This window comes from Marmota monax, unplaced genomic scaffold, assembly GCF_021218885.2.
Source record: "Marmota monax isolate L192 unplaced genomic scaffold, Marmota_monax_Labrador192_F-V1.1 WCK01_AAM20220418_F8-fsc00030, whole genome shotgun sequence".
In the NCBI taxonomy this organism is placed as follows: domain Eukaryota; kingdom Metazoa; phylum Chordata; class Mammalia; order Rodentia; family Sciuridae; genus Marmota; species Marmota monax.
This window is the reverse complement of record NW_026691988.1, coordinates 2,199,130-2,271,218: the sequence shown is the minus strand read 5'-3', so window position 1 is coordinate 2,271,218 and position 72,089 is coordinate 2,199,130. Positions and strand designations below refer to the sequence as shown.

The 72,089-nt window shown below is 35.7% G+C and overlaps 1 protein-coding gene and 1 pseudogene across 1 annotated transcript; one reads left to right on the top strand and one right to left on the bottom strand.

The window, feature by feature from the left end:
- The window catches only part of LOC124095676 (large ribosomal subunit protein uL29m-like), a 13,432-nt pseudogene extending 3,067 nt beyond the window's left edge, over positions 1-10,365 (bottom strand).
- A 24,120-nt stretch (positions 10,366-34,485) lies between these two features.
- Tmem244 (transmembrane protein 244) lies at positions 34,486-68,890 on the top strand. The gene is made up of 6 exons (XM_058580873.1): positions 34,486-34,683; positions 52,930-53,015; positions 57,186-57,259; positions 61,145-61,270; positions 62,777-62,821; positions 67,916-68,890. The coding sequence occupies exons 1-6, from the start codon at positions 34,651-34,653 to the stop codon at positions 68,008-68,010; spliced, it is 459 nt and encodes a 152-aa protein (XP_058436856.1). The 5' UTR covers positions 34,486-34,650; the 3' UTR covers positions 68,011-68,890.
- Positions 68,891-72,089: the final 3,199 nt, after the last annotated feature.

Below are 72,089 nucleotides of genomic sequence, written 5' to 3'. Positions count from 1 at the left end.
AAGTGATTTGGGAATATAAAGAATTTTTAAATCCCTCAAAAGCTTAGTCCATTTCACCATCACCTCTTTGGAACTAAAGTCCTTAGAAGTTTGTACTGACTTGTGCTCCTGAACTATAAAAGATGGGCGAAGGAATAGTTTTTCTTGGTAAATAAACAATTAACAACAACAACAAAAAACCCATAATGTGAACTTATTTGGAAATCAGGTCTTGGAGAAGCTCCTTCCTTCCTCCCTCCCTCCCTCCCTCCCTTCCTTCCTTCCTTCCTCCCCCCAGTTCTTCCTCTTCTTTAAAACGGCACTGCGAATCAAAACCAGGGACTTGAACATTCCACACAAGTGCTCTAACACTGAATACAATCCCAGCCAGGAAACAGGGTCTTTGAAGATGTAATTAGTTAAAGATCTCAAAATTATATTATCCTAGATTTAGAGTAGACTTAGATCCAGTGGCTTGTATCCTTAAGAAGAGGAGAGGAGACAGAGAGACTTTACATGGAAGATGGGAGGGGCGTACTTACATGCCAAGAAATGTCAAGGATGCTGGCAACCACCAGGTGCAAGACATAGGCAGAAACAAGATCCTCACTTCTTCTTATTATTATTATTAATATTTTGGACTTTTGGCCTCCGGAATTATGCAAGAATAAATTTCCATTGTTTAAGGCCACCCAGTTTGTAACCATTTTTTTTTAATGGCAGTCCTAGAAAACCAATACATTAGCTTTTATTTTTTGATTGGATTAAAATTGCTTTTCTTTGATTTTGGTGCTCCACAGCTTCACTGTAATACATCTACCACGTGTGGTCTCATGATTTATCTGCTTGGTATTTATTTGGTTTCTTGGATCTCTCAGGCTTCCTGTCTTTTATTTGATTTTGGCCTGGAAGTCCCTTGTTTACTTTTGGTTTTTCAATGGTTTAAAGATTTTTTTTAAAAATGATTTTTCTGGAATTTCTGATTGTTTTTATTGGGAGAGCTGGTGTAATTAGCCTAGCCTGGATTTAGTAGATGGAGAAGTCTCTGCCAGAGTGATCTTTTAATAACCAAATCAGGTCATGTCAGCATTTTGCTTAATACTTTCTAATGGCTACTTATTATGCTTAGAATCAAATCCCAAATCCTATACTTGACCCCGATGATGATGCCTGGATCAAACTCTTCATCCTTCTTCTGGAACATTCCCTCCCACACAAGCTCTGCCCATGCCATGCTCTTACAATGTTACTGCAGCAAAGTTTGTTCCCACTGTAGGAAACAACTTCTCTCCTCTCTGCTATTTTTTTCCCAATGAAATCTTGGTCATATTTCATTTTTTAATATTAGGATTCTAGGAGATGCAAAAGGATTTATCAAAGGATTTAAGAATGGCTTTGAAAGCTAATATTTCAGGGCAAAGGAGTTTTCCTTATCTCTCTCATATTACAACATGCAAATATAATTTCTTCTGTCTTATTTAGCATGGTTCATATTTATTGGGCACCTCTATTTATCAAGTATTTTGTAAGAATCAGGGGAATCCAAGATGAATACGGCATGATACTTTTAACCTCAGGAACTTTACGGTTTGTTCAAGAAGACAGATGAGAAAATAATTTTAATATCTTTTATGGGTGCCCAGAGAGGGGATATCAGTGAAGCCTGAGGTTCAGGAAAGGCTTTCTCAGGAACTTTCCACCAGGTCTTTACAGTTCAATATCCCTGGAGTTTAGAGAAGAGTTTGGTTTGATTAAACTGGGTAGCAGAAAAGGTAATTATAGAAATTCTTCTTGTCTCATGGCTAAAACATAATCATTTGTATTTTTTTAATTTAGCCAAGCACTTTCTTTTCACATACAATAAATAATGAATAGTTTGTTGATTGGGAAGTGGACTGTGATAAACTTGTAAAGGAAAATCCCTTCTACCTGTGTTTTAGTCAGCTTTATTCGCTTTTGTGACTAAAAGATCTGACCAGAATAATTTTAGTGTAGGAAAAATTTATTTGAGGGCTCTAGGATTCTAGGAGATGCAAAAGGATTTATCAAAGGACTTAAGAATGGCTTTGAAAGCTAATATTTCAGGGCAAAGGAATTTTCCTCCTCTCTCTCATATTATGCCATGCAAATATATTACTTCTGTCTCATTTAGCATGGTTCATATTTATGGGACACCTCTATTTTTCAAGTATTTTGTAAGAATCAGGGGAGTCAAAGATGAATATGGCATGATACTTTTACCCTCAGGAACTTCACAGTTTATTGAAGAAGATCAAACAGTTTCAGAGATCTTAGCAGGCAGCTGGCTCCATTCCTTGGGGCTCGAGGTGAGGCTGAATATCATGGTGGAAGAGTATGGTAGAGGGAACCAGCTCACATGATGATCAGGAAGCAGACAGAGGTCTCCACTTGCCAGATACAAATATATACCCAACAGCCACACCCCCACTGAACCACTTCCTCCAGCCACACCCCACATGCCCCTAGTCACTATCTAGTTAATCCCATCAGAGATTAATTTGCTCATTAGGTTAAGGCTATAACTCAATAATTTCTTCTCTGAAACTTCTTGCATTGTCTCACATGTGAGCTTTTGGGGGCACTACATCTAAACCATAACAACCTGTACAAGAAGAGAGTTACTATCTTGACAATAGAGCATACAGTTGTCACAACTGGATTTATAGTACACTTGGGACCACTTGGAATGTGTCCAAGGTCCACATGGGACCGTGATTTAGGAAAAGCAATTTCCAGTTTTCAACTTTCATGTATTGAATGTATACACTTTAAAAACTGCTTGTCTTCTGTGTTTTCCATATCTCTTTTTACAGTATCTCTTTTCACACTTTATAAAAGAAAAACAAATAACTTAATCTTTTGTGAGTTGAATTGTATTGTATCATATTCTCCTTGTTAAAAAAAAAAAAAAAAAAAAAAAAAAAAAAACTTTTGCAGGGTGTGGTGGTGCTCACCTGTAATCCCAGCAGCTGGGGAGGCTGAGGCAGGAGGATTGAAAGTTCAAAGCCAGCCTCAGCTTCAGCTTCAGTGAGCCTCAGTGAGGCACTAAGCAACTCAGTAAGACCCTGTCTCTGAGTAAAATACAAAATAGGCTGGGGATGTTGCTCACTGGTCAAGTACCCCTGAGTTCAATCCACGTAACCAAAAACAAAACAAAAACAAAAAAAAACTTTTGACGTGCCAATAAATGCAGAAAGGAATAATTTCAAATATAGTATTGGTTACAATACTGAGTAACTGAACAATCTAAATGATTTGCTAAGAACTCCATGTTTGAGAGTGTTCCTTTTTAATATTTTTCATTAAAAACAGATGAGAATCTAAAGGAATTCTTAACCAATAGATTATTAAAAACTAGTTGTTGATGATAGATTGCTACAGAATTTTTGTTATGTAACTCAGAAGGAGTTCAAAGAATTGAATAACAGAGCTGCAACAAATTCCATCTAATTTCATTTACATATTTAGAGGAACTGTGTTTATTAATGCTTATATCTACAATAATTAAGAAATAAATATATTACCATTAATTTTAGTAGCAAGTAATATTCACACATAGATTCAGTCCCTTTTCTCTCACGAGAAGATGAATTTCCAAGTTTTTTATGTTTAATGCATATTTATCAAAACGTCTACAAATATTGTTTTGATAGATTATACACTAATAATAATGTTGAGAACTCTATCAACATGGAATGTTTTAACACCTAAAGCCTTTTGTTCATGAACTTTGATCATTTCAAATGTTATAGGGTAATAAAAATTTTGTAGCATAAAAATGTATCATAAATATATATTATCATAAAGAAGTAGACTAGAAGTGTGAGGTAAAAAAGAAAAAGGAAAAAAATCTATCCTACAATTAAGGAAAAGTACATATATATGTATATAAGTACACATGTATAACTATTATCTATTTATCTATCTGCAACATTTGTAGGTATAGATAAAGTTGCTAAAATTTTACTTTAAAATGTCAATGTTCTCAGTATATGGATGTTATAAACTCTGCATTTAATAAAAATTACAAGGATGAATATAAGAAAACAAAAATATTTGAAAGGCTACAAAGTTGGTTAAGGAAGGGTACATGAGCAAAACCTTTGAGGCCCATGGGAAAAAATATTGCCTTCTGACAGACTTTCCAGCTCATCTTAAGAAAGCCGAGTTTCCCAGTTATTGAAATTAGATTCGATGTGCAGGAGGCAATTCTAGATTTCATATTTGTAACATACAAATCTTTTTTTTTAATGAATAAAGTATTTCTGCCTTATCTTTGTGCTCTGCATTACCTCCCAGGAAAAAACAGACAAAGAAGTGAAGGGAACCACTCATTCAAGAAGGTGGAACTTAAATTCTGCCTGCAGCACCTGTTTATTTCTATGACTGAGAAAAAAGGAAAAGATAATCAATAAGTTCTTCAAATCTATTCTGTTGTTATAGGCTAAAACTATTTAATGGTTTAAGCATTTTGGCAGTGCAGGAAAGATCCCCATATAACTTGATGTTTAAAGAAAACCAAAATTAAAAATGAAGTAAAGTTTTATAATGGTAATTTCAGTCAAGCAATAAAAATATTTACATTTATGTGTAGCTTTGTAATAATTATATTAGCTGGGAAGTAAAAGACCAAATAAAACTAATAAGCAAACTTCCTTGACTTATATAAGTACATGTTGAATGAGCAATGAAATTTTTATTTAAATTCAATGATTTTATATTTGCAATGAAAAAAAGCTTGAAGTTGAAATCCAACAGGATTCAGAGTAAATTGAACTGACATTCTAAAAACAATTGTTTTATTCCTAATCATGGGTAATGAACAAAGTTTTAAATGTTTTGGTACTATTTAAATTCTTCTACCTATATTGGAAGGTTATTTCTAGAATCACATATGTGTCAAAATTTCCATTAAGAAACTTCATTTTTCTTCCCATACTGGAAATTAAGTTATAACTTGGCCTATTTAAAACAGGTTGCCAATAAATATTTGAAGATAATAAAGTTGTCTTGGTTGGGCTTCAAACTGACAAATCTATTATGGATATATGTAAATTTCCAGAAGACACCTGAAATTTTATTTCTATCATTAAAAAGATGTATGAAAGATGTATGTAGGGTTGGGGCTGTAGCTGAGTGGTCACGCACTTGCCTGGCATGTGTGAGGCACTGGGTTTGATTCTCAGCACCACAAATAAATAAATAAAATAAAGGTCTATCAACAACTAAAAAAAAAAAAAATGAGTTGCATGTATACATGTACACACACATATAAGTACATCCTTGTATGTTACATGTAATGTGTTATATATGTTATGTATACACATGTATACATGTAATGTACATGTATATTGGCTGTTTATCTATCAATCATCTATCTAGACATAATGAATTATCATCTCTATGCCTGGTTCCAGGCTACTGTTAGCCAGCTGGTAGTGCCGCTAGACAGTATAGTCAGTAGGACAAATATAATCCACAGCTTGGATGATCTGCTTACAGATAAGAGACAGGACCATACACAATAAAGGAGACCAGTCAGTCAGACCTGGAGTTGAAATCTGTTCCTGCCACCTACAAGCTGGCCTAGCTAGCATTCAAGGAATGTTTCATAGAACAGTGTCAATGGCACATTCCTTATTGCTGGTCTACCAATCAAAATTGAAAAGATCAGATAAATTAACAAGTAAGAAGCAAAATTTTTGTCACATTACAAATCCAGAATTGAGCTTCAGAGTTTAGAAAGCTGCTTAAACATTCTTATAGAATGGGTTGACTCACCTCAATTAATAAAGCACAGAACAGCTTAGGTGTTTTTAAAATCACATGATGAGCTGGATATGGTTGAGCAGGCCTGTAATCCCAGGGATTTGGGAGGAAAGTCCCATGTTTGAGGCTAGCCTCAACAATTTGGTGAGAACCCGTCTCAAAACAAAATAAAACACAAAAAACAAAAACAAAATTACAGGATGAGTCCCTTCCTAAACTTACTATGTGGACTCAAAGATACCTATCAATTTGCACAGCAAGACCTTGTTACAAAATCATATGTTAAGGTTAGTTTGTCAACTATAATCCCAAAGTGTTAAATTTAGATTTTTTTTTCCATTAAAAACAATTTAAATTTATAATTCTACAGAGTAAATTATTGGATTTGACCTCTGATAAAATATAAACTCTGAATATATTGCACCATTTACTTCATTTTGAATACTGTTAAAATAAACATTCAAGATAGCTATAATTGCTTTAAAGTCCTTTCTGCCATTCCCATCAACAGAGCCCTGTGAGATTTGTTTCTTTACCAGAAGTTGTTATCAAAATTAAAAAGATTAGATAAGTTAACAAGTAAGAAGCAAACTTGTCACATTACAAACTGTGTGGAGTTTCAAGTATTTTAACACTTGAGATATGGCTTTTTACTCATACTTTTGTTCAGTTATAATTATGAAGTGACAGAAAGATTAAGTGAAATAGTTATTTTCTATATAAGTTGTCTACATGTATATTTTCACAAAACAATGAGGACAATTCTAAAATTTTTAGTGTTATATTTATATCAATGATATGAATTAAGATAGAATTTTATGTCTATTGAGTCTATAATGCATATTAGAATTGTATTTTATATGCCTTTTAAATTTGTTCATTTAATTGGATTTCTAATAACTCACTTTTATTTGTATTTTCCAAATATATGAATTCATGACAGATTAAGGGCAAAAAGTAAAAAGAATCAATCTTTAGCCACAAATGATTTGAGAATCACTAAATTAGGAGACTTTTTGGCACATTCTATAAAACAAGAATGTCAATACTTTAGCCTGTCATGATGGCACACTCCTGTAATCCCAGAGACTCCCAACACGAGAGAATCTCAATTTTGAGGCTAGACTCCGCAACTAAGTGAGGCCCCAAGCAACTTAGTGAGACCCTGGCTCAAAATTAAAAAAAAAAAAAAGAAAAAGAAAAAGAAAACAGTACTTTTAAAATTGTATAATTAAAATCATTAGTGAAACATCCTTAGACTCTAAAAGTTTAGTCACTCAATACATGCAATCTCTTACTCTTGCTGCATTTATACTTTATTTTTTTTTTTTATGGCATGTGTGAGGCACTGGGCCAGTCTTGAACCCCTGCGCTCAATGGATCCTCCTGCCTCAGCTGCCCAAGTAGCTAGGACTTATAGGTACATGCCACCATGCCTAGCTTCATTTGGACTATTCTAATAATGATATCTAACTTCTTTGACACCATGTACTGTTCCACCTTCTTCACATGTATTAATTCATTCAATCCTCCGTGTCTTCTGAAATTAGTAATATTTTTAGTTTCATTTGATAGATGAAGAAACTGAAGCCCTTTGTAATAGTTTTTACCAGGTGATGCTATAATAAATAACAAACAACCCCAAATTCAAGTAGTTTATTCCAACAAATATTCATTTGTTGGTTGTATTATAATTTGGTGACTTGTACATCACTTTCCTTAGCTCTTTTCTATGAGTCTTTTTATTCCAGGCCATAAACTAAAGGAGAAAATATCATTTTCTTTGTAGAAGGAAAGACCAAGGAGATAGTGGAAACTCACAACAGCTCTTGAAGCTGCTTGCTGGACAGGGTGTACACCATGTTTACTCGCATTCCACTGGCCAGAGCACATATGTGGCCAAACTCAAGGTCAATTTTATCCTCTTATAAGAATGGGAAGTTATTTGGGGGCACTATAGTACAGTTAGCCATAGTTACTCAACCTGGAAGTGGTTGTGCTAATATTCAAACCTGGCAGTTGAGTGCCAGGGTTGCCCTCTTCACCATAGCATCACATTTCCTATTCCCAAGAGTGTTGAATCAAATGGAGGAAGAAAAATACCAACAGTGCTTCTTCTCTCCTTCTGCATCCAACATGGGATGAATATTGATGACCTCATAGAATCCATGAAGCCAGATAAGAAACCCCAGGGCAAGTTCAGGGTCTCTCCAAGCTATAGTGTTTCATCATGGGTATATCTTCAATCACAACAGGATGCCTTAGGACAGCACAGGTGAGATAAGTAATACATGTCCATGTTCCAGTTATACATAATGACAAATGTTAGGATTTAAGGCGATGTATTCACCTTCATTTTATTTTTGGCAGGGGAGGGAGCGGTGCTGGGATCACATCCAGAGCGTCATGCATGCTAGGCAAGTACTCTACCACTGAGTTACATCCCAGCTCCTTCCTTCTCTTTAAAAAGAAAGAAAGAAAGAAAAAAGATTTCACTTAAGAAAAAAACAGTGGGCTGGGTTTGTAGCTCAGAGGTAGAGTGCTTGTCTGGCATGTGTGAGGCACTGGCTCAATCCTCAGCACCACACCATCTACAACTTAAAATATTTTTTTAAAACAGAAAGAAAAAAGAAAACCTACCTTTTCAAAAAGTGCATTTTTCACTGCTTATAGTATTATACTGAGGTTTCCAAGTGGGTGTTTTTAACATTATATGGAAGATGCAATGTTAACCATATATTTTGAAATGTCTGGCTTAATATGCATATAATATAGTGTATTTATAATTTTCTCTTTTGTATAAGTCTATGTGTAGATTGTTTGCCACCTAGTGGCAGTTGTTTTCAACTCAAACATTAATATTCATGGCCAATTTTAATTAGTTTGGCAGTGTGCTTCTTTTTTAAGGAAAGATTCCAAAGTCATAAAATGTTAAAAAGTGTTGACAATGACATTATTCTGCTCTAGCAAACTTAAAAAAAATACCTTGCAAATTTGGTTCATATTTAATCCTTGACAATGACAAATGAGGCAGTGCATTCAGAAGTCATTTCCTGTTGCAGAAGAATGTAGAGAATGATAAAATGAACATTTCAATTTTTAGCAAATAATACTAGGATGTTCTCTGGATGTGTTGGTTTTGTTTTGCATTCAATGTGGCTTGGCAAAATATAGATACACAGTTGCTGAATTCATTGATTTATCATAGCACATTTTGGTGTATGTGACTAAAGAGTTAATCAGTTTTTCCTGGTAGTCATATTTTAGTTTTTAATATTTATTAAAAGTCATTTTACAGTCAAAAATCTCCTAAGATCCTGGGCAGCACAGTTGGAATAATTCTTACAAATATAATATAAAGCAGCATTCCCAGTTTTTAAAAAAAAAAAAACATAAAAATCTCAAATTCTGTATTCAGTGTATTTAAATATATTAGAATGGTTGGGAGAGAGAGAGAGAGATGGAATTTGGAAATGAATTTTAAAAGGAGCAAGTGAAGAAATGAATCAATGACTAAGCTAACAGGAAAGGGCTTAGATGACAATGTGCCTTACAGTCAGATCAATGATGATAATGTGCCTTAAACAGAGATCAGTGATGAAGAAAATCAACTGAATCTCCTAACAAGAGAGTCAAGTAATGCTGATGCTTATCTCAAATTTAAGAATCAAATTCAAAAATATTTTTTAAAATCACAATTTTCTCTCCTGAGCAGAGGAGATATTTCTGCCAAACCCAGGAGATAATTATTTTAACTAGATGATTTTTGTTTTGGGCTAATTATAGACAGTGTGAAGTTATTTATATTTCAAGTTCACTGGGCATTGAGATTTTGAATATTCAGTTCTTAAATATACAGTAATTAAATTGTATATTGAACTTAGGGTAGTAGTCTGATTAAAAAAATACTTGGTGGAGAAAGAATAAAAAAGAACAGATATAAAGACTGAGATATTTATGGAGAGAAATAGTTGGCCTACTTGGTCAGCATTTCTCAAATTTGGGGAGCTCCCCCTTTCTTGCTAGGCAGTGCTCCCAGAAAAAGATGGTGTTGCAAGGACACTGTTGCCCATTTTAGCCACAGTGATAGTCTCCACTTGGTGTTTCTCAGACACACTTGACTAAATGATCTTTGTTCCTATAAAGAAAGACATTCACCCCCTGCAAAAACAGCTTTCCATGCCCACTTTGGGAAATCCTCATGCAGTCAGACTCTTCTCCACCATCGTTCTATTTAAACCTGTGTTTTTCCTTTTACCATAGTCTTTATGATGTCTGAAAGTTATAACAATTTCTTTACAAATATAAACACAAAGGTAAAAGTAGTATGTCAGAGTTCTCTGAGAAACAAGCCTGATAAGACATATGTATATTAGATATACAGAATGATTTGCTATGAGAGATTTGTCATGTTATCATGGTAGCTGAGACGTCCCAAGATCTTCCATCTGCAAACTGCAGGCTCAAGACAGCTGGTGGTGTGGCTCCAGTCCAAACCAGGGGAGCCATGGCATAAATCCCACTCTGAATCCAGAAGCGGGATACATGAGGTGATATTATAAGTCCTGGCTGGAGCCTGAGAACCCGGAGCACCATTGTCCAAGGGCAGGAGAAGATGGATGTCAAGAGTTCCACAAGGGAATACAAATCCACCCTTCCTCTGTCTTTCTGTTCTATCGGGGCCTTGCATGGTTTGGGCGATGCTCACTCATGTTGGTGAGGGATCCTTCTTTACTCAGCCAACCCATTCAAATAATTATCTCTTCCAGAAAACCCCTTACAAGCCTACCCAGAAGTAATGTTTGACTAGCTATCTGGTATGCTTTAGTCCCACAAAGCAGACATATAAGAATAACCACCCCAAGGAGTATATATGCTTCTAGAAAAACTTTAAACCAAAATAGAGATTTTGAGATAAAAGGTTTTGTTTCAAAAAATGAAACCATACCACAGATCTTTAATGGCATCTCTCCTTTCTCATTAACATATCTCAGACTTCCCTCCTTGTCAGTGTATTCACATTATGTACCTTGTGCTTTTTTACCAGCCACACAATATTGCTGAATGGGGTTGGACACAAGGCCTTGGGAGCAGGGCAAATTGCCGACACAGACAAGGCTTTAAGGTTGGGCACCAGGAGAGGATGGCTTCAGGCCTTGGGCAACATGAAGGAGGAAGGAATCAGTTATGAACCCAAGCAATGGCAGTAAAGTGGGAAAAAAGAGACAAAAAGAAGCCATGGAGATTAGGAACAGGCTGGGGGGCAATGACATGTGTGTGGAGGTAAAACAATATTAGGTACAATTTTTGAACATTTACCATATGCCTAACTCTAGGCTAACGTACTTTATGTCCACCTTATATTCTTTCTTTAATCATCACACAAAATAGTCCTGTGAGACAGGCATTATTGTCTCCATCATGCTTGAGCAAACCAAGGACTTGGTCACTCAAGTAAACTAGTGAGGTTGCGAGGCTGGCAAAGGTCAGGATGTCTGTCTGCTTGGAGTAGTGTTGTGGTTTGGATGTGAGGTGTCCCCCAAAAGCTTAAGTGTGAGACACAATGCCAGAAGGTTCAGAGGAGAAATGATTGGGTTATAAACATCTTAATCCAATCAGTGGACTAATCCCCTAGTAGGGATTAACTGAGTGGCAGCTGAAGTGGTAGGGTGTGGCTGGAGGAGGTGGGGACTGGGGTGTGGCTTTGGGTTATATATTTGTATCTGGCAGTGGAGACCTCTCTCTCTCCCCTTTCTGATCATCATGTGAGGGGCTTCCTTCTCCCACATTCTTTCACCACGTTGTTGTGCCTCACCTGGAGATGGGAAGAATGGAGCCTGCTGTCTGTGGATGGAGACCTCTGAAACTGTGAACCCTCAAATCCTCTACAGTTGTTCTGGTCGGGTCTTTTATTCACAGCAGTGAAAAAGCTGACTAAAACAAACAGCGAGGCCTACTTCTCACTGCAGAGCCCAGGACCAGGTGCACATCTAGGTGAGAGAAGCTGTGGTGATTCTGATTGACTTCAGGCCTGGCCTGACCACAGGACTCAGGGCAGGCCCCAGACTACACTAGCTGGCTTTCAGGAGGATAGGAGGTGGGGGAGGTGTCAAAGACAAGGTGGGGAAAATGCTTCCATGCCCTGTTGTTTGTTGTTTTCCTGAATGTGAGGTTGTTTTGTTTCCCTTTTCTCCTAAGGCCAGCTGAAGAATGTCAAAGTTGTGTGGTTTTACATCCTGGAATCTCCCTTCTCCTGACCAGCTTTCTCACACTCTCTCAAAAAACCATCTTTGGCCCTGCCCCCAGCTCCACCCTGGGAAGAGGACTTTCCCTTCTTCAGCCTCCTGCCAGCCACAGTTCTCTCCACTTCACCACACCCCACCAGCTCAGGCTCAGCACACTCAGCTGCAGGTTCCTGAGGTGCAGACATGTCCTGTTGTCCACGCGTGCAGTGCCTACGGTGACTTTCCTGGCGCACCAGCAGCAGGAGAAGAGGAGCTCAGAAATATTTGTTGAATAAATGGCAAGAAATTTGGTCTAATTCAAGAGCAAAGAGAGAACAGGTGTCTAAGATTCACTTCTTTAATTTCCTGGGGAATAACATAATGGGAAAGGCAAAATATTGTGAATGGACATAATGCTGATATAATTCACCGGGAAAGGAGCTGGAAGGTGTGTGGCCTCGTCTGCCAAAGTGAAAAAAAAGAAATTGAAATAGTCTGTATTTCAAATGTTTTATTCAATTTTTGCTATCAATAGTTCAGGTATCAAGAGTCCAACCAGCCGGGTCCATGTAGTGCGTGCCTGAAATCCCAGCAATTGGGGGAGTCTGAGGCAGGAGGATCAGAAGTTCAAGGCCAGCCTCAAAAACTTAGGGAGGACATAGGCAACTTAGTGAGACCCTGTCTCAAAATTAAAAAAAAGGGCTGGGGACGTGGCACAGTGGGTAAGTGCTCCAGGTTCAGTCCCCGCAGTACCAAGTGGGGGAAAAAAAAAAGGAGCCCAATCATACACAATATACATATATGTATTTATGACATGCATACATGCCTGGGTATACATGTGTATATATGTACATCTTACATATGTAATTTTTATGTAAATTATATATAATATACTTCACATGCCTCTAAGAAGTTCCATCATATGTGCCTAAACATCAGCTATTGCTATAGACACTTTTAGATATTGACATATCATGGTTTATTTTATGAAACTCTTCATCATAAATTAGTTCCTTTTATATCGAGGGAAGATTTGCAGAACAAAAAGTCCTCACAAGAGAGATGTTGGTGAGTCACCTCCATTTTGGTGACTCATGCCACTTTGGTTTCATAACCCTTTTAGTAATATGATAATAGTAATGCTTAATGTGTCTGGGCCTCTACAGAGCTCTGAAGATCACATACGCAGTGTGCAGCCGTGAAGAGGGGCTCTGGAATCTAAATTTCAACTATACTACTTCTGATTTGTGTGCATTTGGGTGAGAGCTAAACTTTAATTTATGTATCATCTCTTCATTAAGCGGCTATTTTGAAGATTAAAGGAAGTAATCAACCAAAGAACCAAATTCATTATATTCTAAAAAATGTTGCACACATTTTGATCCTTTTCCTTTGCCTCTAAATGACAACAGTAGTGTCAGACAAATAAGCACAATAGGCATCAGCATTGGGTAAAGTTAAAATGTGAATTTCTCTATTTTACATTGCTATTTTTAATAGCAATCATCAAGGTGAAACTTAGCGACCCACCTTAGATGGTATATGTTTAAGGAAGACTTAGCAACCCACCTTAGATGGTATATGTTTATGTCTTTCCTGGGAATTATATGCCATCTTCTCTGACATTCAAACTTCTCTGTGAGGAGAGGCAAGGGAAGGATGAGAACGTGAAATACAGAATTGTGTATTTTGAGCAAATGACTTCTCCCCATATCTTTCTGGAGTAGATCATTTGTGTGATAAAGTGAAGCATGACTAGGCATGATTACACACATCTGTAATCCGAGTGACTTAGGAGGCTGAGGCAGGATAATTGTAAGTTGGAGGACAGTCTGGTCAATTTAGAAAGACCCTATCTCAAAATAAAATACAGAAAGGGCAGAAGGTATAGGGCAGTGGTAGAGTACCCCTGGGTTCAATCCCTAGCAATCCCCCACCCCCGAAATACACATATAGAGTGAGACATGGAGAAGTAAGGTAAACTTGCCCAAGACAGGAACAAAGTCAGATACCAAGAGTAAGCAACATTGGAAAACTGGTGTTTTATATTCTAGAAGTTTCTGTGGCTTCCTGTGGGGTTTTTTTTTTCTGCGTGTGTATGTGTGACTCATTTGACTTCCTATGGTTTGTATGCCACAGAGATTTGCAACAATACAGAGAAGATATATTGTACCAGCCCTCCTAACATTTCAATTCAACCAACATTTACTCAGCCCAGACTGGAAATATTAAGTCTAAATGTCTCTTCCATCCCATGTAAGGCTTCCCTTACTCTTCTTGCTGATTAGGAAATCCTAATTTAAATCTTAGGATGAATGATTTGTTCTTTGGTAAAATAGAGTTGCTGTTTTTTTTCCCCCTTGTATCAGTACTAGTATCAATATTTCCTGTTAGTAATTTGTTCATTAAAGTGAATAAGCTTGCCAGATCCTTTTCCCTATTTTTATAATGAGAAGGAGGGAGTGACATAGAACAGTGAAAAATGAAAAAGGAAGGCTGTGGGTACCTCGTGTAGATTGACCTCACAGGATTCTGTGATTTGATTCCCCGTACCACTTGGTTTACAGTCCTATTCAGGAAAGGATGTGGTTGGTACATATACTGGTAGAACATAAGCAGTTACTAAAATCATAATTTTGAAGAACATTTAATAAGATGGGAAAAGACTCCATATATCATTAACTAAACAGAATAGGATCAATAATCATTTATATCATATGATCCTAATTTTATAATGCACGTGTGCATGTGAGTGTATATGTTTATCTGTGTGTGTGTTGGGGGGGGGGGTAGAATGAGCTATTTTCGTGAAGTCAGAGCCAAGATGGGAACCTGGCCTGTGGTATTAAACCTCCCACCCTGCAGGGGTCCCCAGTAAGCTCAGGGCAAACCGGCCTCTCAGGTTTATAAAAATCTTCCAGGAGCTGTGGTTGCTACTGTGGTGTCTCCTTCTATTTCCTGATGGAATACAATTAAAAGAACTTCAGACTATACAGAAGGGTGAAAATATGACGATTTGTGATCATCTATTTTCTTTCCATATCCTAGAGGTAAACTCTGTAGTGGCTTCCAGAAAGGTTTTATTTTTATGCAAATACCTATCCTTCCCCTACCTATCATTATACTGTTTTGTATCATTCTACTTTGTATTTCATGTGCTTTAAACAACTTTTCATATCAGTATTTATTATATTTCACAAAATGTGCTATATGTCAAGCCCTCATCTAAACGCCTCACAAATGTTAGATCATTTAAGCTTCACAACAACTTATGAGTGAGTACCATTCTTATGTTCATTTTACTGACAAGCAAAGTGAGAGAATGCAGAGATTATGATACTTGACATAGACAGCCCCAGTTATAAGTGGTGGGCAAATTCCTTTATGGTTCCAGAATCTGCACAGAGCCTGTAGAATCTATTAGTAATCTCTTAACTGAGCAGCTAACTGGCATACCTAATGTGTATAAATCTCAGAAGACAGATAGCTGTCATTTTTCTTATTCCCTTGTATAAATTATCACAATCTATTCATCTAATGTCTTATTTATTAGTGCTCAGGTTGTTTGGGATTTTTAATTATTATAAAAATAATTACAAAAATTGCATTTATCATTTATCTCTGTAAATGCTCTGTAGAATCTCGGGATAAATGCTTAGCAGTGAAGATGCAAAATCAAAAGATAAATTATTTAAACATTTTATAAATAATGTCAAATTATTTCACAAAAGTTTGTACTGACTTCTCTCTTATTAACAGTCTGTGACAGCGCTTATTTCTCTCACATCCAAATGCTGTTTGTTTACTTTATCAGCAGAGGAAGAAAGAAGCTACGATTGGTCTTTCACTATTTCTACTGGCATTTTTAAAATTAAGAGTGTAGGGAATGCTTTTAACTGTTTATAGAACAATTATATTTTTCTCCTAAGAGCAGTCTTTTTTGACTTGTATTCTTTGACAGTTTCTCCAATAAGATTTTTTTTATTGATTACCAATTTGTTTTTGTTTTTGTTTTTTAAAAGGACATTATCCTTTGTCTGTTCTATATAGTACACATGTATTTTTCTAGGTTGGAGGAAGTCAATGTCAACCTAGTGAACATTGTAGAAACAGTGAAACTTTCAGCAACTGGGCTACAAGATGGATGGTAATGTATGAGGAAAAAGTCAGGGCATCCCTTAAGGTCAGAAGTACAAAGCTGAAGGCAGGTTCTGAATACATACACCTTTGAATTTTGTTCAACATTCCCAGAAGTTCCTAGAGGGACCATGTCATGAAGACCATCTCAGGAAAAGACTGAGTTTCCAACTAATCAGTATTTAGAAGTTCAGTACACGATTTAGCAGATTTCTAATGAATGTTAGTAAAGCAACACAGAGGAGTGGTGAGGAACATGCTCCAATTAATCTGCCTGAACTCAAAACACAGTTTTAGTATTACCAGATCTGGGATAGGGGGTGGATAGCACCTTACCCCTTAGGGTCTACCGGAGGATGATGTGACAATGTATATGAACTCTATCAGGGCCTATACATAGTTAATGATTTTTTTTTTTTACCTGCACTTTCATCAATGAATGTATATTTTATTACCCACATGAAACAATAATTTTAATAACCTATTCCCTCTCAATAGGCTTTGTTTATTAACTGCAAACCAACTCTGATTCCTCCTATGTTCCTCAGGTCTGTCAATCATACCTAGCTAGCTATCCATCCATGACCTTTTGCTACTAAGAATTTCAAGTAGCATACAGAAAATATAGAGAAAAAATTGGGAATTATAAATGCTAAAGTGAAAACAGGTTCAGGGGGAAAAAGAAAAGATAACATGTAATGTACATAGGTGTACATGTATTCTAAGAGCCAATTAGCTATTACATTCTGAGAACAACTTCGATTCTGAGATTCTGGGAAGACAAAGCAAAAAAAGAAAAAAAAATCTAATTTTCTTTAGAGGAAAAACAAAATACCCCAAACATCCTTGGGGAAAAGAACTTTCACCAATTGAAGAAGCAATTGGGGATATAATAAGTAGTTTTTTTCAGAAGTGGCTGTTCATGTGGGCATTTCTTGGAATTTCTGTCAATAAAAGCAAAGTAATAATAAAACCTAGTTAACAATTTTGTGAGCCAATGAAACAACATGGCCCAAGTACATGGTTGTTGGATGATTAGACATGATTATAATCTGAATATAAAATGGATGTAGGCAATGCCTGTCCTTGAAATAAACCCATTCAATTCCCATTTTGAAACTTCCTCATAATAATGCTTAAATCTATTTACTCTTAGAAAATGTTGGCTAAAATCATAACTTTTATGTATGTATGGATTATCTTGAGAACAAATAACATATTTTCTATTTTTGTTTTGCTATACCCCTACATCATGCATTTGCCAATTTATGTCTCACTAAGTGGTTTGATCCAGTGCCACATACATATTCCTTTTCATCTTTAGTTGTCAATATATGAATTTCAAGTGCAATTTATTTTTAAATTTGGTTTAGACTAAATTAGTTTGATGATTTGAATTATATAAGACATTATGAGAAAATATTAAAGTTAAGATCCTGTTATTGCATGAAATTCAGAAATGCTTTACTGTCAAAAATTGGGGTCAAAATACTCCTTTAACTTATGTCTTCCAATCACTTTGCATATTTAGTAAACACTTGAAAGTGATGAGGTGCTATCCTCATCAGAATGTTTGATGTCAAAATTTAGTTACCGCGCTGATTTCCCTACATTGTCTGTTTGAAACATGAAATGTGAAATAAATCCTGTTTATTTAGATGTGATTAATAACAAAGCTAAAAATAAATGATCACCCCCTTTTTATATTAGGGTTGTAATAATAATCATAGATTACAACCACTTTAGTAATCCATCTCAAAAATGAGCATTGTAATATTTTAAAGAAAAATCTATTCTTCCCCAACAAGGAGACCTGGAAGGTTTTTTTCAAGAGTGATTTTGTTTCTTTATCTCATTGATAAAAATCCAGGAAAAAACTACACCTTCTTAATAGATCACAATTTGGATTATTGACTGATTTATTCTTTTATCTCTTATATAATTATTCAGATTTCTTTTGCATTTATTTTATTACTTGACACTCTTTCATTGACTGAGATGATTGAGTCTTTTTATGCCTTGTATTGTTTTAACCTATTTCTTCTTGAAGATTTTTTTCTGCTCTCAAATTATTATAACCTTTGTAGTGCCACATCTGCATTTATGTTGATAGCTTATTTAATTTTACTTTTATCACATGGGAACTGAAGTAATTTAAGATGTGGTATTAAATTTTGGATACTAATAAAAATTCTTTTCATACTAATAAAAATTCTTTTCATACTAAATCCTTGCTTGTTAGCCCAACTGCCCTCTGGGAACAGCTGCAGGGCCTCCGTAGGGTGAGGCCTATTGTACTGAGGGTTTTCTGCCTCTCTGATAACTAACCGCTCTTGGAGGTGGACCAAGTTAGAGCCACACAATGCCAAATTTCAACACCATAGTAGAGTGTGCAGCTCAGATTTTTATTTAATGAACTGACTAATGTAATCCAAAATAATCTTTAAAAAAGATAAGGTATAAATTTTAGGCTTTTGTGAAATTTAAAAGATATTTTAAGAGCAAATTGAATATAATCCTACCACTAATGTAAACAACTCAGTGTGTTTCTGAAAGTAGGTCTGAAATAAGAAAATAAAGATGAAATGAAGACTTTCTAAATAGAAAATGTTATTTAGAAAATGAGGCTGATTCAACCATGAGACATAAAAACAACTCATTCCTGCTAGTGAAGACGCAGAACTACAGTAAATAGTGTTTAAATCGATGTAATAAAATGTTAGTCCACATATTCCTTAAAAAAACATGAATTAAAGACACAATTAAAAATCCCCTATTCTCTGATGAGCCTGGACTATTGACAGCTAACATTTAGTGGCTATTTACCATATGCCAAGCAAGAAATATGTTATTCTCACATCAATTCTCAGTGGTAGATGCTATTTCTATTCATGTTATACAGATGAGGAGACTGACACTTCCCAAAGATATGTGATGAGTGTACAGTGGGGTTTCAACCTCCAATCAGGCTCTGTTGTCAACTATCTTAACTGCCATAGGGCCTGGTGTGTTTCCCATCTATTAGATATCTGCCTGTTACAAAATATAAGTTATTGCAAGACAAATAACTACAGAGCAGAAAGGTTAAGGGAGTTAACCCAAGTCATTTGGCAAGCTAGAAGAAGTAGTAGCTGAGGGATATGATTACCTACCTGTCTTCCTGCACTGCCCTAAATGATCCTGCTGCCAACACTCCTCCCATGACCTGGCCCTGTCCCCTGCCCACCAAAAAGACCCACCAAAAGTAGCTAGCTCCGCCCATCGTCTGGCTCTGCTGAGGCTGTATATAAAGCCCAGAACCTCGTGGCCACCAGCCATTTTTTTCCCTGAAAACGAGCCACATCAGGTGTTTGTTGGATTCACCCTGACGCTGAATAACAGAAGCTTGAGGATGCGAGATTTGCTCCCCACCTTGCCCTGTGCTTACAGTAGCAAAGAATTCTGGTTCCCCCATCCTGATGTGCTCCTCAAAACTACACTGCCTCCTAGTTAGTGCTTTAGGAAAGCTAATATGTTAAGAAATCCAGAAAGTAAATTTAAAAGTATAAGCTGTGGTAAAAATGGCCCCAGAGTAATTAAATATGACCAAAGTGTTTTAATCATTCTAATTTATATCACCCGCTTGGGCACTTCCCTCCAGCCCCCGAAGTTTTCTATTTCTCAGGGCATTATCAGACGCTTCAAGCAATTGATCGGACTAAATTTCTTAGACACATATAATTCTGCCATAGTTCTGAGTTATAGCCATGGAGATGACACAGTTTCAACTCATTTGTGAATGATGTTATTCAAAGCGCGCCATTGTTTGGATCATAGATTAAGAAGGTAGGAGCCTTCTGAGCTATTCATCTGACATCTTTTATTAATTTTAAATTAACCTAGAAATTAAACTGAGTTACTTTTATTAGGAAGAGAAATTGGTTTGGCAATTATCTGGATAGTCACTAGCCTGTGTTTTATTCTTAGGGCATGGCTTCAGTTGCTTATATAACCTTCAAAAAGTCAATAAATCTCTCCCAGTCTGGAGATAAAAATTAGGAAGCTTGATTTCATCCTGCTTTCTACCACTTAGCACTTCCCAACAAATCTCCTTTGTGTAATGTTATAAGATATATGGAATTAGCAGGTAACACTGAAGAAGCACAGTTGCAAACATATTAGCGGGGTTCTCTCCCAAATTTTAGGCCTGGGGGAGAGGGCACTGTGTCTTTAAGACTTAAGGAGGCATATTCAGAAGGGCTGGGCCTGCAGCCTTGGGACGAACCTCATTTGCCATACTGCTGGTTGTCAATCCCAGAGAGGTGGAACCTTTCTGGAAGAACATGTTTCAATGCCCAACAAACATCTTGCAAATTCCCTTGCAGTTCCACTTCTAGTCTTTTCTCTTACTCCAAGATTTATTCAGAATCATAAAATAATTCACTTCACAGCATTACTAAAATAAAACAGCAACAATTACAAGCTAACCTGTATATGGGGAAAATCTGGCAGTAAGGAATTTGTTAAAAAAAATACTGTTCATACTGGGCAGTGCTCTGCAGCCCTTCAAACTATAGAATAGTGATGGGCACATAGAAATGTGAATAAAAAAATTATAAAATGTGGCCTCTCTCTCTCTCTCTCTCTCTCTCTCTCTCTCTCTCTCTCTCTCTCTCAGTACTAGGGGTTTAACCCAGGGGCACTTTTCACTTTACCAGTGAGCTACATCCCCAACCAACTCTTTTTTTGAGACAGGGTCTCTCTAAATTGTGTCAATCCTGTAGGGCCTTGCTAAATTGCTGAGGCTGGCCTTGAATTTATGATCCTCTGGTCTAAGCCTCCCAAGTCACTACAGGATAAGAGGTATGTTGCCTACATCCAGTATGATCTTTATTATTTAAAAAAAAAATAACAACATGTGTATATGCATATTCTGAAATTTAACAAGGATTACCTGATGGATGAAATTATATGTAGATTTTGTTTTCTTCTTTGTGATTTCTACATTCCCCTAATTTTCCTGAAAGAAAAGAACACGATTCCTGGTCTTCTCTCTTTCTTGGGTGGATGTCCATGTCCAGTTGTTTTTTTCAGTTGTATGTGAGCCATTCAGTTCCTTCCTTACATTAGTTGGCTGCTTCTGTTCTGTTTGGTTTGTGTTTGCCTTTGTTTCACCAGTGTTCTGTTGGTGAGGTCAAGGGGAGAGATAGAAATGTTTCCTCTCAGTAATCCTTGAACATCTTACTCATCACTGTAAGTGATTAATTTATTCAAAGCCCAATTCTGAAATAATTGACAATGAGGGGAATCTTTCTCAAATTAATTTTGCTAGCACTATGTCAGGGTAGGCAGTGCCCTGAAGATGACCATGGCTTGTGCGTGGACATTTATGTAAACCCTGATACAGAGAAGGGTGTGTATAAAAGCAAGACTTTTTAAAGTCTTTTTCTTTCAAAATAAATGTATTTCCAAATCTAAGAAGCTCAAAGGAAAAAAAAATGTGTGACCTTGTAATTGAAAAGAGGAGGAACACAAAGTTTCTTATGAGTTTTCTTCTAGAGTATCTGATGGGTAAGCTTAAATCTCACCTCCAGTCCTAAATACTACATTAGGAAAAGGCAGGATGCAGCTTTCTTGGAGGAAATTTTGTTTATCTGAGCAGCTTCAGCTTTGCATGGGTTCAGTTTCATGCAATTAGGTTTCACTTCCTGTAATAGATCATTATTTTTTTTTACCCAGAATGAAGAAACTCTGTCAATTTATATTATAGCTATTTATTCAAACCAGCCTAATTTAATTAATATACCCAACTTTACCTCACATGGAGTTTAAATGCAAAACCTCAAATTGCCCTAGAATGCCATTGCTGTGTGCAAACACAAATACCTGTATTGGCACAAAACTTTCCATGTAAATTTGTACATATTCATCTATGCTCAGCTGAGTTGCTGGACTTGAGAGCCATTATGACTGAATTTCACAAGACCACCAGGCTGCGAATGCAAATATTGAGCTTATGGGCTTATTCATGGAGCACCTGTCTTCATCATGGCTGTCTGAAATGGTATTAAAAGAAGCTTTTCATAAATTTTGAATATGTTCAATTCCATAACAGTATCCAATCTAAGTCTGGTAGCAGTTTACTTCCAGATAGGTTTCAAATACTTCAGGTTTGGTAAAGCTAAAAAGAACCAAATATGGACTGGTGTTGTGGCTCAGTGGTAGAACACTTGCCCAGCACATGTGAAGCACTAGGTTTGATCCTCAGCACCACATAAAAATAAATGAATAAATAAAATAAAGGTATTGTGTCCAGCTGCAACTAAATAATAATAATAACAACAACAACAAAAAAGACCAAACATTCCCCTAACTACAACCACTTGAAACTGCTTATGCCCTAAAGGGTAACTGAACCCTATGGATATGGGCAGAGTTAACAATCCTGCCGTTCTGATGTTGTTTTACTTACCCTCTATTTTCTAGCGGTTGTAGAAGTTATTTCACAAACTGCGGCTGTTCTTTCTTCTCTTCCTCCTTTTTTCAAATTACCGGAATGATGTACTTCCTTGTGCTAGGCAGAGCAATATGAGGAAAGGTTTGGAAAATTTAGTTTATTCTAAGCTTAAAGTTCCATGAGTCTGTGAGTGGGTATAAATTTGGTAAAACCTGTTTTCTTCTTCTTACTATCAACTTGTTTTAGAATCATCTGGACTTGATTCTGAAGATCAAAATTCAGCTGCTGGACTTATTGCCAACCAGTACTTTACAAGATTGGGCGTATGTGGGATGTGTGTGCACATGTGTGTACTCGTTGTACATGTTTTAAATAAAAAACAAACTATGCATTAAACTTCATGATTATTCAAGTCAAGTTTTAAGACTCCCACAGCGTGGCCCAGTGCTGACTGTGGGTTTTCACTGGAAGGAACAGTGGAAAACTATCAGGAAATGGTCCAAGTGTTCCGAAACTTATTTTGGAATTCTTTTTTTTTTAAGGCAGCAATCTATGCAGAGGGTTGTTTCTTTCTGTAATGTCTTGGTCAAAGCACCTAAGTTGGCCTAAGTTATATTTGCAAAGAGGATGAAAAAAAAATCATAGGTTCTTTAATGAGGTATGTGTACAGTAGTTATTTAATAAAGTTTTATGAAATGTTTCTGCCTGCAAAGATTTCTGAAATTTTCTAAGAATAAAATATTATTGTAATCTCTTATGAACATGGTGCAAGTTTGCATTTTATTTACAAATATACTGTTATATTACTAACTGGTACAATCAATTCATTTTTTAAAATTCAGTCATGGAAAACCTCTTTTTGATCCTTAGTCATCCTCTAATCACGTTATATAACCAAATGTTAATGTTTAATAACATTTTTAATATTTAGCCTCCACAATGGCCCCCATGATCCATACCCCTTGGTATTCACTTCCCTATGTAGTCTCCTCCCACACTGAGTCAGGACTGGCTGAAGTGACCGAGAGTACAGTAACCCTATATGAGTCTCAAGATTGTAAAAGGTATTGCATTCTCATCCTGATCTCTTGGATTGGTCATTCTGGGGGAAACTACCACCAGAAGGGCACTAGACCAGCCAGCCCCTTGAAAGAGACCCATATGGAGAGGAACTAAGGCACCTCATTACTTTCTGTCAGGGAGCCACCTTGGAAATAGATAATCAAGTCCCAGCCAAGCCTTCAGATAGTGGTCACCCCTGTCAAAACCTGACTGCAACTATAAGAGAGGCCTAGGTGAGGATAACCAGCATAATTCTTAGCTTCCTGACTTATAACTTGGGTGCACAATGTCATTATTTTATGGGATCATGTTTTGGGATGATTTTTTACATAGCCACAGTGTGTTAGTCAGCTTTTCATTGGTGTGACCACAGTCATAATATGAACACCTGAAAGAGGAAAGATTTATTTGGGCTCATAGTTTCAGAGGTTTCTGTCCATGGTCAGATGGCTCTATTGCTTTAGGCCTGAAGTGAGGCTGAAAATCAGGTTGAAGGGTGTAGCAGAAGAAAGCTGCACATCTCAGAGCAGCTGGGAAGCAGGGGGATGGGCAGGGCCAGGTACAAGGGCCTGCCCCTATGACATGTTACCTTCAACCAGCTCCCACCTCCTATAGCTCCCAATAATGCCTTCCAATTATTAATCCATTGATGGGGTGAGAGCCCTCATGATCCAGTCACTTCCCCAAATTCCCACCTCTGAACATTGCTATATAGGGGACAAAGCCTTGGATAAATGACTCTTTAGAGGAGACTTCATATCCTAATTATAACACATACAAATTAGATTAATATTTAAATATATTTGTCTTTAGCAACTTCACAGATTTAATTCTCACTTTTCAGTGTTCAATAGTCAATAGTAATTCTAAAATCAAGCATACGCTTAATCCTCCAACAAGCTTCTCTCCAAGTGTTCTTAGAAAATTTCCTATGTAACATGTGTTCAATTCTGGGGCCACTTAAGTTCCTTGTTGGCTTTGCTGCCATTTAGCATTCGAAGGCTGCGAAGCCGGCCATTCCAGGCCCAGCTTTTCTGGCCTTTAACTGCTTTGATGGATTTCTGATGGATTTGATGCTTCCTCTCTGAAGACACGCCCCTTTTATAATCAATATCTACTGATACTCCTGGGTTTGGTGAACTGCATCTAGTGAATGTATGAGCCAAGGAATCGGTGAACAAGGAACAACAAACATATGAACCAATAAATAAACTTTGGCACCTAACATGTGTTAGGTACTATGTTAAGTGTTTTCACATGTTAAGCTCTGTTTCCACTTCTGTTATCCCTTTTGTATGCACATTTTTTTTTATACTACTTCTCATGCATTTGAGCTTCCTAATTAGGCTGTGTATTTGGGGAGGGGGGAGGGGGGAGGGAAGGAATCCAATAGAGGGTTTATTACCATTTACCATCTTTCTGAAACAATGGTCTTGTTATAAATATAATCAGCTTTTGGTTTGTGTAAAGAAAATCCAAGAACCACCCATTAACTGGGAGCTTCAACTTCCCCCAGAGACATAAAGTCCAGGCTCTCAAAGACCTTCATTCTTCTGAGGGAAAGGGCAATAAAAAAAAAGAGGAAAATTAACTGCAAAGCAATAAGGTCTATGCAGAGATAGATGTAAAATAGAGTGATGTGACAGAGTTGTGGGACGGTTGCTTTAGCAGACAGCTGAGACCTGCAAAACAGGAGAAAGATGAAAGAGTGTCAGAGGCAGAGAAGCAGCACAGTGTCAAGGTCACAAGGTGGGGAGGAGTGTAGCATAACTGGGGTAAAACAAAGGCTGGAAAAAGAGTGCAGATGGTGGAGCAAGATGAGGTCAGGCAGGTAGACCAGCTAACCAGGGAGGCCTTTGTACAATGAAACAGGAAATTGTAATCTGTTCTCTAAGAACAATGAGAAACCAATGAGGATTTGTAACCAGTGATTTTACTTATATTTTAAAAATAATCTTCTGGCTGCACTGGAGTATGTGGGGTATGATATGGGGGCAAAAATAAAAGCAGGGCATTGTTAGGAAACTTGTACAGTATTATAGGGAGGGGTGATAAGAAGGTGAGAAGCTGGTACGTGCAAAGAGTATTAGGAGGAGGACCCTGAGGATCTTGATGGATCGCATGTGGGGGAGCTTCCTGCCAAACCTCAGCTCTTTTGGCACTGTCACCTTGCTGGCCTGCACAGCACTGTTTATTAAATCATTTAAATCTCCATTTCCCTTTCTCTTATTATTTTGTAAAACAATAGAAATTGGAAAAATGAAAATGTTGGTATTAATGATAAAAATCATGAGTCTCATAAATATGATTTCTTGACATAAGAATTATATCATTAGGCATGCTGAAAGCAACAGATTTTAGCCTCAATTGGTTTCTCAGTTAAACCCAAATCAGTTAACAGCATCGGGCTGGCAATGTGACTTGGGGTTAGAGCACTTGCCTAGCATGCACATGGCCCTGGGTTCACTCCTCAGCACCACACACACACACACACACACACACAAAAGTTAAACAAATAAACACAGTGTATTCATTGTTGAAGAATAGGAAAAAAATTAAAGATCATGTGTCCAGGTACAAATCAGGTGCAGCACGCAACTCACAGAATCCCAGATTTCTGGGACAAGGTAGGAGGATCCACAGTTCAAGACCAGTTTCCTCAGCAACTTAAGACTGTCGCGAAATAAAAAATAAAAAGGCTGGGTAAGTAGCTCGGTGGTAAAGTATCCCTGGATTGAATGTCTAGTACCAAAAATAAACAAATAAATAAAATACAAGGTATGTTTAAAAATTGCTAAACACTTTGATCTAGAAATTTTATTACACTTTAATCTACTTTCCAATGTTTACACATTTTTGATAGTATTAGTTTTTATATTTTCAAGTGTATTTGGTCCCTTAGTAGATAACCATATTCTACTAAAGGACCAAGTATATTCACATGTAACCCAAGAAACATTTATTCATGTATTTTAAAATGTTTATTGGGTTATTACTAAGTCCTGGGAACTCTCTATGTGCTTGGGTTATAAAAATGAACAAGGTAGGTGAAATACTGAATTTGATTTCTTAGGGCTTTTAGCACAGTGGTTGTAAATAAAATTAAACAGGCAATTACAACAGAAAGTAAGAACAAATGTGATGGGCAATGTTCAGGATGCCTCAGGAATATATAGGTAGAAAGAAGGTGTTGACTAGTATGGGAGAGAGAATCAGAAAGCACTCCCAGAGTGTGTAACACCCAGGCTGAGGCCCAAATTTGAGTTGTGTATTCACGGAGCTCATGCAGTTCTATATGAACTGATCCCTTGCTAAGGTGGGAACCCAGACATTAATTCATTCAGTGGCCACACCTCCTTGCAGCATCTTTTCTCTCTCCAATATAGCACATACAATAAATTTGGTAAAAAATTGTGTTTGTTTTTATAAACAGGCCTAAAACAAAAACAAACAAAAAACAAACAAACAAAAAAACCACACAATTGTATGTCTACATATGGAAGTGAAGAGAAAGTAAATGAGTATACAAAAAACAATTGTTAAGACCAACATGGAAGTAAACTGGTATAAGAATTTAAAGCTTTTGGCTAGAAAAATAGAAATCTCTGATACTGAAAAATGGTATATTGGTTCTTACAATAGCCCTGCTCTATAAGGCAATTTGCCACTGTGTATTCTATAAAGAAACAAGAAAAATCAGATTGTACAACTGATTTAGCATGTTCCAGAGTCAGTTGCACATGCTTATTAATGGGGAAGGAGAAATAGTATGTATTTAAAAAGGTGCATGTATACTCAGTTGTGGTTTTGCTTTTGTTTTGTAGGAAGATAGGGGAATTATGGTGGAATATACAATTATGGGCATTCACAAAGGTCTCAGACTTAGCTGCTAACATGATGGCCTATCCCCCTGGGATGGGTACAATATTTTCTTTTAAAGAAAAAAAATCAAAATTTGGAATTTCTATGTTGGGTATTTTTACCACCTTCTGAGTAAACCTAACCCCTGTTGCCTTGCTGTTCATTCTTTCCAAATACCGTCTTTATGCACATGTCTAATATTATCAGAGTTAAGAAGTCAGAGTGACTGATATTCAAATATTTCAAATGTTAGGTATACAGTTGATTTAGTTTGCCCAAGAAATAATGTACACATGTGGCTGGATCTGCTTTACAAATGACTCCCCTGAATTTTACTTAAAAACTACCCTTATTACTAGTGTATGCACCCCACATGGCCCTTGTTTTTAAAGAGCTAGAACTAATCTACCAAGAAAAGAAAGAGTGAATTCATTTACCAGAGTCATTAACAAATGTAGGGTAAGTTGAGTTTTATGATATTCTTGTTTATGCTCATGGCATTAATCTAAGTTTTAAGTTCATGGGTTAAATACTACAGAGATTGTTGTACTTTGTGTTTTCCATCCCTATAAAAGGTCTCACTTTTCTATTTCTTTTTTAAAAATTTTTAGTTTGTTTTAATTAGTTACACATGACAGTATAATGATCTTGACATATCATACATTTGAATCAGATGGGGTATAATTTCTCATTTTTCTGAGTGTACAGGTTGCAGAATCACCTTGGTCATACAGTCACGTATATACATACAGCAATAATAATGTCTATTTTATTCTGCTGTCCTTCCTTTCCCCCCTTCCTCTCCCCTCCCCTCCCATTTCTTTACCCCTCTTTTCAACCCAACACCAACCTGTGACCTTTTAGAAAATGTGATTTTTCTAAGCTCCTATGTCCATATAGTGACTGAATAAGATCCTGTATGAATCTTATATGAATAAGAGGCTGATTTTCAATCCACCAGAAAAAGGAATGGGAGAGTAATGTTACACTAAGGTCTTTGCTGAGGCTGAATAAAAATTATCACAATGAAAGAAACAGCAGGTTTAAAAAATATATATAAATTTTCCTCATTTATCATTTCATTAATGACCTAGTAAATGCTTATAAAGCAACTTGAAGCTTATTTTACCTGTTAAAGCACCAGAACTAGTATAAACCTGGCTAGCCAGCTACTAGAAGTATCAGAAGCCCTTGCTATAGCACTCTTAGCCCAATGATCATCTTAGTGACATGCTGTGTGTTGACACAAAACAAAACCTAAGACAGCATACAGATAAGCACTATGTGTTTTCCTTGAAGCAATGTTTTAGTTGTTGTTATTTTTTATTTTAATTCCATTTAGGTTAATGGAGAAAAATGGCCCTGAAATAAAACAACCTTCTGACAGTACCAGGTTGTACCCTTGCTCTATCTGGGGGCACTGCACATTCACAAACTGTAGTCTGTCTCTGATTCCAATTTCCTCTTCAATGCCCTTAGCCCAATCCCTTGGAAAACTGGTGCTTATCTGTGAAGTTTGCTAGTTGCTGTATAAGCAAGAGTCTATGTCTTCATTAAATTTCAATTAGATGACTTTTAAATCTCTGCCCCCCTTTTTTATTGAGTGCTATTTATAAAATGAAAGAAAGTGGTACAGTTTTGTGTCTACCAAAGCACCTCAGATGATTTTTCAAACATTTTTGGTTCAATAAAATACCAAAACATCTTGCCAAGTGCCCTTTTCTGCATGACTTCCAAATCCATGCAAATTTCGGGGAAAATTTAATCCGTATGTTTCTGATTCATTCACTCTTAACTCATTATATATATATATATTTTTAAAAAAACAGTTTTATGTCCAAAATACTCTAGGGTCATTTATAAATATAAATATAAATGTAAATGTAAATATAGATATATACACACATGTGCGCTCTTGTGTGTTTGTGTGTGTGCGTGTGTAAAATCTGGTTTTAGCCAAATTTTCCCTCAGCTGGAGCATGGAAGTTGTGAATTTTCAAGTATTAAAAATTACCTGAACCCCCTCACTGCCATTTTAACTTCAAATTATGCTTGCAAGAGTTAAGTTCCTCTCAGAATATAGACTCTGGGAAATGACTGCACATTTCTGCCGGCAGCTGCCTTGCCAAAGCCAAGGCTGACTCAATCAGTGTGAGCCTGCAGAACAAAGCCAAGTTGGCCCCTTAATTGTCCTCAGCATTCTGGAGTGTCAGGCAAGTTTCCCTCCACTGAGTCACCATTTAAAAAATTTGCCTTCGTGGATGGGAACCTGCCATTTTGTAAAAGTGCTAGCTGAGGCTTGTCTGAACCCTTGGAACAATGGAGTATCACATTTTGTAACCATTACTTCTGAAACGGCTTGAAAAAGTCCTTTCTATAAATTGTGTTCTCTGCAGCTGCTGCAAAATTCAATATTGTTTGTTTACTTATTTAAACATCATTTTGGGGTCAATTAAATCATATTCTAAAGGATTTTAGGTTTTGTGCAAAAAAAAAAAAAAACATCGAGATACTGAACACATTAACACGTAAATAACAAATACATGTTTATGCATTGGCTTCTAGTTCAAGCAATCTGGTTGGCATTTTCTCAAGGGAATTATTTAAATTTTAAATGGAACAACATCTCATTTAGATTTCTACAAATATGCTAGGGCACAGAAGTAATTTAAATGTACATGAGACTCTTCACTTAAGCACCTGGGTACTTGACAATAATTAAAATACAAAGTAGACTTATTAACTTTTCCTTTTAACTTTCCACCTTTTTGCTTCTTCACGGAGAGTGAGAGAAAAATTTCTAGAATAGATTGTCAAACACCTAGGGGTCCCTTTTCCTACGCTCACATAATGCCTAATTGCAATTCCCTCCTGAATCTCTTTCTGTTGCCTCCTTCAAAAGTTATGCTATGATCTTTCATATACTAGTCTCTGTTTTCAAAATATGATTTTGTTTTGTGTTTGTTTGGTGGTGTTAAGGGATAGAACCTAGGGCCTTGTGCATGCAAGGCAGCTGGAGCATGGAAGTTGTGAAATAAAAGCGATGTCAAGCCTGGCTTGGTAGCACATGCTTGTCATCCCAGCCATTCCAGAGGTTGAGGCAGGAGGATCTCAAGTTTGAGGCCAGCCTAGGCAACTTAGTGAGACCCTGTCTCAAAATAAAATAAAAGGGCTAGGGTTATAACTCAATGCTAAACCACTCCTGGGTTCAATCCCAATGTAGGAAAAAAAAAAGTGCTATTGAAAATCTAATCCCAAATTTTCTCCAACAAGCCAGTAGTTACCATTGATACAGTCTTTTATACTTTATTGCTGTTAAAATAATATTCATCATATGCTGATTTAGTCTTTCACAGAGCTCTTCAAGAAGAGTTCTATTTTATTTTGAACCAAAACACAATGTTCCTGTTTGTTCTTTGAGACCTCTAAACAGTCAACATCCCAGCACCTCCTCCTGAGTCTCCTTCCACATTCTCAAGCTCATTGGCTTGTTCCTAGCACTTTGAAGTCGATCTCATCTGAAATGCCTTCCTTCTCCTTCCTACCATTCTGTCTTCTCCTCCTAGTGAAAAATCCAGCTCACATTTTTTGAATCAATATTTATTTTTGCTCTGGGATTATGGAATTGAAATTACTCTAATTTATGTTTTCTTTCCCAACAATATTTCAAGTGGACACAATGTATATACTTATCAGCTCTTTTCTTTATCCTATTAATGTTCCTCTGCTATATAATGCATAAGCTAAGTCCCAGAATGTTGTCAACTCACTTAGAAGTAGAGAAAATGAGACACTGAGATTCAACTAAACAAATTTGCAGTTATTGTTAACTCTGGCTTAGTTTTATAGTAGGGAGATATGAAAACTACTGTCTAATAGAATTTGGATATTCAAAAACAGGCACCATGCCAAATGATTTTTTGACTCCATGTACTTTCCATTTACTGCCCTGTCCTGTTTTGTGATTTTTGTCTTTCAGAACACAATTTGTTGCTGAAGAAATTTGAAACAGTGAAATAAGTGTGTGCCTGTGTGGGTGTACACCAAATCTAAAGGAAATTCCATTAAAGCTATAAACCGAAAAAAATTATCCCAACTTTGTTATTTCCATGGCTCCCTGAAATAAAATCCATTCTGTTTGTTCTTAATATCTTTTTATGATTTAGTGATATCCTGTAGAGTACTTTATTTTAATTTCAAAAAGGCAGTGAATAGCAGATGTGGTAGAAGGCCCTGAAAAGGAGAAATGGGTTAGAGAGAACCAGTAAAACTAAAAAATATACTGTCAGACTTCCCAAGCAAAGTCAGCTCTAACAGAGGGATCTGGAAGCATCAATGGGAATCTGTTTCATTCAGAGACACTGACACTGGGGACAAAGGAATTTCACTTTTTTGTTTCTTATGGTTAATTTGACTTTCTTAAAGCTCATTTTTATTTCATCAATTATTTAAAATTGTATTTCGAATGTAAAAAGAAAAACTTTCGACAACTTAAATTTAGCAAAGAAAGATTTATGAATTGGGCAGCTGTCAGAACTAGGAGAGGTTTTCTAGAGCTCCACCCAGCTATGTGGGCAGGCAATATTTAGAGACAGAAAAAAGGAAATGAAATTCAGAAACAGCTTGATTGGCTACAGTTGGCATTGCCTTATTTGGGAATGGCATGAGGTGGCCTTTGCCTTAAATAGACATAGTCTCATCAGTTCTCAACCTGTGATTGGCTGAAACTGAGGTGCTGTGATTGGCTGAGCCTCTGCTACCTGTTACAACAAGATATTCTCTGTCAGGTTGCAGTTGTATCTATACTAAGTTAGAGTGCAGTTTGATAGAGAAGCAGCTGTAGGCCAAATTTAATTAAATTTAACAAGTGTTCTATCATCAAATCTTCAGATTCTCATTAAATCTATAGTTGCTCACAGTTCCTCAACTAAGAATCCAAAATCTAAAAAGGTGTGAAAAATGCTTTTATAACCCTTCAGTGGCAGAATATTACCTGATCTAAATTAATTTAATGACAAAACTAAATTGATATCAAATTGTTTTACAGTTTTTATTTATCCCCCTTGTGGATATTTGTATGTTTTGGTGTTCACAGAATGTTTCTGAATACAGAGTAAAGCTCCAGACCTTTGGGGCATGTAATATAATATGTGAAAACTGTTATCTATATAAAATTCATTTTTTTTCTGAAATTATAATAATATCTGGCCCTAAAGATTTAGTATTAGTAATTGTGAATCTGAACTCATTTTCCCCTCTGTTTTTATCAGGAAGAAATTCTAAATTATGTACTCTCTTGCAAATGTTTCTTTGATACCTTGAATCAAAGGTGTTAATTTATGAATGTCTCTACTATGAAGGAAACAATGAAATTAGGTTTTAGCAAAGAAGAACTCTGGATACAAATCACACAAAAGGACTGCAAATACTTTTTTTAAAACATGATGACAAATTGTGACAAAAGTCACAATTCTCTTTACAGAGGATTTTGTACATTTTATTCCTTAACTACCATATGGGTACTGTGCATGAATATATATAGAAAAAAATGTCTATACACACATATGTACCTGTAAGGTACACACAGGTATATACTTCATAAATTTAACAGCAACTTTGGAAAACAGAGTTAGTGTTTTTCAATGTGTGTGTATCATGTCTACTCTCACAACAGATCATAATAGTATCCTAAAAAAGGATGTTTATTGTTGTAGATGTAAATGCATGTGTGTATGTACACACACACACACACAATTAGTACTTTTCAATATTTTATCCAGTGAACAGTTAGAATAAAATTAGTGTTGGTTCCCAAGGCACTTAGGAGGTATCAGATTCCTAAGAGGATAGGTTTGCGGTTATTACTATTTAATAGAACAATTCAAATGGAATATGAGCTTATATAAATTGCTCTGTATGTGTTAGAAGCAGAACAAGAAAGGCAAATGTCCTTTACAGTTCTCTGGGCTCTAACTCATGGGGAGTTCTACCTGCCCTCTTCAGGGAAAAAGGGTGGTTTATTGCTGTTACAAATAGGACAAGACATAGGATTTTGACTGTCAATCATCATTTATTGAGGGCCTAACTGTCAAAATCTGAAGCAGACAATGGGAGCTGTTACAAAGTTATTGGGAGGCAGAAGTTTTTCTTTGTAAGAACATGCAATATAAGCAGAGAACAGCACAACCACATTTTGAAGGAATTGTCTAAAGTATATTAACAAAAGAGCATTGATATTGTTATTAATATGCATTATGAATGTCAAATTTAATAACATATCCAGATGAAAAATATGCCCTGGGCTTGTAAAAGATACTCTGTTTGCTTTTACCAGATTCATGCTTTTATGCATAAGGGTAAGTATTCAAGCTGTGTTCTTTAGGGAAGTTAGAATGGTGTTGGGATGGAAAAAGAATGACAGAACACATGCAAATTCCTGTCCAAGGTCAATGGTAGTCAAAAGACAAGGAATGAACAATGGTAAGGGAAGGATTGGTTCTGGAGCCTTGGGGTACATAGAGCTCCAATCCTGCATCCTGACAGTTTTGGAAATCATTTATCTAACTATACAATGAACATTACTTTAGAACATGGAAATCCTTCTGTTTCCTAACTGAAGGCCAGAGGTTTTGTTGTTGTTGTTTTGGCTTTTTTTTTTTTTTTTTGCCACAATGTGAAAGGAAACAGTGAGTCCTTTCTCCAGAAGTATGTGTCCCTTGCAAGTGGAAGTATCATGCTTTCACATGAATGGCAGCAGCAGCCTTTGGGGACAATCTCAAGAGCTCCTAACTGAAAAACCCATGTTTCCAGTTTAAATACGAGGCAGTAATTACTCATGCAGCCAGGGACAATTCCACGTCACTGCCTATTTGCGGCACTGTTTAAAAACAATCCACTCATCCTTCAAATTTGACCAAACTACAAATGGTATGAGAACTCAGTCGTCTAATAAGGATGTTCATTTTGGCACTCAGCAGCTTACGCATGGCTCACAGATGGCTTCTGTCTCATTTTGTGTAATCCAATCATCCTGCACTACTGCGTTTCACACTTAGTCTCCAGGAGTAATTGAAAAGCTCACGGTGACAATTGTCTCTTCTTCCAGATGTCATCAGTATAAGGAGCACGGATCTCATCACCTCCTTGATGTAGGTTGTGCGCATGGCTCTCCGCGTCAGGGTTGCTCCAAGCAAGGTAAAGAGACGTTACTTCTTTGCATTGCTTTTCCTGCTGCCTAGCCCTTGTGTAAATGAGTATGTTCTATAAATGGCCTCTCTGTCAGTAGGCAACTTGTTTCGCTTTTGGCTGGGTACCATGCAGAAAACATTCTGCTGTACTGCTTGCATCTTGTGGTAATGGTGGCAATACAGAGGCGCCTGTGCCCAAGAAGGGATTCTAAAACATTTAAACAGTAGCTGTTTAAAAGCATCATTTTACACAGAAGCAATCTCTCTAGTGTTAACACCTGTACTTCCACTAACATGTTCCAAAATCTTGACAGTTTGTCCTCAATCTTTTTTTTCTTTTCTTTTTTTTTTTTTTTTTTTTTTTTTGCAGGGGGTAGCTTTTATTTTTGTAGCTTCTAAAGGATGTGCAAGATTTTAAAGGCAAAGCATTAAAACATTTTAAGCTGTAGGGTTGTTAGTTTCTTTTCCCCCTGAAGCTAGTGTTAATAGTTTTTATTTCAGTATAAAAATACCCCTTTAAAAAAATCAAAGAACCTAAAACAAGGAAATATGCATAGCTTCAAAGCAGCTGTGTAAATTCACATAGACTTCAGGCCTATAAAGGAGCAGGCTTAAGGGAATGACACTGGAAAATCAGATTTTTACTTAAAAATTAATTTATGATTACAAGTGAGTGCTACATTCGTTTTAGTAAAATATCAACACCATGTGTATTTCCTTGAGCTTTTTCTGCTCAATGCCATCATCACCACATACATCATCAGTGAGAAATGTTGAATATGGCAACAGCTAAGAAAAATTTTCTAGGTCAGTGAAAACACTATTTCAAGGAAAACATTTTCTAAGAAATTTGTTTTTAAAAAGGATTTTAAAACTGTTCATAATTTATAAATAATTTTGGGATGCAACTAGCAATAACAACTTGCTGAAGAGATAAAAAATTAAAAGATAATATCCTTTGTCTTAAGTAGCTTACACAAAGAACAGGGACTCTATATTTAGTCTCGGTTTACACACACACACACACACACACACACAAATACATACATATTCCTTGCAGGAGAAATATGTTCATGGTTGGTGCAGATCTTGACAGTTTTAAAATCCCAGAGCATGTGAAGTAGAGGTGAGTTGGGTGACGGTCTGAATTCTCATGGCACATCCTGTGGGTTATGAGTTAACTTTTCTTCAATCTTTGCTTATTGTCAGTATTATCAGCACGGGAATTACTTATACGCTCCTAAATTAATATTAATAGCAAAAGTGACCTTCATCTGAAGATAATTCCAAGGTTCCACAAACATATTGAATGCACACAATGTGCCAGGCATTGGGCTAATTAAATCCCCCATCTCTATGCTTTAAACGAGAGAAAAGCTGACACAAGGGAAAGAATTGTGGCCAAAGGCCATTTAATTAATTTGCTGTCTGGGAAAATTGCACAAAAAAACTGGGAAGCAAGCCCAGGTATGAGGACTGGTAATTTGTTGTTCAGAATACAGTGTTTTGATGTTCAAAATGCACTTTTCCTACCTACATTAAACTAATGTAAACTTTCCTCTGTGAAAAGAATGTATGTAAAGATCTCAGAGACACAACCCAGTTTGGAATTTCCTTGGACTGGAGAATTTTGTCCTTGGAAGAGGCCCTTTCCAAGGGAGCGGCTCAATGGAGGCTGCATCCTGAGCTATGGTCCAACAGGAGAGAGGGCCACATCCCTTGGTTTCTCTAGGAATTGTTGTAAGAACTCAAAGGAAGGCTTTCGATGGAAAGAAGTGGAAAAGAAAGAATTCTCTGTTGATATAGTACTGAATACGGGGAATTTTACATACGTTCTGAACACAAAACCCCTATGAGGGGCTGGGGCTGTAGCTCAGTGGTAGAGTGCTTGCCTAGCATGTGTGAGGCACTGGGTTTGATCTTCAGCAACACATAAAAATAAATAAATAAAAATAAATGTATTGTATCCATCTATAACTGAAAAAAACAACAATAACAACAAAAAAACTATGAAAACTTACTTATGTTTTACAGATAAATAGAAGAAACACTCAGAAAGTAACTGGCTGATGTCACGTACTTGCTGGGGAGGAACTAGGAGAGTAACTCCAGCATATCTGACTATAAAGTCTACATTTTTTCATTGATAGAATATGGCTCCCATTGGACTAGGCTTTCATTATGTTTTCCTTCCTTCCTTCATTATTACTCAAAATGTAGTTATTGAATATCTACCAACGGTTAAACAGTTTGGGAGATGAGGAATTAAACATGACTAGCTTCACGTCTCAGAGAGGCTGAAGATATAAGCACCTCCATAAATAAGTGTGTTACTACACAAATGTGGTCAGATCTGTAAGACATACACATAATACAATGGAGGGAAAGATGTAAGGATGGGAGGAATGAGAAGAGGAAAGAAGGAAGGAGGGAAGGAATAAAGGGAGGATGGACAGAGAAACGGAGGGGGAGGAAAGAAGGAGGGAGGGAGAAAGAGAAAGATATAAAGGAAAAAAGGGACAGATTGACTCTGTCCTGGAGTCAGGGTGCAGTGGGAAGATGGCATATGAGCTAGACCTTGAGAACATACAGCTATTTGCTCTAAGAGTAAGCTTTGTAGGCGATGGGAGCATTCTTGCTTAGCAAAATCACACAAGAGCCTCCAGTTTCCATAAGATAAATGGAGAAAGCTATTTATTATAAAAGGGACAGGCTCGGATTTCACAAGAGAATTCCCCTAAACTTTCAAAGTTCATATACTTCCAATGCTTCTTAAATTGTTTCTGAGTATAGAAAAAGAAGAAAAACATGAAGCTGTTTTAACGAAACAGAAATTAAAGATAACACAAAAAAAGATGGGCCAGGTGTGTTGGTGCACTCCTATAGTCCCAGCGGCTCTGGAGGCTAAGGCAGGAGTATTCCTAAGCAACTCAGTGAGAACCTGTCTCTAAATAAAATACAAAATAGGGATGGGGATGTGGCTCATTGATTGAGTTGAGTGCCCCTGAGTTTCATCCCCAGTGCCCCCATCCCCCAAAAGATTGATCTCATTTATGAATATAAAGGTAAAAATCCAAATAACATATAAGCAAAGCAAACAGAATCTAAGATGACATCATACAAATAAAGTATCATGGCCAAATTATATTTATTCTAAAAATGTAAGGATGGTTCAGTATTAGGTAATCTACTAGCATAATTAATCATATTTGTAAATTTAAGTAGAAAATCATATGGTCATCTTCATAGATGCTAAAATGGTCTTTGAGTAAAATTGACAGCCATTCCTAATTAAAACACTAAATAAAATAGAAACTGATGATTTCTTCTTTTTCCTTATTTTAAATTTATTTATTTATTCTAAATTGTTATACATAACAGCAGAATGCATTTCAATTCATAGCACACATATAGAACACAATTTTTCGTGTCTCTGGTTGTACACAAAGTAGAGTCACACCATTAGTGTCTTCATATATGTACTTAGAGTAATGATGTCCATCTCATTCCACCATCTTTCCTATCCACATGCCTCCTCTCTTTCCTCCTCCCCCCCTTTGTCCTATATAAACTTTCTCCATTCCTCCCATGTTGCCCCACAACCTCCATTATCTATCAGCATCCACATATTAGAAAACATTCAGCCTTCGGTTTTTTGGGATTAGCTTATGTCACTTAGTGTCCAACTCCATCCATTTACCTGCAAATGCCATGATTTTATTCTCTTTTAATGCTGAATATATTCCATTGTGCATATATACCACAGTTTCTCTACCCATTCATCTACTGAAGGGCATCTAGGTTGCTTCCACAGTTTAGCTATTGTGAATTGATCTGCTATAAACATTCTTCTTTAGTATTAAAGAATATCAATAACTACACATGCACACATGCACTCACCTCACCTCACATCACATCACAGTCCTAAATAGGGTGTGTTACTCAGTGGAAAAAAACAGGGACATCTTTAAAAAGGCAAAGAACCAGACAAGGATATACATTAAATTCACTATTATTTAAAAATATACTGGAAGTTCTAGTCAATCCAATTAGGCCACAATAAAAGAAAGAGCCATAAGAATTAGAACAGAAGTGAAACTAAGTCTATTTATATATACTATTGTATTTATATATAAGATCAAGCAAAATAAGCCAATCCCCTAAAATCAAAAGTCAAACGTTCTTTCTGATGCTATCTGGGTGTTAACACATAACAAATGGGGGTGAGGGAAGAACAGAAGTTTAGTAGATTAGACAAAGGGGAATGAATAGAAGGGAGCGGGGAATAGGAATAAGAAGTGGAATGAGTCTGTCTTAACTTTCCTATGTACATTTTAAATACACCACAGTGAATTTTCACATCATGTACACAAGATTGGGATCCTAATTAGAATAAGATGTACTCCATGTTTGTACAAATATGTCAAATAAATATGTCTACTGACATAGATAACTAAAAAGAACAAATAAAAAATTCTGATGATTGGCTGGGTGCTGTGGCACACACCTGTAATCCCAGTGACTTGGGAGGCTGAGGCAGAAGTATCACAAGTTTGAGGCTAGCCTTAGCAACTTAGCAAGATCTTTAGTAACTTAGGGAGACCTTGTCTCAAAATAAAATATAAAAAATAAAAAGAGCTAGGAGTACGGCTCAGTGGTAAAGCGCCTGGGTTCAGACCCTGAATCATGAGGTGTGTATCTTATTCTTTTAAAATTTTGGTTTTGTGTGTAATTTATAATGTGATCCGATCTGAGTATGGTGATATATGCATATCTATTTGCATGCATGATTTATAAGTTAATTACTAAATATTTTGGGGGGTGTATGCTCAAAAAATTACTACTGTGAAAATGCATTTAAAATTTTTGTAAAATATATATTGAGTTTCAAAAAATGAAGTCTTGTGATTTGACAGCAGCTAAATTTGGTATAATATAAAATAAATCTTAAATAAAGATAACTAGGGAGAAAAATGAAAATACTAACACAAATAATAACACATTTCAATATGTTAATAAGATATTAATGTAAAATACAAAAATCAGTTGCCTTTATATACACAAATAGTAGCTAGTTAGATGATGTTATGAAAGATAAAACTTAGTAGCAAGAATTTATTTAATAATAAACTTGACAGATAGTATGTGAAAGCTATGTGAGAAAAGATTAAAGTATGCCTGAATGATACAAAAGTAGACTTAAATAAAGTTGGAGATTTTCTTGGTTTTAGATAGCATCAATAAACCTTATAAAGTTTATTCCTATCACTTATTCCCATCTTAGTAGTGAATTTAGCATAATCACAAAAAAAAAATCCCAGAATTGTTTTATGAAGTTATTCTGTCAGATTTGGAAGTTTATATATACATATGAGAACCCTAAAACAAAGAGATAAGAGGGGACTGGCATTATCAAATATTTTAAAAATAATTTTGTTGAGGAATAAATTTTTAAAACTAAACATATTTAATGTGTGCAATTTGATGAATTTGGACAGATGCAAACTCCTGTGAAATCATCATCATCATCAAGGTGTTAGACATATTCATCACTCCCCAAAGTGTCCTTGTGCCTCTGTGCCTGTTTGTGCATATGTGGTAAGAATACCTAACATGAGCTTAAACCTGTTAATGTATGCCTTGTCAGATATTAAAACATACTATAAACCAGGTGCCGTGGCACAAGCCTGTAATCCCAGCAGCTCGGGAAGATGAGGCAGGAGGATCATGTGTTCAAAGCCAGCCTTAGCAACTTAGCAAGGCCCTAAGTGACTCAACAAGACCCTGTCTCTAAATAAAACACACACACACACACACACACACATAAATAGGGTTGGGGGATATGGCTTATGGCTCAGTGGTTGAGTGTTCCTGTATTCAATCCCTGATACCAAAAACAAACAAACAAACAAACAGAAAACATACTATAAAGTTTCTACAACTAATTCAGTGTGGTATAGATTCATGAGTCATAGAAAGAGAGCTCAATGGGGAAAAAAAACAGAGAATATAAACAACAAAAATGCACACAGCTGAAAAAATGGAAAAAATGTAGCAGCTCCTTGGGAATGTCAGGTTACCACAGAAAGCAAGGCATTGATGGGGACATGTCAAAAGAACACAAACGGTGTCTTGTAGGCCAAATTTGGAACCATTTGGCATCAACAGAAATCATAATTATTTTGTTTATTCTGTGTTTTTCAGTGTTGGGGATTGAACCCAGGGCCTCAAGCATGTTTAGGCAAGTGTTCTACCAATGAGCTACACACCCAGCCCCAAGGATCATGATGCTAGAGAAAACAAAAAGATAAGTTATCAAAAATAAATGAATAAATAATAAATATATAAATTAACACCTAAGATCAAGGGTAAAAGAGGAAATCTCTTTATGGAAGAATGTCTACTAAAATGGAGAAAAAATGAAATGATGAAGTCATCAGTCTACATCATCGATGTAAATAATTGATTCAGACAAGATCTGTTAATGGGTGCTAAAAGCTTTGGGCAAAATGTTTTGAAGGAACAAGATATTCACCTACTCTCAAGTCATAACTTATTAGTTACAAAGGATAATAGTACAAATAAAAACACAAATACATCACCTTTATCAAAGTATCAAAGTGACCATCACTGATAATGAAACAAAGTCATATTATGTTCTCCTTATGAGATGCAATGGGAGATACACAATTTTACCTTTATAGAATTCTTCCCCAAAGAATCTAATAATGAGGAAACCATCAGAAAAATTTAGAGTAAGACACTAACAGATATGATAACAAAATGCAACATGTGAAATTTGATTTGATTCCAGGATTCTCAGATTTTGAGGATAACTGAAGAAATTTGAATATGAATTCCACAGAAGTAATATTTCATGTCCATATAAAATTTCCCATGCGTGATAATAATTTGGTGGTTGTCTAGGAAATTGGACTTGCCTTTGTGAGACTCTGGGGAAAATGTTTTTAAAATTTTGTCTTCACTTTTTGCCACTGAAAAATAAATGTGGTACAATTTCACATTAACTTTACACATTATACCTAGTCATATTCTTGCAAAGGCTTTTTATTAAATTATACATCCTTTAAAGGGGAAATAAGTGAATATTAATATAAAAATATGATATATTTTGAAAATATATTTTGTGTGAAGTACAAAATACTTTAGCATAATATAGTATGAAATATGTGTACATAAATTAATGTTAATCTGTACCCCAGGAGCTGTTGATTAACATCTAAAGTACCCTTATTAGGAATTCATACTTGAATAAGTTCTCAGGCAGTTCAGAAAATATTATTGAAAAGTATACTAGAGATTTTGTTAATGAACATCAGAAACAAGTTATATTTTTCACTGATGAAATTAATTTTGTTCCAAACACGCAAAATTGATCAGGCCTCCCTATCCTTATATGAACAAAATATAAGAATTTGGAAAGCCTAGTAACTCAAATACCATTAGAGAAGATTCCAAGATCTTGAACTCCATGCTCTTATACTGTGCCTCAACTTTATGGAAAAATGTGTCAATCATCTTGCCAGGATATTTGATGTTGACTTCAGGGTGTCATTGTGATGTCTCAGAGTAAATTTGGCAAACTCAAAGTAGTTGTCAAAGTGTTATAGATCAGAGAGGGGGACTTCACTAAGTTATTTTTTTAATATTTATTTTTTAGTTGTAGGTGGACACAATATCTTCATTTCATTTTTATGTGTTGCCGAGGATGGAACCCAGTGCCTTACACATGCTAGGTGAGCGCTCTACCACTGAGCCACAACCTCAGGACTTCACTAAGTTTTTAAGAACAGGTTGTAAAAATATTTTTGTCTGTTTGCTAATAATTTACATTTGGTACAATTTTAAGTAGGACTTGCTATTATTATACAATAAATACCTGGTCTTTCTCTTCCTTTCATTAAAACTTACAAAATATATAAAAGAGGGAAAGGCATAGCCATAATTTCAGCCTTTAAAAACAAACATCGTTAAGACATGTCTTTTTAGATACTGAACTAAGGAGAAGAATGTAAAGCTCCCAATTGATTCTCATGTTTGAAAGCTAGATATGTTGACCAGAAGAATCTGAGAGTTGTTTAATAGCAGTTTAATTTGGGTTTATTTGAATAATGAGACTAGTGAGTAGTGACATTATGAATTATTTTTATCATTTTATTTCATGTTTTTATATTTTTTAAATTTTGAACTTTTTTTTAATCCTTTGAGAATTGAATTAATGAGCTTATATTATTTTGAGACTTTAGAAAATCAAAGAGGCAACTGGTTCTCTAAAGCATTTTAGACATTTTTGAACTTTACAGATTAGGGAAGAAATTTCAAAGTCCTGAATTGACTGGAAATGACTAGCCAGAAGTTGAAAACAGGAAAATTTACTTCACCTTCCCTTTCACTTCCCAGAACTACTACAACCTTCATGACCAATACAATCATTATTAGTTTTAATGGACCCAATATCTGAACTTGTTTTTCTAATGTTTGTTTTATTAATAGTTTAACAGAAGCAAATATGCCATAGAATGGGTCTATTATTGTGGTTCCTTCTGAGACTTTTTTGGGTGCTGTCCCTTACCTTAGCACTTTTAGTGGGGTGTCTTTTGCTTAGGTCAACATGACTTGTATCAGATGAACTCTATGATATGGACACCCACGTTTGCTTTAGATAAATACATTTGTCTCAAAGTCATTCATGCACAGTCCTGTCCCCTGCCCACCAGCACCTGTTAATAGAGCTCCATCTAACATGGTGTCAAATACCAAGTAGTGATTAGTTTATTCGGTGAGATTCTCTCCTCTTGTGCGTTTGCATAAGAGAAAGAGTTGGTCAGTTTTTAGTAGAGTTGGAAGAAAAAACAAATCTGAGACTAGAATAATTCAGCCCTAGCATGGAAGATTATGGCAATGGCCCATAGGTCACTAGAGCCACTATGTACTTAACCAATGAGTTATTGTGGATCTTGAATGGTGGCAGAGAGAAGCTGAATTAGTAGATGTTAAGATAGTTGTCTTAATGGATTCTAAAAATCTTCCTATTATCCCCCATTGAGGTAGAGTGAATTTTGTATTCCCTACAACTTGAAGGAGCCTAATGAACATATTGAAATTTGAAAGACAATTTAAAATACTAATCCCACAAACAATATTTATACAGCTTTCAGCACATGCCATAGTTGCAGATATGATGATTCGGTTAATGCTTTCTTTAATTCTTCATGAGGATGGGGATAATCTTTCCTTACAGGATTTTAAATGTGTTCTACATGGAACCCATATAATTAGAGTTGGAATTATTCTTAATATTTGAGATTCTTAATCGGGGATACATGGATGGGCCTTAGAGTTTCTCTGAAAACACTACAACTGTACACAATTTTGTGTGTATTTGTGAGTATATGCATTTTTCTGCACATTCCACATTTTACATCAGATATACAAAAAGAAAATGAGCAAATAAGGGTTAAAAACACCAGATCAAAACATTATTTGAAAAAACTTGCCCAAAGTCATGCAAGCTTTAACTGCTAAAGACTGGGTTTCTCTCTTTCATTACAAACTTGTTAAACATGATTCTACCCTGTAAAGATCATTAAGATTTTTCTATTTCCTACCAGAAATATATATATTTTAGATTCAGAGCCACATTTGAAAAAAATACAGATTACTATATTGCTAACATACTGTTTTCTCACAGACTTGTATTAAATTCTACTAATACCAGCATCCTACCACCATGTTTCATTTCATTTTTTTAGAACAAGTTATTCAATTTTTAAAAGGAAAAATATCTTGACTAATTTTGTAGGACAGGAATGGCATTCCATTTTTGTGTTAACATGCATTTCTTTATTTGTAGTAAAAAAAATATTCTATTTGTTCATTTCAATAGAAAATTTGTGGCTTTCCTTTTTGCTTGAGGAACTTCAATATCCCAGCTGTCCATCCAATTCCCATAAAGAAATTCTGCCTGAGAGAAACTCTCGGAGAAGCCTGTTCCTGTTTATTACCTGAACTAGTTTCTGTGGCCTCAGTAGGTCTTTGTATTGCAGTCAATGAGAAGTTTGTTAAAATGGGAAAACCAGGGTTAAGAGTAATAAAATTTGAGAACCACTCAAATGACATTTAAACTGATCCTAAATATGAAGTGTATGGATGATTTTGAGTTTTGCAAGAGCCTAAATCCTTATGAAGTCAGGTTATATCTTTTTGATGAGGTCATTTTGCCCTTATAATCAGAATCACAAAGTTTACTTTCTGATTGAGAGTCAATAAATCTGATATAAAATTGCAACTCTTTTAATGATTGGCTTTGTGAAAATGACTTAATTTCTCTAAGCCTCCATTTCTCCATTAACAATGAGGGCATTATAATCCTAGCCTGTGAATTTGTTTTGAAGTGTGAGCTAATCTACACAAGTATACTTTAAAAGGTTCATATAAACACAGGATATACTTGCTTTTTCTAATTGTTTACCATGTGATTATTATTATTATTATTTATCTTACTTTTTTCTTTGTATCCTAAAAGAGTCAATATTTGCTAAATTTTGTGTTGATTATTACTATCTCCTGTATAGCCAAGATTGCTTTCATATGGGGTGGTATTAACTGTGGCTGGTTCTCTGACTGATCATAATATCTGCTCCTTAAATAGCTAGAATGTCCTGGAAGGCCAAGATTCTTTCAATTCTTAAATTATGCTGAGTCATCCAACTTATTTTCACTGAGTATCTGCAGGAATGACACCAGACACTATGCATATATCAGTGAGCCAGAGGGACATATCTCTTCCCTCTCAATCCCTTCCAAGATACAATTAGATCCCATATTTGTAGTCATTATTTGGAGAACTATAAAACAATATGTGCAAGACATCCCAATTTACATTATTGAATGCCACAAGAGAAATTCAAGTGATAAATGAAGAGATCTCCAGGAGAATGGAACAAATATAAACCATTCCTTTTTGAATTATACACTGACTTGACTGGGAATAATATGGGGTGGTATTAAGTGTGTGGAAAGACAGTTGAGTGAGTCATGCCAACTGGAGTATTCCAGGTCCTCTGAAACTCTGAATCCTCAGGGATGCCACCAGCACATATTCCTATTCATTCTGGGTCCCAAACTAGCCCTTACAAAGATACTGTTTTTGGTTTGGGGAGGTTCTGAATTTGCAAATTAATCAACTTTCCTCTATTTTGTGTAGATGCAGTCTTTCCTTAATTTCAACTCATTAAAAATGCTTTATTGTTTAGGGCAGTGGAAGGAAGACCGGCATCAAAATATTTTTGATCCAAAGAGATGACAATGTGAAAAGCAGTTGTAGCTGACAGTTTTTGGAAAGCAACTTGTAAAGCATTTATCAAATCATAAGTATCCATAAACTGAAGACTTTTGCATGTTTATTCCATTTTTAAAACAGTTTTGCGATTGTGCACAAACAAGAATGAGTGGAAGCTTTTTAATAAAGAAATTGCATTCATAATGATCTTTATGAGAACATAATAAATCTTTGGTTACCATTAATTACTCCCCATAGTCAGACTAATGAGGACTGTATTAAGGAGAAAAGAGAGAATTAAAGAGTTCCCAACAGAGAATAATAAGTCAGGAAAACTTCTGAAGTTAGTGAGGTGTCAGCCGAGACCTGTAACGATGAGTGGGAGTTAGCCTTCCAAAGAAGGGAGCATTAATTCTAGACAGGGGGAGTGGCAATGACCTTTCCCAGGAATAGAAAGTACTTAAGCATGACTGGCATGCCAAAAGAAGGGCAAACACAAAGGGAATAGCAGAACCCAGGGATGACCTTCATCTATGTACAGATACTACTATGAAATGTTTTTGTGTTTTTCTTGTCCACCAGTTCCTCTATTAGAGGTGACATTGTCTTGGAGAATTAGGTTTGCTGCAGAAAGAATGCAATGAAGAGGAACATTTGGTGTTGGGGGTGTTTGCTTTTTTGGCTTCCAAAATGTGTTCCAACAATAGAATGACAAGGGGAGACCAGAGAGAGCTTGACTCCCCTCCACAGGGATCTAGCTGAGGGGCAGAAGTTCTGGAAGGAGAGAAGAGGAAGATGATGCAGTGGTAGCAGTGGTGGGGTGCATGGAAAAGAGCAGAGTCCACAGGGTAAGATAACCTAGAACTCTTTGTCACTGGTGTCATAGAGCCAAAAGGAAGATGAGTTCCAGGATGGAGATAGATCCTTCACAGATCCCCACCATTGTGCTGTGTGGCTGTGGAAGGTGTGTTCCTCTTGGCTGGTAGCCATAGCCAAGGGCCTCCTCATTGCCCTTGTATGGTCCAATTCAACATCATGCCCTCTGGTCCCTGACACTTTGCCAAGATCATGGAATTTCCCAGTGATCCGCTTCCCTTGCCTCTCACCTCATCTCAGTGGCCCAGAACACTGGTAAAGCCCCTGAAATCATGTGTTCTGGACATGTTTTCTTATTATAAATATGGGTCACAATTCTTATCCAGCAGCATTGTTTTGAGGATATAAGGGAACAGGGCTTACAGTGGAGAGCTTGACACCTTGAGTGCATAGCCATTAAACAAGTTACCCCTTATTCTATTCCTCATTAATAAAACCACATTTAAAAGTTCAGAAAAAGCCAGGTGCAATAGCACATGCCTCTAATTCCGTAATCCTTGATCCTGTCTCAAATTAAAAAATAAAAAGGGCTGGGCATGGGAATGTAGCTCAGTGGCAAAGTGCCCCTATGTTCAAACCCCAGAACAGAAGAAGAAGAAGAAGAAGAAGAAGAAGAAGAAGAAGAAGAAGAAGAAGAAGAAGAAGAAGAAGAAGTTGTTGTTGAAGTTGTTCAAAAATATACTCAGTGGTTAAAGAAATTAAGAGTATTAAAAAAGTAAAATGTGTATAATTAAAATACAACAATATAATGAATTCCTCTTACCTGTCACCCACCCTCACAATTATCAATTCATGTTCAATATTGTTTCATCATTCCACATTTATTTCCAGTTTTTTATTTTAAAGCTAATCCAGACTTAAAGGACTTTTAAAACACCCCTCCACACACATACCATTATCGCAGCTTAAAAACGTATCCATAATTCTTTAGCATCATTAAATACTCAGTCAAGTTTAAAAAGCCAAATGTCTTATAAATGTCATAATATTTTTTTATAGTTTGTTTGGTCCAGGATCCAAATATCTTTTTGAAAAAAACAATAAAAATTTTGGCAGTACATAAATATCTAGATTGCTATGAAGTCTGATTCACATTTATTGGATTTTCCTAGAGTGCCATAATGATATTTATATCATAATGAAGTCATGTGTTCTGTCATTTAGACAGCATTGCTAAGTGCCTTTCCTTTGGTAATTGATACAATTTTTTTTCCTGATCTCAATTCTGCCACTAAACAAAAGTATGCCATTGAACCATTAGCTCAACTTAAGTTCTCATTTCTGAAATCCTATTAAAAAGAATGTGTTGCAATAGAATTGATTGTTCAACATAGTATTAAAGTTTTAAACTTTCCAAGTGGGAGGCAGGCTAGCACAAGGTTAAGAAGAGGGTTGACATCCAGAAGGTTTGGGCTAGAGCCCTGCCACCACATACAGGCCACATGAACTGGAATAAGTTTCTTAACTTCTCTTTACCTTGGTTTCTGAATCTATGAAATGAAGGCAATAGTCAACCAAACCTAGACAGTTTCTTTTTATGTATGTATATAGTTTTCCACTGTCAATTATAACTAATTAGAACAAATTAAACAATAAAAATAAATAAATAAAAAGGAAAAATAGTAGTAGGCTATAGAGAGGGCCAAATAAAATGAGAAAATGTGAGTCCAGGGATTGTTACATAGTAACCCCTCAATAAGCAGTTAATATGATTAGACAGTGGTTAAAGAAATTAGAGCAGGAGATGAGGGGTCAGCAGAGCTTAGACCTATGTTGTTCAATATGGTCTTCACTAGCCACATGGGGCAACTGAGCTCTTGAAATATGGCTCATTGAAGCTGCGCTGTGTTCTGGTAAAATGCACTCTGGAGCTCTAAGACACAGTTTGACAGATGACAAAAAATATCTCAATAATTGTTAGTTTTTAGAACATGCTGAAATTATAATATGTTGGATATATTGGGTTAAATAAGTATCAATTTCACACTTTTGAAACATTTAGGAATGTGGCTGATAGAAAAATTTTAAAATTATATGTGCAGCTTGCATTACATTTCCTTCAGAGAGCCCTGGGTTAGATCAACAATTGCCATTCCTACCATTCGAAATGGATCTTGTTCTTTTTCTTACTGTTCATCTAGTTAAGCAAGTTGGGAGATATAATCAATGACCCTGTGTCCCTTAACATGGGCCACTTGTCTGTTCTGTTTCCTTAGTAGCTTATGCATCTGCCCTCTTTTCCAGCTCCCCTGCTTGCCTAGGTTATTAAAATCCCATTTAAATGCTTCCTTACCTAATGGCCCCTGGGATCCATACAACTCCTTCAATCGTGCAGTCTCCCTGTGGCCTTTAGAGACATTCAGAATTCTTCATCAAGGCATAAAATTCCCTTCACAACTGACCTCAACTCTTTAAATACTCTTACCTCCCCTTCAGCTTAGCTTCAGTCAAGTCTTCACAAGTGCTTCTCCTGCCTGTAGCAACCCCTCACCCCCGCCCCAGTTCATCACAAATAGCAAGATTTGAGTCCTAGCTCTACAATTTATTGTCAAACTGAAAAAGTCACTAAATATCTCTGAGCTTCATTTTTATTCTCGCTGAGAAAGGAATACTGATAGAATCTGCCACTCATTTGTTGTAAGGAACAAATGAAGTACTGTATTGTACAAATGGTTCCTGATATATTGTAAACCTATGATAAATGTTACTGTTGAACATTTCCTGGAAAAATATGTGTGCCCTCACAGTACCCACACACTATGTATCCTCCCCTGGTTTCTCCCTTGGGCTTTGACAGCATTCTGAACATCCCTCAACCATAGCTCCTCTTTCTGTATTTTAGCCATCTGTTTACTCATCGTTCTTGCCTCTGGATCCGCGTAGCTCTCAAAGTGTGGTCACAGGAACAGCAGACCAAACATCCCTAGTAGCAAGGCAGATTCCTGGGGCCCATCCCAACCTACTAAATCAGAAACTCTGAGACAATCTGCATCTTAACAGGTCCTCAATGTGAGACTGAAACTTGTGCTTTTGAGAATGACTATTAGAGCAGAGCTCCATGGCTGGGACTATAATTTAATTCATCTCGCATTGGTGCCCAGCTCAGTGACCATTTGTAAAATAGGAAAAAAAAAATGATTGAATGAATACTGACAATAGTGTGGGGCCACAAAAGGACAGCAAGCAGGGGAATGCCATTGTGTGACTTTTAGAAGGTTAGTTCTATAGGTTGGGTTGAATTAGATGGAGGGAGAAGTAACTCCAGGGAAGTGAATTTGGGTATTGAAAAATTATCACTTGAAAATCTGGATTTACAGTTCAGGTAGAAAAAAGTAATTATTTACAAAAAATATGTTTTCCTTTTAAAAACATTCCTTGTAAACTTATCTTAAATGTATTATTTTAACATCATATTTTATGTAGTGTTTTATGAATTTGTTGCAAAAAGTAGGCATGTATATATGAAATCATTAATAAATATATTCTCTCACAAATTATGACTAAATTTTCAAAAACAGTTCTAAAATCTTGAACAGATTTAGTATTTGTGAGTTTTCTATGTATGTAGCACAATTCTCTGGATTATAAAAGTAAAATTTTACAACAATTGTGTGTTTAAGAATTAAAATAACATTTAAAGTTCAATATTAATATAGAAATAAAAATAGTTTTGTTTGAAAGTATGTCTTGGTGCAGAGACTATATGTTACTCATCTTATTTCGAATTAAAATAAGCCAATTACCTGGAAAAATTTCAACTTATAGATATTAGTGCTCAAATTAAAAGAAAAACTAATATTAATACGTAGCATAAAGAGCAAAGGAAACCCAAAGACCCAGGACTCTTAAGAAAATTATAAGGCTGAAGAAGCCTCTCCGTGTTACATACCCATCTCACATCAGCAGATTCTCTTCCCAACACTTGGAAAGAAATTAGGTTTATTCGTGAGCACGTTTGAACCTTCATCTCAGATAAAGATTTCACATTTTCTCCTGAGCTCTGAATAATCGCTACAAAATGAGGGCTTTTAGCCCTTTACATTTTTATTCCTCCATTTGGAAGACACTACTAGTTACCCATGCCTATTACTTTTGCCTTGCTAATAGAACTTCAATTTTCATTTTATGGAGGCAGTAGCTGTCCATCCCTAGGAGCAAAGTCACAATACTACAAACCCATCCTGGCAGCTCCCTCCGACTCTTTGCCTGTGATTGTTTAGTCCATGGGCACCTGGCATGGTGATGGTCAATGTAGTAAAATGGGAAGCCTGATGGGGACTTCTAGGAAGGAATTTTTATTTTCTAATAAAAGAAAAGAGACTCTTACACCCATTTAAAAGATTTTTTTGTACTTGTAGATGTATAGAATGTCTTTATTTTATTTATTTTTACGTGGTGCTAAGAATCTAACCCAGTGCCTCATACATGCCAGGCAAGCACTCTGCCACTGAGCTACAGCCCCAGCCCACATTCTTTTACATCTTCTTTTAAAATGTTTAGTGTCAGCCATGATGGAACCACAAGGCTATTCAGGTCTTAGGGAGATAAAGAGGACAGAGAAAATAAAGAAATGAGGGAAGGGAAGCTGAGGAACCTGAGGGAGGGGAGATTAAAAGGTAAAATATGGAGATTCTAAAGGAAAAGGGGGGAGATTAAAATGAGGGGTGGGGAGAAAGAGATTATACAACAGAGACTAAGAGGAGTGAGGATGCTGGTGGGTGAGGTGTGGGAAGATGCTGAAGATCCCAGTGTCTGACAGTCCTGGATTCCCACAGTCCTCTTGGCTCTGACAGTTCACCCCTTTATTTATTTGTTTGTTTGTTTATTTATTTATTTTGTAGGGAGGGAAAATACCTTGCGTGGTGTGCTAGGCAAGCATCTACCACTGAACCACACCTTTAGCACCACCAGTTCACCCATTTTTAAGTAGTCAAAAGAAGTAAATTCTTGGTAAATCTGTAAAAATGTGGTTTATTCGGGCACCTGGATGTGGTGTGCTGTGTGCTAATGACCTTCTCTTGCCTCTGGTGGAGAGCATCGTCTGCACCCCAAACTATTCAAGAACTTGTGAATTTGATGAACTGGTCATTCAGAGAAAATGAATAATCCTAAAGTGTTAAAGAGTGTTGGCTAAACAAAAAAGACTTTAAAAAAGATTCAAAAGTGAACAAAATAAATCTAATAATTCCTGTGCAAAATACTGACATTTTGTTTTATTCATAAGAATATATTTTGCAAGATTAATAGTGAAGTTCAGTATGCTTTTGATTCTCTACTGGCTTTTTAAGTATTTCTTCACATGAGATACTGATATATTTATATTCTTTGCTCATTTTTTTTCCTGTTGGTTTGTTTGCTTTTTTATTTGTATGAGTTTATATATTATAGATATCAATCCTTTGCCTATGATATATATGTTGCAAATATTTTCTCCCAACCTCTTTTTTAGCAGTAAGTCTTTAATCCATTTGAAATTGATTTTGGTATCTGACATAAGACCAGAATCTAATGGGATTTTTTCTATTTAGAGGTCAGACAATTTTCACACCACCTTTGTTGAGTAATCCAGCTGGTCTCCATTAATGTGCTTGCTTATTAAGGCTCAGATGAGGAAGAGTCCATTTCAGGATCATCTATTGTGATTCAGCCAATTGCTCTGGAAATTCTTACATACAGACTTAATCACCGTATTATTCTGTGGATTTTTTTTTTTCACTTCCAAACTTCTTACCAGCTTTCCTATTTTTATTACTATTTTAGCTGACATTTGGAATAAATTAATCAAATTAAGATATAGGTGTTGGTATTTAGGAAATTTGTCCTGGTGGACGGAGGGTAATGATATGGATTTGTGTACTGAATTAATCCTTGGTACAAATGTACATACTCTGCCAGCCTCTTTGATCAGAAATGCTTTCATTTTGCACTCTGAAGTCATTCCCACCTCATGAGTCCCCATCCAACCCAAGGCTGGCCAGCACTATGTAGAATCCATTCATGATATTTTGTTTGTCAGAGTCACTAATGACAACCATAGGAAACAGCTCTGGGACCACATGCTTGTCTTCTCCACAGGTTGTTCTACAGAACCTTATTACATGCCTCATCCTGTTCTACTCTGTGTACTATGTGTCTCTGAGCATGTGCTGCCTGACACTACAGTAAGTAGCATGTTCTCTTTAATTAAAAAGTTATCATCAAATATAAAAGGAGTTGGTATTTAATATTTGAAATGTCTCTGTGGACAAGGGAATGAAGGTTTCTTTTTTTTGTAGCTTAACAATTTATCAAAAGTGTTGTGATCATAACATGGGTTTTAAATGTTGGAAACTTGTTTACAAAATTTTAGAGTATGTTAAAAATAAAAAGAAAAGAAAAGAAAACATGCATGCAGAGCAACAGTATCCTTGTTTAGCTGAGGAAATAAGCCCTCATATAGTTTGGATCTTTTAAAATTTGTTTCTAATTAGTTATACATGCATTTTGACACATTATACATAAATGCAGTATAACTTCTCATTCTTCTTGTTATATGTGATGTATAATTACTCCAGTTGTGCAGTCATACATGCACATAGGGTAATAATATCCAGTTGATTCCACTGTACTTCCTACCCATACACCGTCCCTTCCCTTCACTCCCCACTGTCCATCCCAAAGTACCTCTATTCTTTCCTACCCACCCCTCATTGTGAATTAGCATCTGCTTATCAGAGAAAACATTCTGCCTTTAGTTCTTTGGAACTGGCTTTTTTCACTTGGCATGATATTCTCCAGCTCCATCCATCTATCCGCAAATGCCATAATTTCATTCTTCTTTAAGGCTGGGTAATATTCCATTGTGTATAAATACCACATTTTCTTTATCCATTTATCTGTAGAAGGACACCTACTTTGGTTCCACAGTTTGGCTATTCTGAATTAAACTGCTAAAAACATTGTTGTGACCTCGTCACTATACTATGCTGATTTTAAGTCCTTTTGGTATACACAATGGAGAAGTAAAACTGGGTCAAATGGTGGTTCCATTCCAAGTTTTCTGAGGAATTTCCATACTGCTTTCCATAGTGGTTATATCAATTTGCAATCCCACCAGTAATGTATAAGTATACATTTATTATTGCTTGTATTCTTGATGATTGCCATTCTGACTAGAGTGAGATGAAATCTTAGTGTAGTTTTGATTTGTATTTCTCTAATTGTGCTAGAGATGTTAAACATTTTTTTATATATTTGTTGAACGATTGTTTTTCTTCATCTGTGAAGTATCTGTTCAGATCCTTAGCCCATTTATTGATTGGGTTATTTAATTTTTTTTCACAACACCGTTATTCTACTTACTTATTTTTATGTGGTGCTAAGGATTGGCCCCAGGGCCTCACATGAGCAAGGCAAGTGCTCTGCCACTGGGCTACAGCCCTCGCCCAGGTTATTTGTTTTTTTGGTGTTAAGTTTTGTGAGTTCTTTATATATCCTGGAGATTATTGCTCTATTTGAGGTGCATGTGGTAAAGATTTTCTCCCATTCTGTAGGCTCTCTCTTCACATTATTGATTGTTTCCTTTGCTGAGAAGAAACTTTTTAGTTTCTTCTTATTTATTGATTCTTGATTTTACTTTTTGTGCTTTAGGAGTCTTGTTAAGGAAGTCAGTTCCAAAGCTGACATGGTGAAGATTTGGGCCTACTTTGTTTTCTATTAGGAACAGGGTCTCTCTTCTAATGCCTGAGTCTTTGATCCACTTTGAGTTGATTTTTTTGTGCAGGGTGAGAGATAAGTTTTAATTTTATTTTGCTACATATGGATTTCCAATTTTCCTAGCACCATTTGTTGAAGAGGCTATCTTTTCCCCAATGAATGTTTTTAGTCCCTTTGTCTAGTATGAAGTAACTGTATTTATGTGGGTTTGTCTCTGTGGCCTCTATTCTGTATCATTTGTTTGAATGTCTATTTTGGTGCCAATACCATTCTGTTTTTGTTACTGTGGCTCTAAAGTACAGTTTAAAGTCTGGTATTGTGATGCCTCCTGCTTCACTTTTCTTGCTAAGGATTGCTTTGGCTATTCTGGGTCTTTGATTTTTCCAAATGAATTTCATATTGCTTTTTCTAGTTCTATGAAGAATGTTACTGGAATTTTAATAGGAATTGCATTAAATCTATATAACAATTTTTGTAGTATGGCTATGTTCACAATATTAATTCTGACTATCCAAGGGCATGGAAGATCTTTCCATCTTCTAAGGTCTTCTTCAATTTCTTTCTTTAGTGTTCTGTCATTTTCATTGTAGAGGCCTTTCACCTCTTTTGTTAGATTGATTCCCAAGTATTTTTTTTAGGCTATTGTGAATGGGGTAGTTTTCCTAATTTCTCTTGCAGAGGATTCATTACTGATGTATAGAAATGCATTTGACTTATGGGAATTGATTTTATATCCTGTTACTTTGCTGAATTCATTAATTAGTTCTAGAATTTTTCTGGTAGAATTTTTTGGATCTTCTAAATATAGAATCATATCATTGGCAACTAGTTTCAGTTCTTGTTTTCCTATTCATTCCCTTAAATTTCTTTATTCTGTCTAATTGCTCTGCTAGAGTTTCAAGAATGATGTTGAAAAAAAGTGGTGAAATGGGGCACCCTTGTCTTGTTCCAGTTCTTAATGGAATGCTTTCAATTTTTCTCCATTTAGAATGATGTTGGCCTTGAGTTTAGCATTTATAACTTTTGTAATGTTGAGGTATGTTCCTACTATCCCTCGTTTTTCTAGTGTTTTGAGCATGAAGAGTTGCTATATTTTGTCAAATGCTTTTTCTGCATCTATTGAGATGACAATATGATTCTGAAGGCTGTTTAATGGTATATTTTTTTACTTTTGTTTTTAAAGTAAAAAATAAATGTTTCATCTTGAGAATTATCACTGTCTTGAAATATAGTAGGTAGAAACAGGCAGGACTGTTCTTATCTCTTTTAGGACAGTCATGGAAAGAAAATTAAGTTATTATTCCCTGAGCTGGTTTGGAATCAGAAGAGTTTTGGAGTAGAATGAGCTTCAAGATAACCTACATCCAATATAAATATTTTCTGACATATACTGGAAGTAGCTTTGGACTGTAAGTCAGGAGATTTGCATTTTGGCATGGGTTCTTACTAATTTCCAGACTCATTTTGACTGAGCCATAGAGTTTGTCTTATTTCAGTGTCTTCTTTTGTTAAATGGAAATAATAATCCCCAAAGGGATTATCATCAGGACAAAATGAAATGATACACTTGTTTTTAATGGCATCATTTCTATGTAAGAATCAGGTTTATTTTTCAGGTGATTTTTTGTGTCGTGATGGCTGAAAATTTTTTCTACAAATTTAGATTGCCAACACATTCATTGCCTTGAAATAGATTGTGGATATTTATAAATCATTTTCTAAAAATTGAGTGTTTATACATTTTAATTTCACTGGGCAAGCAAAGACTCTCTATTTTAAAATGTAAATTTATATCACCAAATAATTATTCCAGATTTTTCAACAGAAAGAATGTTATTCAACATGCTTGCAGGCAAACCCAATCAGGAAGCTTCTAGTGCTTACACACAGTCTCAGCTGCTGCCTGACACTGGAAATGATGAAACTATCCCTCAAGCAGGGAAGAGGAAAGACTCTTCAGGGCTCTCTGAGAATGAGATTTCAACAGTTTGTAGTTAATGTGAATCATTGGTGAGAAATTTGAAGTAACTGGACCTTAAAGCTCCAGGTGGCAGCTAACTGGTTGACCAGCTGCACATAATTACAAACTTGGGCACAGTAGAATGTCCAAGTATATATTTTATAGATTCATATTTTAGACAGGAAGGGATCTTAGAGATTAATCTCTTCAATTTACAGTTAAGAAACTGAAACCCTGAGAGGTTAAGTGATTTGTCCACGCTCATAGTTCAAACACCACCAGAATTAGAACCTAGGTCTCATGGCTTCTAACCCTCTGCTCTTTCCATGTACAAGTTCTCTCCCCTCAACATGCAGTGGAAGGAACTACCAAGATCACAGCTGAGTCTTCAAATGCAATTAAGTCCACTTGGTGGACAAAGTGAATTTAATTGGACAAGGAAGACAACATGAACAAAATCATATTTTGTTGGTGGCCATCCAAGTTGACAAGTTTTTAAGTGTGCTTGACCTGGGTAAATATAATGTTAAATGCTTTTTCTGCATCTATGAGATGACCATATGATTCTGAAGGCTTCTTAATGGCATATTTTTTGTATGTGAATAGTGGTGTGCAAAGCTGTGATGTGCATTATGAACTGTCTCCAGAGTAAACATTTTCCTTTGTAACATCTCAGGGTGTATGAATTGGATGTCCTGGCACCATTTAATTTCAAAACAAATCCTTCATGGCTCAACACAAATTATAAAGGTAATTATTTTAAATTTTAATCCTTATCAATCATCTGTATCTTATATCTGACATCAAAAATTAATTAGGAAAAGTACCATCAGAAGATGTTTAAATGGCTGCTTCTAAGACATAAGGTGATGTAAGTGGAGAACAGGAATTAGAATTCTTATATGAATTTTTATTTCCTGGTATTATGGGTGAAGTTGTGTGCAATAAATATTTCAAAGAAAAAGAAGAATGACAATTTATTGATGTAGCAAAATGTTCCTGCGATATGAAATAGAAAGTGAAATTTTATTTGTGAAGAGTAGAGTAAAATACATGGTACCAGTCTGGAAAATTATACAACAGACTGTTACTTCCCATCTGGGATGACAGAGGACTTTCATTTTTCTACTTACACATTTCTGTTTTGTATTTTTTTTCTTCCCAAAATAGTATAGGATTTGTTGCAGAGGAAATGTTTGAGAGCACAGTAAGATAGCTCAGGTTGACAACAATTAATTAGATATTGAAAAATATCTAGTAGAGAGAATTTGGAATGTTTCCAACACAAAGAAATCATAACGTCTCAGGTGATAGATATGCCGGTTACCTTGAACTGACTGTTACACTGTGCCCCATAAGTATGTGCAGTTACTATGTGTCAATTAAAAAATAAAAGTATACAAATAATTCATTGCACAGGAAAAACAATAAGAAAGAATATGCCAAGTAAGATTAAACTTATCTTTTAAATTTAGTATTTGTGCTGAATTTATAGTTAGCTAAAACCTCATCTGTTGATAAGCCATATGCATGTTAATAAAAACAGCCATTTGTATTGAATATATGCCAAGCAGACTTGTTTTGAGGTTGCTCATGGTAAATTTGCCCCACTTTTTAAAAAGGAAAATTTTAATATAATTTTCCATTATAAAATAATACACATTAATGAAAGCTTAGAAAATATCTATAAGTAGAAAGGAGAAAAATTAAATCACAAACTTACTTTCTATGTATAATTATTCTTAATAACCTGATAAATTTCTTCCTACTCTTTTTAAAAAAATGAATTGTCAATTCTTTAACCATTAAAATTCATTAGAAAACATGGGATAATCTTTTTTTGGGGGGAAAATATGCAAATATTCAAAATTACCCAAAAGCAAAGAACTAAGATTTTATTTTTATTTTATTATTTTATTTTTTAGAAATGGTAGTACACTTAGGTGATCATTAAAAGCCCAGCATTTTCTTCCTGTTGTTATAATTGCTTTTTGATTTGTCTTCTATTTCTTGTTTCCCCTGTCCCATTCTTTCTATAAATTAATTAATTCTGCAAATATTTATTGAATATCAATGTATTATGAACTTTGCTAATTAAGATTAGGGATTGAATGATAAACAAGTCCCTATCATCAGGAAACTTATCCCTTTTTACACCCTAAAGAAACCAGATTTTAAATATGATTTGCCTAGGAAAGTTGGCCTGAATTAAGACAAAAAAAAAATTTAAAAGAGTTTCAAACATCCTCTTCAAATGAGTAGTCTTGTTTGATGTAATTTGATTCAATTTTGAATATCAAATAATATGTAAGAACAAGAGATATTTATTGTAAGGAGATGCAAGGAGATCTTAACCCTCTCTTCAAGCTCTTCACTATTAAAGGTTAAATTAACATTTTTTTTAATCAAGACTTTCCACAAATGATAAGGAAATAGTTACAGTAAAGCAAAGTTTGGGTGCATGTGGGTGTATTGGGTAGAGGGAGAAATTTAAAACTCTTGTTAATTTAAAATCTTTGCCTTTGATTCAGTCAGTGAAGATAGGACAATGTCACAGGCTTTCTGGAGAAGGCTATGTTTATACATAGCAAAGATTAGTGAAGATCCCCAGGATGTCTGGCTCAGTTTACGCTGCTTTTTCTGTTATGAGACATGAACATTTGTACCAAGATATCAATAAACCCTTACCCTATTAAATCTTTAATTTTGGGCTCTGGGTGATAAGTGCCCTGACTCTTGAGGGTTATTGCTTTGAGAATCCAGACTACTTGTTTAATCTTGGAGATAAAATATAAGAGTAATCGCTGAGCCTTGGGCTTGAATTTAGGTTCAGGTTTCTTTGTCTTGATAATTTTGTTACTCAGGAGATCACTTTGAGCAAGGACACTGGAACTGCCCAGTTACACTATTTTGATTTCTAATTCTTTCCTTTGCCTTGCAGAGAATAGCTCATCAAGTCCTTTCATTTTAAATTAAAAACCTCCCAACAATATTTTGAAGTAGATAAGAGAGTACCACACTTCCAGTTTATGGGGAAGGAAATGGATTGATCAAGAGGTTAAAATCCTGCTCAAGGTCTTAGAACTCTTAAATTGTAGGGTGCTGGTATCCTAATCTCAAATTTTTAAATGTCCTTTAAAACAGGCTTTCTTTTATATAATAAATGAAGTCTACATCCATATTCTCTATCAATATATGCAAATACAGCTTGTGCAAGGCTAACATCACTATCTCCAAGCAGCTCCTAGTTAACCTAAAAAATTCCTAAATGCTGATAGAAAAGGTATATTTATTTTCCATAATGATGTGGAGGCTCTATGAATTATGTTTCAAGGAAGGAGTAGAGTGTGACAGGTGAGGTGATATCACTGTGATACTGCAGGAGAGCTCCTTCTTTGATTTTATGGAGCATAACATGCTGAACTGATCAGTATTGGTCAAATGAATGTCCATGCAACAGTAAAGGAATGAGTATGAATTCTCCATTCAATCTTTGAAGCCTATTGAGTTAAATACAATTGAAGAGGGACAAGGGTGATCCTTTAAAAAGATGTCACCTGGGACTTGCTTGCCTGATGTCTTGCTTACCCATTAGGCAAACACTGGTTTGCTGGTTAATAAACTACTTCTGCACAATAGGAAATAAGGTGATAATTTTATTTTCTGCTTTGAAAAATATAGTTTGCCTGCCTAGATTTATTAGTTCCTGAATTGTATGAACATACCAATCATTGGCTATGTTTTAAAAGGAAAGAAAAGTAATTTTTTTATGGAAAGTAGTATTATTTACAAAGGGACTTTGGTAGTATATCACATATGTTTGTCACTTTAAAGTTTGATGTATTTCTCCTTTGAAACGACTGTAGTTTTAAAGAGCAATATAAAAGACAAGAGGCAAAAGGTTGACCCTTCACGTGTTCCGAGCTCTTAGAGATTTGTGGTCCTGACCTGTAAATAACTATCTCTTTATACATGTTCAGGGAAATGACTCTGTGACAACCAGTGAATTTAGAAGTGCTTCCACCCACACCTGTCATTTATGAGGCTTTCTTTCATCCATGGTGATCAGTTATGTTTCCCAGATGACTATCTGAACATATCAAATTAGTACAAAAACACAAAGGAACTTATTTCTAAGTTAAGCACAGCTTGGTACCAAAGAAAGGTTAGTGTATGAGTGTATGAGTGTGTGTGTGTGTGTTTGTGTGTGTATTTAAATGTATATATAATTAAATATATATAATATATAGAGAGTTTATAATAATTCAGAACAAATTTATTTCATTGATTTTATTAATTTTAGTGTCTCTTAAAAATTCGATTTGCAATACAATAACAGATCAGCATGTATAGCTTATATTGTAACTTTATTTTATTTTATCTTCTAAAATGCTAAGTACCAAGAATATGAAGCAGAAATTATATTATTAGCTATTTTTCTGCAAGTCTAAATTTAATTAACAGATAGAATATGTTAGAAGTTCCTACCAATATTTGAGGATTGGTTATGAGATGGAACATTGTAAAAGTCCTTACCAAAAGCAGAATGCATTTTCATGGTCTCATTGTCAGCTGTAGTTCAGAACACTTAATCGCTCTAATCCCAAATAGTTATATTTTTCCTTTTATTTGCAGTTCTTTTATTCTCAACTGAGGTCACCTACTTTGTTTGTGGATTGCTTTTTGCTCTGGTTGTGGAAGAGTGGGTTTGGGATTATGCTATTTCAGTAACTATTCTTCATGTTGCTATCACTTCAACTGGTAAGCAAAATAAAATAATGAAAACAGAAAATGTACTAAATCTCATGTTGTCTCCAAATCTCGTTCTAAGAGCATATATTCCTATGATGATTAAAGTTCCTCCCTCCTCTGCTTCTCCTCCTCCCCAACCAAGTTCCTCTACCACTTCTCTTGGAGAGGTTTGACAGCTCCATTTTCTGATTGGGAACCCTACTGAAATGTTTCCTGTTCTCTTTCCATATCCAAAGTGCCACCCACTATTAAAGGGTCTGTTTTTCCTCTGTAAGGAATATTTTTCATCCCAATTCCTTCTTCAGGTAAAAATTGACCAAAGGCTGGGACTTAGGACTCAAAGGAACCCTGACTGTTGGCAAGCCTGGGAACTTGCCAACAACGGTTATTTTAATAAGACTACCAGTTCTAAGGAGTTTTTCCTCTGTACCCATGATCTTTAGAGTCAGGAAAAAAAAATGCATTCGTTTTACCGTTACTTGGAGTGTATTCTTTGACATGTCACATCTCTTACATCAGTTCTTTCCACTGCAAAAGTGAGGGACCTGGAGCAGTTTCATTAAGTTTATAAAATTGTCTGAAATGGAATCTAGTATAGCAGTTACTCAGTAAAGGATAGGTTTATCCATCTATTTATCTGATCATTCAAAATTTATTCTTCCAGTCTACTTTTTCTCCCTTTTCATCCTCCATTATTTATTTATTATTTTTGAAAAAGCATATTAGTCAAAGTGTGGGTGAGATCAAACTCAATTTATAATTTGGCATTTATTATTGTTATTACCAATTTAAATCACTCATATTTTTAGTATCCTTAGAAGCACACAATTTCTAAATGAATTGCCACTTCCCAGCTTCACTGCTATTAGAGAATACCAGATATTGATCCTCTAGCATCAATTTTCTCAGACACAAACCCTCCCTCAGTAATTCAAAGAATCACTGATCCCCCCCCCACACACCTCAGATTCTCTGTTTTACTTTAGGGCTCAAGTTTTCCTGCAAGGCAGCCACAGGCTAGCATAAGATAGTCCACTCCTCAAAGTTTAAATAAGCCATAGGTTTTGGATGCAGAAGTTATTAGCTAACAGTCTAACACATGGCATGCAGAAAATACTTAACAAATAATTGCTTGATTGCTTGTTAGAACTGAGTTCAGAGTAAAGTGGTTCAGAATTCCAGAGGGAGCCAGGCATTGAGGATTCAATGCCTGGAACAAGAACAAGACTGCTGTAGGCTACTTCAATCTACTTTGTGAGCTGACCTGAGACCCTGACAATTCAGAGCACCATTTTTAGAAGCCTTCCTAATATCTGACCTAACAAATAACTTTTAGACCATGGCTTAAAGACAAATTCAGGACGACCTGATTTCACAAATATGTATAAAATCTTTCTTTGGTATATGGGTATGATTTGACTGAACAGAAATACATATTTCTTCACCAGTGGAAAAAATAAGGCATACTTTGAAAATGAGTAACACCTTTTTATTTTTATTTTTTTTCTATTGCAGTCATGTTGGAATTCCCCTTAACATCACATTGGTGGGCTGCTTTAGGTATGTTGGAATTATTCTAGTTTAGATTCTTTAATCTATAATGTTAACTGGAGTAAATTTAGGAAATAGATTTTATTAATTAGACATAGATTTAATTATATAATCATAATCTTTCTAAGTAATTCATTATAATTAATTATATATAATCATACTCTTTCTAAGATAATAATGACAATGATGATGTTTAAGGCAATGAAAACCCTCTCAGTTTTACTAAAGATGAACTCTACTGGTTGTCTCTTTGGCCCAAATATACTGTCTGGGCAACCCTAAAACAATCCACAACAGAGGTGTTGCCATCTTAACATATATTTTAGACCAAAAGTAGATCAGTACATAGAAATAAAAGAAATTTGCTTGACCAGCAGGGTGGTACACACCTGTAATCCTAGCAGCTCAGGAGGCTGAGGCAGGAGGATCACAAGTTCAGAGCCAGCCTCAGCAACTTAGTGAGGCCCTAAGCAACTTAGCAAGTCCCTGTCTCAAAAAATAAGAAGCACTGGCAGTGTGTCTCAGTGGTGAAGCATCTCTGGGTTTAATCTCTGGTACCCCAAACAGAAATTTCTTCTTCTCCTTAAGATAAATTTGACTTTATAAAGGAATGACATGGATTTTACTGTATATATTGAGCAATATATAAAGTGGAAGGGCATGAAAGCCCAAAAGACCTCTGGCAAAATTTTCATTAAGCTGTAGATTTCCTCAGCTTGCCTCCAAGTCTGACTTACACTATTTTTCTCTCCCTTTCTTTTCCCATTATTTTCCCTTTGCAGCAGGTAGTAAGTACTGAGCCACTATAAGCAGGGAAACCAGAATCGATCTACTTCCTCTGAAAAAGTGTTTTAGGGACATATTTTGCACCTTTATTGGAATCCACAGACTTTTGGTCATCCCCCCCACCAACACACACACACGTACACACAGGTGCCTCAACTGTACTACTGAGCCAGTTGGGTAGACTCAGATGTGGCATGAGTCACGGTGCACAAAAGGCCCCAGGTGAACAAAGCGCTCTGCCTTTCCTAATGCAGTTCTGCCTTTTTCCTTCTCTGACATCTTGTTTGTTCTCAGAGCTTCGTACTTAATGCAGGTAGGTCTTCATGTTCCATCATGGGAATGTCCTTCATTTATTCTTCTGTCTGAGACACAGCTCCCTTTAACTTCTTGTTGGATACAACTTATCAAAATAAATCCTCTTACAACATTCTTGGATCCTCAAAAGTTTGAACTTTTAGTGGGACAAAGAGGCTCATGATGGATACGTCATGGGAGGGAACTGCCTTCTATGGGATGATTCAAGTGAAGTAGTCAAGACCCAAGATGCCTTCTTTCTAAAGCCAAAATTACAGTGAAGAGAGTGAGAACAATAAAATGATAATGTATTGAAACTTACTTAAGTGTGAAAATAGCTTATATATAAAGGGGAAAAGAACATAAGAATATATAATAGCAAATTAGCCTCTGATCCTTTTTGCCCCCTATTAATACAAAGGGCCTAGAACTGTGACCTAGAGCAGAATTTCTCTGTGCAGATCATGAGGACCATACTAAAATGCAATCAGTCTGGATAGGGCCCAGGTAATGCAAGCATTGCTGGTTCAGGGACAATACAGAGAATATTCTGAACTTTTAAAATTCTTACATAATACCTAATTTGAAGCAAAGTCAATACATTTTATGACTTGATAGTATTTTCACTTCTTAAAATTTTGAAGTTCTTGAAGGCATCTACATTTAATCTCCTTTATTGTATCCTAATATCATCCTTTCCTAGAAGTAGAGTAGCCAGCCACATTCAGCTCATTCTTAGTTTTAAATAATCCAATCTATATGTTGTTTTCCTTAGACTACTCTTTTATGAAATAGGAAATCAAGATAAGAAACAGCAAACATAAAGGAAATGAGATTGTTACAATATCATGTTATTTGTATTCTTCCTTAATTATATTATGTAATAATTAGAAGTTTAGGAAGGGAAATCAGCATTACAACTTTACCATTTATTTCTGCTAATAAAGAAAAGCTGGATGCTTCTAAAGAGTTTTCAATACTTGCCAAGTTTGGAAACTATTTATTTATAAATCTGTTGCATTTGTCTTCCAAATACAAAGATTATATAATATCTCTAAAATTTTTTTCTTCTTAATTTGGCAACAATAATCTTGTCTAATATCTTCAATCTGTTTTGAAAACAAACCCAAGCATGTTCTAGTATTGCCTCTCAAGTGTTTGGTTTTTTTGTTTTGTTTTGGTGCTGAGGACTGAACTACTCAAGTACTCAAGGTTGCTTTTACCACTCACTGAGCTACACCTCTGGCTCTTTTTTGAGTTGAGTTCTCTCTAAGTTGCCAAGATTGGTCTCTTACTTGCCATCCTCCTTATTCAGCCTCCCAAATAGTTTAGATTACAGCTTTCGGCACCATGCCTGGCTTTGCCACTCAATTTTAATGGCCCATACAATATTAATAATACATTTATCAATCAGTTAATACAAGCCAGGGACATTGAATTTATCTCACTAACCTTTATTACAATTTTGTGTGATACCTATTATATTCTAATTCTATAAATGTGGAAACAAAAGTTTATTGAATTGGATGATTTAGCAGAGTTCCTGTAGCTAAGGTGGGTCCTGTAACTAGCCTTTTCTTCTGACTTAGACTGCTACCCAGAGCAATTTCTACTCCTAAGTAGAAATCCTGGAGCTCTTACTGCAAAGATGTGATTGTTGCAGTAAATTCTCTCATTTAGAAAATATACCAGGTAAAGAACAGAGCTCACAAAATTTTGTGGAGATAGTTATCATTTAGGCAAAGGAAACTGAAGAGAATATAGACTGATCAAGTAGAATCACATGCTCTGAAAAGACTTCCCAGTTCTATGACATTTTCACATCAAACAGAGTAAACATATAAGACATAACATAGAAAGAACACACACACACACACACACACACACACACACACAAGATCAAAGTGTTTGTGTCTAAACTCAGTTGGAAATAGCACAATGCTGCTTACCTTCTGGAAAAGTAAATTATAGAATGGCTGATGTTTCATTTCCAATATTTAAAACAAAATTGAAAAAGCTAAAATGCTCATAATAAAAATTCAGCCCCCAAGCATGGCACAGAGTAGCATGTAGTAGAGTGTCAGTAAGCATTTGTTGTGTCAGCATGGGGAGAATTAAATGGAATGAAATGAAGTAGCTGAGGTTTTCCTGGAATGCAGTAAGTATATTTGGGCTCCTGACAGAGAACACACTCCAGTGGACTACCAAGAGAGTCTGCTTAATCTTCACCCTGAGAGGGTTCAAAATGAAAACAAAATTTAAAAAACTAAAATAAATTTCCGCAAAATCCAAACAATATTACCTGTCATAGGTCATTTTATATTTATGCAAATATTACATAGTATATCATTATGTTATTTATATATCATAAAATATTTATATAATGTAAATATAAGCATATACATAGAAAGTGGTACTATAAAAAATACTTTTATGTGGGCCAGATAGTTAAACCAGAAGAATATGCAAAGACTACCATTCTAAAATTACAGGGAGTAAAACACTGGACATGTATTTGTGATACATTCTCTTTTCTTCATGCTTGGCGCTGTTGTCTTTAGAGCAGTACAAGAAGCAGTGAAGATATTTCCGTTATTTTTTCTTCTCACAGATTGAAACGAATTCATCAATTGTATATTTAGTAGGAAAATTAACCAAGTGAAAGCTTCTTATTTAGTCCACTGTAATTTCTATTACCATATGTGCCTTCACGTACTGTTTAATTCTCTACTTCCCATAAGTCTTGGATGTGAACTTTTCTCCAGCTTTGTTCAGCACATCCAGAAAACACATGTAGAAAATACTGATTTTTTTTTTTTTGGTGTGAGTCCTGCAAAGATGTAAATTTTTAATATACTGGGGAAAGATTTTAAAAGAAATACTAAGAACTTTGTGTGCAATTAATCAAAACGCATGCTGTTGTCATATATACCTAATTAAAATAAACAAAAAATTTTTAAAAAGAAATACTAAAAACTGTAAGAAGATATGATCTTTTCTCTCTGAAAAATAAGAACCTGTCTCTTTGGATTTCATTGGGAATACTACAGAATTTACTGTGCCCTAGTCGAAGTAGTCACATGACACAGGCCACCTGGACAGAAAGGAGAGTTAACATAGGCATGATAGAATGGCCAAGAGGATTTAATGGGGTGACTATTTTAGTTTTAGTAACTGGGGTTGAATTACTCAGAGTGCAGTTACCAAATGGCATCTGACATAGCCTTGTTTTTGTTTTTGTTTTTTTGAGCACAAATATTAGATGTAAGAGACCAACGGTTAGCCATCTTCAAAATGATGTCTCGTGGTCTTCCATTGGACGTGGTTCTTTCTGAGAGGAAGTTAGCAATCCTGTCAGTGTTCTTACCTCAGAGAGCTTTACCTTTCAAGGGCATTATGTTGTTACTGCCACACAAGGAACAACAGATTTATGAAAGCTCTTTAATTGGATCAATATTGGTCAAATCAATATTTTAAAACAAATAAGAATCACTGGGCCAATGAAACCAGAACTAAAGCATTTTCATAAAACTAGATAACTCAGGTATGTAGAATTCTGGTCCTTAAAATCTTTTCTATACTTAAAAGTCAGCAAGCATTTTTTCTTTTATAATTAGAGGAGAAAAGACCTTAGCTTGTGTGTGTACACATTCATACACACACACACACACACACACAGTAACAATACAAATAAATGGAACGTTTAAGCACAGAAAGTATTGGGAATTGTGAATTCCTTGGCATGTGCTTCGACTTCATTGTCTTTGAATATCTGAGTTTTAAGAGCTCCTTTCTATTGATCTGCACATACTCTCTGAAGGAAGTTCTAAATTTTAACAGTTTATCAGCTTTAGAATATATACCTCCCCTCTCTTAGGTGAATCTATAAACTGTTCTATTTCAAATACGATGCCAGTTACAGAAACATTATTTAAGTCATGGCAATTGTTCTTATTCATAAGCCTACCTATGAATTATTCATTACTGGTAGTTAACCAAAACTTTCCTTTCATTTATTTGCAGGAGCCGGCTTAATTTCAATGATATGTGGAGGCCAGACTTTAGCATACTGTTTATTTAAAGACAACTTTATATATCCAGATCTGGGTAATTTTTAGCAGTACAGATGGATTAATTTGCCTCAGAATTTCTATCCTGTAACATATATTACATCAGAGTTAAATTTTACTTTTTGTTTATGTTCAAGGTTGAATTTGTTTAGTATACTTTATAACAATAAAAGAGAGATAAATGGAGAGCAGAACAATTCTAGTCAACAATTTAAGAGCAGAGTGTTGCAAACTTATAAAACGCAGTGTTTCCCAAAGTGTGTTCCACAGAACATTGGTTCTGGAGAATGTTCATACTGCTATACAATGGGGGAAAGTTTTATGTTTAAGTGCATTTGTGGAATCCTGGGTTTAAGTACAACAAAACTCATTTATTTCAGCACTTTTCAGGAATCTTTGACATACTATTGTGAACAAGTCATCCATTTTTTTTTTGACAAAGACATTCATTTACCCACTAAGAAATGTCATGCTAATATTCCGTTTTCCTTGTAACCTTCCCCAAACTATGTTGTTTCAATTGATTACTTATTTAGAAAAATTAAAGTATAATACACATTATGCTTCTCCAATGTATTTGATTAGGGACACATTTTAGAAAATATTGGTAAATAGTATGAAAAATGTAACCCAGAAATGGGCAGATTCAAAACTGCTGCCAATCTCTGCAACCAGAATTAGATTCTATTATTGTCCCACATTATTTATTCTAGGTTAGAGCATTTCTTATGAAATTACTAGTTTTTGTTTTAACATCTGTATCTATTTCTTTCTTTAGACTGTAGTCTTCTAACATAGGGCTTCTCAAAATCTAATGTGAATTTGATTTGTCTGGGGATCTTGTTACAGTGCAGATTTTGGTTCAGAAGGGAGGATGATGGAGTCCAAGATTATGTACTTCTAACAGTTCTCAGGAAATGCTAGTGCGTTAGGTCTATGGACCACACCTTGAGTAGCAAGGATATAAGTGGTTTGGATTATATATTTTTTTTGAGTTTGTATAGTTCTGTATTACCAGTTTGATAGTTCTTCTATTATTGTCATGCAGTAAGTACTTATTTATTTGAATTTAAAACAAGGTGAGTTACTTTATATAATTGTCTTAAATATTTACTACTTTCAATATAGCTAAAATGATCTGCTAATATAATAGTATGAACATACAAAAAGGGACAGGAAAGTTACAGTCCCACACGTTCATACTCACAAATTTTAGGAAACAAATTAAAAACTAAACTAGACCATATTTTAGAATTTTCTCCCTGATAAGAAAATTTTACGCTAAAAATCCATTTCCTTCATGAAGACATCCATTCACCTACTAAGCAGTGCTGTGGATAATTTTATATATTTCAGATGACCTTCCAAAAGCTATGTTGTATTGATCAGTTACTGATTTAGAAATTTGAACTTATTGGGAACCTGTAAGTATAAAAATAATGATACTGTCTCTTTTGCTTCTTTCTCACATTATTCACTCACATGATCTTTTGTGTCCCATCCATTAGTTCCATTCTTCCTGGTAATTATTCCGAAATATTTGGTTGTAGAGGTATCAAAATGTGTAACTCACCTGGATCAATCAAGAGACTGTGAATTTCAATTATGAATAAACATTTTTTTCATTTTTTTATTATTATTAGTTGTTCAAAACATTACATAGCTCTTGACATATCATATTTCATACATTTGATTCAAGTGGGTTATGAACTCCCATTTTTTCCCGTATACAGATGACAGAATCACATCGGTTACACATCCAGTTTTTACATATTGCCATACTAGTGACTGTTGTATTCTGCTGCCTTTCCTATCCTCTATTATCCCCCCTCCCCTCCCCTCCCCTCCCATCTTCTCTCTCTACCCCATCTACTGTAATTCATTTCTCTCCCTTGTTTTTTTCCCCTTTCCCCTCACTTCCTCTTATATGTAATTTTGTATAATGATGAGGGTCTCCTTCCATTTCCATGCAATTTCCCTTCTCTCTCCCTTTCCCACCCACCTCTCGTCCCTGTTTAATGGTGATCTTCTTCTCATGCTCTTCCTCCCTGCTCTGTTCTTAGTTGCTCTCCTTATATCAAAGAAGACATTTGGCATTTGTTTTTAGGGATTGGCTAGCTTCACTTAGCATAATCTGCTCTAGTGCCATCCATTTCCCTGCAAATGCCATGATTTTGTTATTTTTTAGTGCTGAGTAATACTCCATTGTGTATAAATGCCACATTTTTTTTAATCCATTCATCTATTGAAGGGCATCTAGGTTGGTTCCACAGTCTAGCTATTGTGAATTGTGCTGCTATGAACATTGATGTAGCTGTATCCTTATAGTACGCTCTTTTAAGGTCTTTGGGGAATAGTCTGAGAAGGGGAATAGCTGGGTCAAATGGTGGCTCCATTCCCAGCTTTCCAAGAAATCTCCATACTGCTTTCCAAATTGGCTGCACCAATTTGCAGTCCCACCAGCAATGTACAAGTGTACCCTTTTCCCCACATCCTCGCCAGCACTTGTTGTTGTTTGACTTCATAATGGCTGCCAATCTTACTGGAGTGAGATGGTATCTTAGGGTGGTTTTGATTTGCATTTCTCTGACTGCTAGAGATGGTGAGCATTTTTTCATGTACTTGTTGATTGTTTGTGTGTCCTCTTCTGAGAAGTGTCTGTTCAGGTCCTCGGCCCATTTATTGATTGGGTTATTTGTTTTCTTATTGTTTAATTTTTTGAGTTCTTTGTATACTCTGGATATTGGGGCTCTATCTGAAGTGTGAGGAGTAAAAATTTGTTCCCAGGATGTAGGCTCCCTATTTACCTCTCTTATTGTTTCTCTTGCTGAGAAAAAAAACTTTTTAGTTTGAGTAAGTCCCATTTGTTGATTCTAGTTATTAACTCTTGTGCTATGGGTGTCCTATTAAGGAATTTGGAGCCCGACCCCACAGTATGTAGATTGGAGCCAACTTTTTCTTCTATCAGACGCAGAGTCTCTGTTTTGATATCAAGCTCCTTGATCCATTTTGAGTTAACTTTTGTGCATGGCGAGAGAAAGGGATTCAGATTCATTTTGCTGCATATGGATTTCCAGTTTTCCAAGCACCATTTGTTGAAGATGCTATCCTTTCTCCATTGCATGCTTTTAGCCGCTTTGTCAAAAATAAGATAGGTGTAATTTTGTGGATTGGTCTCTGTGTCCTCTATTCTGTACCATTGGTCCACCCGCCTGTTTTGGTACCAGTACCATGCTGTTTTTGTTACTATTGCTCTGTCAACCTAGGGTAGTTATAAAAGCCCCATAATGATGGTTCCCAGTTAAACCCCTACTGACAACACACAGGCAAGCATCTTGTTAAAGATTCAACAGAACTCAGTCCTGCTCTAGAAGTCCTGCTCAGTCCTGCTCAACAAACCATGGATCCACTGATGAGGGAATGTGCCCTGTGAAACTCACACCCATGGAAGAAATTCACAGAAACATTAAAACTGCCTAAATAAAATTGTTAATTAAAAAAGATGTGGTTGATTAAGTACTTTTTAATATAATGAGAATTAAATTTCACTAGTAAATTAGAAAAACAATCTCTCAGACTCAGGATCTTGTCATTCTGTAGTGCAGCTTAATTAGCATGTTTATTTCTAGGATTAGAAATCCATCTGCTCAGGTAATTACTATTGTGTTAATCCTACTCTTTACTTTTTCTCCCTGAGCACAAGAATAATCTGTGGTTTTCTTCTTTCCCTCATTAAAATGATTACCATTATCTACTTGATGGCACCTCTTGACACACAGTAATTAAAAATACAATGGATGGAAATTTTAGCACACAAAAATTATACATTAACTATATCAACGAATAATCTACTTGGCCTACACTATATATAACTTTCTCAAAGGCTAAGAATCATGCCCACTTAACTTATTCCTTCAGTGTCCCATAAAGAGTCACAAGTTGGTAGAATCCTATCCAGGATTTTGATGCATATTTTTCAGGACTAGCATTTTTATATTTTTAAGAAAGATAATACTTTTATATTATGCATAATTTTTTCATAAATATACTTTAAAGCTATTATTCCTTTGTGCTATTTTAGGATTTAAATCCATTTACATTCTCCTTTAATAATCCTTTAAAGAATT

Bases quoted from the DNA above. Each gene is read 5' to 3' on its own strand.
- Tmem244 (XM_058580873.1), top strand. From the start codon at position 34,651: ATGGCTCTCCGCGTCAGGGTTGCTCCAAGCAAG. The intron at 57,260-61,144 runs GTAATTATTTTA...TTTTATTTGCAG, and splicing joins GCTCAACACAAATTATAAAG to TTCTTTTATTCTCAACTGAG. The intron at 62,822-67,915 runs GTATGTTGGAAT...ATTTATTTGCAG, and splicing joins ACATTGGTGGGCTGCTTTAG to GAGCCGGCTTAATTTCAATG.